This window comes from Papaver somniferum, unplaced genomic scaffold, assembly GCF_003573695.1.
Source record: "Papaver somniferum cultivar HN1 unplaced genomic scaffold, ASM357369v1 unplaced-scaffold_79, whole genome shotgun sequence".
Taxonomy (NCBI): domain Eukaryota; kingdom Viridiplantae; phylum Streptophyta; class Magnoliopsida; order Ranunculales; family Papaveraceae; genus Papaver; species Papaver somniferum.
In genome coordinates, this window is record NW_020650859.1 from 1,663,764 (window position 1) to 1,734,347 (window position 70,584).

The window sequence follows — 70,584 nt, forward strand, 5'->3', positions numbered from 1 at the left end:
AGTTGCAGTGGAGATCAGGAACAAATAAAACTCGGAATAATTTCACTTTGTTTCCAAACATCACAGTGCCTCGCATGGAACATGAGAATATGTGTCATTCGGAAGCTTTACGGAAGAAAACCCAATTTCATGAGTTTTAAATAAAAAATTTTAGTTCCCGTCATGCGTTGTGAAGCCCCTGTATCAAGTATCCATTTACGAGAAAACTTCGAATCATTATTTGAATTTTTAAGCATTTGCACAATGGTTTCCCATTGGGTATCAGTAAGAATATTATCAAGACCTAGTCGATCTTGAGACAACGAATAACCTCCACCAGAGTTAATGGTTGTGATCGCTACATTAGCTACACAAGTGATGGTGCTAATCTTAAGCACAATTTTCTGACTTGGTTTTAATTAGATTAAGTCTTTTCTAGCTCAAATGCCATAAAACGACAAGGTAGGAAGATGAAGGTTTTGTATATTCCAAAAGCTTGATTTAGCAAAACCGATTACAATCTATCTAAATAGGCAAACAAACACAAAACAAATTTACAAAATAATATCTTTCCTAACTAACATATTTCCTACCATATGTACAAAGATATACGTATCTCCTAATACAATGTCATCGGATCCTGCCCACAACATATATATAGGTAAAAGATAGAGCCACCCAATGGTTCCACATATGATCGATAAATGTTCAAATTCATGTACAGTAGAAATTCTTTAAATTAATAGCCATGGGACCAGAAAAATCTATTAATTTAGAGAGATTATTAATTTAGCGAGTTAAATTTTATCTTGTGCAAGGCTAGTTGGGATCATCAAATGTTATTATTTTAAAGAGATAATTAATTTAACGAATATTAATTTAAAGAGTTTCTACTGTATCTTATCGAGTGTTATGACACCGTCACCCAATATATTTTATATTGCATCATAAGCTTGTACGCATCCCTGGCCTGGGCAAAAATTCTAAAGCAAAAGTATTATTCCTTCTATAGAAAGGGAATTTAAATTTATAATCGTTTCACTCCATTAAATTATTAAATTTTGCTTAACTATCAAGAGTGTTTTGGCTAATATTATTCCTTTCCTTTCCCCAAGGGTTTATTTTTCACTTCATTGTTTCAGACTTGAAGTCATCTAGATTCCAGACTCTAATATTTAAACTGCTCTAAAAGTTTCATGATTTATCATTCATCACCGCCTCATTGATCTTTCTTTATAATTTTCACCAAAAACTTCGAAAAGAGCTTTCATTTTTGTATTATTTAGATCATCAGTTCCGGTCACTCTGCCAACTAATACTTCTACTGTCAGTGATGATCATGGCTTGCAGGAAACAATAATGCTTTCCACACAACATATTGTAGCCAGTATTGAAAGAGTCGAAGCAAGTAGTGCCGGTATACAATCTTTGCTTTGTAAAGTTGTTGAAACTCAAGCCCAGAATCAACAACAAATGATGGAGATGTTGAAGATATTAGCAAATAATAATAATAATAATAATAATATTAATGATAGTACTTCTAATGAAGCTGCAGGGAATAATCCAATCGTCAATGAACCAAATCGGCCTAGTGTTCCTACTACCGGTGATGAAATAGAAGAGGTTGTCGAAAATGAATCATCACAAATGAATGTGCAACATGCCCAGAATCAACAACTTCCAACGATGGAAATGTTGAAGACATTTTTAGCAAATGATGCTAGTGTTGTTAATGAAGCTGTAGGAAACCGTCCAATCATCATCCCTAATTATGAAAAAAAAAACGTCCTCCTAGTGTTCCTATTGTCGGTATTGAAGTTTTCCAAATTGGATCATCAAAAATCAATGAGCAAAAAAAAGTACTTCCTCCGTTTCATTTTAGACGATGTTTTAGGGTTATTTTTTGTTTCTTAATACTTGAAAGTTTTTATATTTTTTCATAAAATTACCAATAATATCCTTACATTTTGTCTTGGAATTATAAGTTTATTTTAAAATGCACTAACATCAATTAATGTTTGAAGACTTTTCTCAAAGGTACAGATGGAAAATCTTCATATAATCTGCATGAAAACTCTAAAAACATCATCTAAAGTGAAACAGAGGAAGTACATAATTGTTATTCGGCTTAAATATTATTGTATTTCTCATGCTAATCAATTTGCTCCTATTAAGCAGAGGATAAACAGGTGAACCAAGAGAACGATCCATATCATCCCTTAATAGAAGCACTAAATTCACAAGACTGGAAAAAGACTATGGAATATCTACATGATTATCAAACATTCATTAAAGAAACCATTGGAACATATTCGAGAACAAGAATTTATAATATTCTCACCACAGTTGCATATTTCCACCAATATACGTTTGTGGAGGAGTTTTTGAAATTGGTACCGCCACAAACACTTGAATCTCTGACCCCAGACGGGAATACGACATTGCACGCAGCTGCGTTCCTTGGAGACATTAAATTTGTCAAGGCACTGGTGGAGAAGAACTCCAGATTGACGCAAATACGGTCCACCGATGCAATGAAATGTGTGCCCCTCACCCTCGCCGCAATAAATGCTACAGATGGACAAAAGGAGGTGGTGGACTATCTTTGCTCTGTAACTAGAGACGACGACCCAAGTCCATTCTCTGGTGAAGATGGTTTTAAGCTACTGCTCTGTTTAATGTTATTCAATATGCATGGTAAGTAATTAAACAGAAATAAGTTAAGGTTTTTAGGTCTTATGAAGTTAGATATCCGACATTAATCTTCATTTGCCTATCTGGATTGCAGGTGTGGCACTATCTGTATGCCAACGATTTCCAGGATTGGTTGTAGAACTAATGGATAGATATGAAAAAGATTATATACCGCGCCTAATGCAATTCATTGTTGATAGGCCGTTCGCATTTTTGAGCGGATCAAAAATGAAGTGGTGGGAACGCTACATCTATTCTTGTTAGTACTCCCACCCCATATGAATCTTTACTTCAACCTTTAATTTACTTTCTCGCTCTCAGCTAAATGTAGTTATTTAAATTCATCAAATGTCCATGCCCTGCAGTAATCGAAGTGGATACTGCTGGAGAAAAACATGAGGTCGAAGGCATCAGATTAGGTGACGAAGAAAATCATCTGGAAACCTCAATAAGGGAAAACTGTTGGACTAGTAACAAAAGAATCATAACTAAGTGCATCTCAAGCTACTGCATGCGATATATAAGTCAAGGTTTTTTTCTTGCAAACTTTCACTTGTTTTTATGAGATAGCATTAACCAACAACTTGGATTCCATGTTATTTCAGTACCTCTTATCAGGAGATTATACGATCAAAAGTTGATGGACAAAAACATCGTTGCACTGACAAAGTATTTTTTCACGCAACTCAAAGGAATGGACAAAAATAGAGTTAAAACCATTTTTCTAGATTATAAATTGTTGCCGAATGCTATAAAGTTTGGAACCACGGAGTTCGTCCTGGAGTGCCTAGGGACATTTCCTTTCCTATGTTTGGAATTGGATGATAAGGGCACAATGATGAAGTTGGTTGTCAGCGAACGCAATGAAGTTATATATCATTTCATGCGTATACTGAAAAACAAAAGTTTTACCGGTAGAACTTATAGCCTCTATGAGGATAACAACAGTATCCTACATTTCAGTGCCGAGTTACCTCATAGCCGCCGACTCAATGTTGTATCTGGAGCAGGGTTTCAGATGCAACGAGAATTGCAATGGTTTAAGGTGCACCCATTACACCCATAATATCGAGATGCCAATTCCATAATTAATCGTTACTTAGTGATTGTACCTTTTTATTTACTGTATTAATGCATGCAACCTTAATTTATTTTGTCCAGATGGTGGAAAATACAATGCTACAGAATGATAGATTTGTAAGAAATAAAGATGGTGATACAGCTCAATTTCTGTTTACAGAGAAACACAAAGAATTGATGAAGGGAGGAGAGGACTGGATGAGAGATTTATCAACATCGTGCATGGTAGTAGCTGCTCTAATAGCTACAATAGCATTTGCCGCTGCTATCACTGTACCCGGAGGAAACCTTCAGGACAATGATAGTAGTTATAATGGTCTTCCAGTCTTGTGGTTATAAACCTGCTATCATTTGCCGACTTTTTTATTCCCATCCCATAGATGTGGTTATGGGATGTCCTAGTGTTTAGAAAAATACCTAAATGTCCTTTTACAATCGGTAGTTTAATATTGTTTTTAGCAACCGATTATGACTATGTTTTTCTATTATCTTTGCTTTCTTTTGAAAAAATTAAATTTGGGGCTACTATCACAATCGGAAGATAATCAACATCACAAAACTACCAATTGTTTAAGTAGAGAAATTCGAAGTTTCAGTTGTTTTGGAAAAATTGAATTGGAGGCTACTATCCTAATCGGTAAATAATGAATATAACTTATCTAGAACATCACTTATCTACCGATTATGAAAATACAGAAATTCAAAATTCCATTACTTTTGAGAAAACTAGATTTGGGGGGACTATCACAATCAGTAGATAATGAACATAACTTATCTACCGATTGCAGAATCGATAGATAATAAATATCACTTATCCACCGATTATAAAAATAGAAAAATTCAAAATTCTATTAGTTTTGAGAAAACTAGAATTCGGGCGACTATCACAATCGGTTGATAATGAACATAACTTATCTTCCAATTGTACAGTCAGTAGATAATAAACATCACCTATCTACCTATTATGAAAATAAAGAAATTCAAATTCCAATATTTTTGAGAACACTATATTTGGGGCGACAATCACAACCGGTTAATAATGAACAAAATTTATCTACCGATTATGAAAATAGAGAAATTTAAAATTCCATTAGTTTTGAGAAAGCTAAATTTGGGATAATTATCACAATTGGTAGATAACGAACATAACTTATCTACCGATTCTACAATCGATAGATAATAAACATCACTTATCTACCGTGTGTGCTTCTCTATTAGAATAGAAGAGTATAATCGGTAGATAAAGTATTATATTATCTACTGATTCTGGGACGTTAATGGCGTTGAATTCATTCAATCGTCTCTCTAATCGTTATTGAACCTTTAACATAATATTCTTCATAATGTTTCTCACCTTATTCTTCATAGTAATCCATGATATTCTTATCTACCAAAAAATATGTTCAATAACGAAGGTTCAGCAACTTAAGAGAAATCTATTATATGTTTCTCACCTTATTTTTTGGTTAGCTTGCCTACCATCTACTTAAGTTGCTGCTTTCAAAAAAATAAATATCAAAGAAGCTTAATTATGTTATTGTCAAAATGCGTGAAATCACTGAAATTGTTTAATTATGTAAATAATAGATTGATTCCTCAATTTCCCATTATTGAGTTTCTAATATTTATTCGCTTACTCCATCCAATATATTATACCAACGATATTTTGAACATTTTCAATAAAATCAAATGTATCCTTTAGATTTTAAATGGTACTATTCCTTTTAAACTTGTACGTGCTAAAGATGTTATTGTCAAAATGCCGGATGGTTATCGTTTTTGATGCATATTCTATTTGATTAGACAGACCTCCATTCGTCTCCATCAAATTCAACCCAAAACCATCATTCTCCATCGCATTCGATCTGAAGCCTAGATAAGAATGGAAAGTATATTTAGGTTCAGCGGTGTATGATTCCTTATTACTTATTTGAGCACGAAAATACAGTTAACGGAGACAAATACAATTAACGGTGACAAGCACATGTACAATAAATTTGGAACATCCAATATGATCCTGGGGCGAGACCCTAGTTCAACATAATTAGAGCAAATTGAAGAGCATGACAAACAGAAAACATATATCCTAATTATTAGAGTATGGACATCCAACTCAAAATTAATTGGGAATGAATGAAGAGGCCCTAAAAAGATTATAAACTGCAGGATCTTAGGTTGCCCAAACGATAGGAGACTAATAATCTCAACACTAATCAATAGCTTCATGAAATAAAATATTGAAGAATTCATTTATGGATATTTTTTTTATCGGTAAATTAAAATTTAAAAGAAAAGGAAAAAAAGGAGGTTCATGAAACATGAACATCCAACACAAACAGACCGACCAAAAAACCCAAAGAAAACAACAATAACAATAAAGTTAATTTCTCAGACAAACCTAAAAAGAGACTCAAACACCACGAACAAGAAGGAACAAAAAAAAACATCGATAGATCAAGGAGGTTCAAAAACCGTCAAATTCCACTTGGTCATGAAGTCTTTCAACTGAACATTATGAAATTCAGATTGCCGATAAAGCCAATACGCGACCCTGTTCCTAATTTTCTCTTTCGAGGCAGACCAGAGAAAGAAACTGACTTTAGGAGGCCAACATTTGGACCACAGTCTTTTGGAGTGCACATGAGATTGTGCTTCAGCTGAAGTATTGATCTGTACTAACCAATAATAACACTTTTTAACCGAAAATTCACCTTCCTGATGCGAGTCTTTCCAAACTCGATTGTCGCAGGTGTTGTTTGGCCTCAAATTGCTAGTTTCGAGAAGATGTAGGATGGTTGCTAAATCAGAAATGACGTTGTCATGCACTCTGCGAGTAATGCCAAATTCCAATGCTGAGAAGAACTATCAAATGCTTGAGCCACTGTTAATGATTTGGTTTCAGATGCATTAAAAGCCGCCGGAAAAATCTGAGCTAAAGGAGCTTGACCGACCCAATTATCCTTCCAGAAACTAATTATATCCCCGTTCCCGAGCTGAAATTTGCAATTTGAGTAAAACAGATTTGAGAAACTGTGAATACCTCTCCAAATACTGCATCCATAAACTTTCTTCGGAGGGTTAGAATTCCAACCAAGAGGAGCTAGACCATACTTCTCTTCAATCAACTGCTTCCAGAGAGAAATGTTTCCATCACTGAACTTCCACAGCCATTTCATGATCAAGGCCACATTCATTAAATGTAAATTCTTAATACCAAGCCCACCTAACTTCTTAGGTGTCTCTACCTGGTCCCAAGCAACTAAGTGATACTTTTTATCATCCCCATCATCCCATAGAAAGTTACGCATAATTTGTTCCATCTTTTTAATGGCATACATGGGAGCCACAAAATTGGAAAAGAAATAAATGGGAAGGGCGGATAGAACAGAAATTAGCAAAGTTAGTTTACATCCTCTCGAAAGAGATTTGGAGATCCACGCCGGCAACCAAGCTTCAAATCTTTCAATGAGTTTGTTCCATTTGATGTTGGACCTATATGGCTCCCCTAGAGGCAGACCCAAGTAAGTGGTAGGCAAATTATGAGTGTTGCATCCCGTAGAACCAGCAAGAGAAACCAAATTCGGGACCTCACCAACAGGCATTAAAGACGTTTTATGAAAATTAACTTTGAGCCCAGATATAATTTCAAACCATATTAGAATGTTGCGCAGGTGATCGATGCTTTCGTGTTTAGGAAACACAAGAGTGTCGTCCGCGAACTGTAGATGAGTGATTTTGGAGCCACCGGGAATAATCTCAAAGCCATTCAACCAACCAACCTGCTCGGCTTTGACAAGGATAAGGTTGAGAGACTCAGCTATCAAAAGAAAGAGAAAGGGAGATAGAGGATCCCCTGTCTCAGGCCTTTCGAACTTTTGAAGCGTCCATTTGAAGAACCATTTATAAGCACTGAAAAATTCACATGAGAAATAGCAGCTTCGATCCATCTCCTTCAAACCATTCCAAAACCCATTCTTTGAAGCACATAATCCAGAAACGACCAAGCGACATTATCATAGGCATTTTGGAAATCAATTTTGCATAGAATTCCAGCTTGATGTGAGTTGTGAGCTGAGTTTATACATTCATTTGCAATAATGCTGCTTTCCATAATTTGTCTTCCTTCGACGTACGCTGATTGCTGATGACTGATGAGTTTGGGAAGCACTCTTTTAAATCTAGTAGAAATAACTTCAAATATAATCTTGTTGATGCTACTCATAAGACTTATAGGTCTAAAGTCTGTAACGTTCTCCAAATCTTGAACCTTGGGAATCAATATAAGAAAGGTAGACTTAAGCCGCCAATCAATGGATTTTCGATAGAACAACTGGTCCATAACCTTTAAGATATCAGATTTCATAAAATCCCAACACTTGGATATGAAAAAGATGGGCATACCGTCGGGACCTGGAGCTTTCTCCTGACCACGATTTGAAATTGCCTGATGCACTTCGTCCTCAAAAAAAATGTGTTTCAAGAGAATGAGCTTCTTGAATAGTTATAGAAGGAAAATTGAGTCCGTCGAGCTGCGGTCTGGAGTCAAACTTTTCTTGGAATAAACCTTGATAGTAAGAAACAATTTCCTTTTTGTTGATGTTTTTGTCGCTAGTTAGAACACCACTAATCTTTAATTGCGAAAAACTCTTACATCTTTGTTTGGAGGAAGCATACTTGTGGAAAAAATGAGTGTTGTTCTCGAACTCTTCAACCCAATTTATATTAGCACGTTGTTTCCAGAACTCACTGTGCATTTATGGATTTATTTAACTATATACAAACCTTGTTGTTCATTAATTTCTGGTGATGATTCATTTTCGGTTTCTTCTTCTTTTGTGTCACACCTACAACTGGAATACCAGGAAGATTTTGTTGATTAGGGGTAGAGTTGTCAATTAGTAACCCGGCCCGCGGGTTGACCCTAGCCCGACTTGTTTCAATCCGGATTGGCTGGGCTTGTTTCCTAAACGGGCCGGGCTAGGTCTGTTATATCTGACCCTAATAGAAAACAAGCCGGGCTAGGTCTAACCCGCGGGTTACCATCCAACCCGTTAAATTATGATAATAACCTGTTATCGGAGGTATCGGTAGTATTTCACCTGCTACCCAGGTAACCGGGTACTTCTTCTTATTCTTATCTAAGTTTTCTAAAGAAAGAGAAATCAGAAAACTTCTCTTCAAGTTTTAGATATGGAATCTGGACTGGAGGTATTCGTCTCTTTTTCTCTCCCTGCATGTATTTAGCTGGAATCTGGACTGGACTCTGGAGGTATTCGTAATCAGGTAAAGTGTCTAACTTAAAACTAAATAGGGTTGTTTTTTCTATTCTAAGTTCTAGATTAGATTTTGATCTTTAAGTTTAACTATAATGATCTTTTTTTTTAATTTTCTAACTATCTGTTTGATTTTCAGGGGTTATGGCTTTACACGTAATCAACTAACCAAGTTTTATCCTTTAGGTTGTTTTTTCACTTCTAAGTTATAGATTAGATTTTGATATTTAAGTTTAACTTTAATGATCTTTTTTTTAAAAATTTTCTAACTATTTGTTTGATTTTCAGGGGTTAGGGCTTTACCTTTAGACTACCGTTGAAGAAGAATAGGAAAAATTGGTCGATGATTTTACTTCTACTTTCCTAATCTAGGTGAGTAGTTCTAAGTTTTTAATGCATAACTTGTCTTTAAGTACTGTTAGGTGTTTGTGGAAATGATTCTTAGAACCCCAATCCCCTTTTCACGAATTTGTGTCATTTATTGTTAACTCATGTCTCTTAATGTCAATCTATAATAAATTAATAATGCATAGCTTGCTTACGTTATGCTTGTGAATATTTATTTGAATTACAAAGGTTTACTGATTCTGAAAATTGGAAATGAACTCCATATGCAGCATGTCAGAATCAGAAAGCACATGTTTTATTTTGGCTTACATGAAAGTGTAAAAAAGCATACTTTTGTTGGATTTGCCTTTGCCAGTTTGGGATGTGTACTTGTTGGGATTTTAATTATTGACAGCTCTAGTCCCCTGTGATGTAGCTCAAGGCTTACTAATTTTGATTTTTGAATTCTTTATGTAGCTTCCTAAAATTTCAGTTGAAGAAGACCATGACGATGTCATGAGTGAAGAGGATATCACAGTAGTAGAGTCGATGACAATTCAAGAGCATGCTTCAAAGAAAAGGAAATTTACATCAAAAGTATGGAATGATTTTGATTGGTCACGAGACAAAGATGGTAAAGAAAAGGCTACGTGCAAGCATTGTGGGCAGGAATATGCTTATGACAGTCAGAAAGGAGGAACATCAACTATGTCAAGGCATTTAAAGAAGTGCCCTAGACTGAAGATGCAAGATGTGGGGCAACTTTTGTTATGTACAAATAATGGAGAACTGGATACTGGTGCACGCAAAAATAGATCAATCAAAGTTTCGGGATTTAGTTGCAAGTCTAATTATTGGTAAAAATCTCCCCTTTAATTGTGTAGAATGGACTGAATTTACGGAGTTATGTAGTTATCTGAATGTCGATGTTGAAACCATATCAAGGAATACTACAAGGTCTGATATTCTTAAAATGCATAAGTTCCAAAAAGAAATTATTCGCAAGAAATTACAATGTGCTCCAGGTAAAATATGTTTAACATTAGACATGTGGACCTCCGTCAACACCACTGGATACATAAGTTTAACAGTACACTTTGTTGATCAAGATTGGGTATTGCAGAAGTTTCTTTTAAATTTTTCTCCACTGCCACCACCCCATACTGGTCAAGCACTTTCATATAAGTTATTTCTGATGTTAAATGATTGGGTAATTGAAGGAAAAGTAACCAGCATCACTTTGGATAACGCTGCATCAAATACTTCATGTGTTAAGATAATGAAGAGTCGATTCATTGCAAGGAATGTTATGTCGGATACTGGGAAAAGAAACTTTCATATAAGGTGTTGTGCTCACATAATAAATCTTATTGTAAGAGATGGACTGACAGAGATTGATCCAGCAGTAATCAAGATAAGGTTAGCAGTGAAGTACCTTAAAGGTTCACAAAGAAGAAAACAAAATTTCTTGGATACTGTCAGCGATTTAGGAATGTCAGTAAAGATGGGTGTTCGACAAGATGTTAAGACAAGATGGAATTCTACTTATCTTATGTTGCAAAGTTGTATTTCGTATGAAAAAGTCTTCACTCATTTGAGGTTGGTGGACCCTGACTATGCAAAGTCTCCTAATGGGGAAGAATGGGAGCAAATCAAAGTGGTCACGAAGTTTCTCAAGGTTTTTTATGACCTCACGACTCTATTCTCTGGAAACAAGTATCCTACTTCTAATTTTTATTTTGATGGGGTTTGTCAGATTAAAGTATTATTAGATCAAGAGATAACTAATGACATTGAGTTCATCAGAAACATGGCGAAGAAAATGCAAGAAAAATGTTCCAAGTATTGGAAAAAAATGAGTCCAATATTGGCAATGGCAGTCGTTTTAGACCCTCTATTGAAGTTTGAATTTGTAGAGTTTACTTTAGAAAAGGTGTATCCTGTTGAGCGTGAAATGAAGAAGGAAGTTGATATTATTAGAAAAAGGATGGCTTCACTCTATAAAGAGTATCATACGGCGTCAACTTAAAGAGGTTCGACAACCAATGAAACTCAGAATTCGGGTACTGTAAATGGTGGGAATTCTGGACGCAATGGAAGTGCTTTTATGCAGGTGATATTTCTTTAAGTTTTAACTGCTTGAACATTTCTATAACTGTCCATATAGAACTGGTAGTTAATTGTTGAAGTTTTTTGATGCAAGAATTTGTCGCGGAAAAAAAAATGGTGGTCAACAATCTGACAAGTCAGAACTAGAACAATATATAAGTGAGTCATCAGGATCAATGTCAACTGATTTTGACATCTTGAAGTATTGGAGAAGCCAAGAACTACGATACCCTAATCTTACAAGAATGGCAACCGATATTTTATCAATTCCTATTTCAACTATTGCTTCGGAATCTGCATTTAGCCTTGGGGGAAGGGTACTTGAAAGATGTCGCAGCTCCTTATCACCTGAAAGTGCCGAGGCATTGATAACAACTCGTGATTGGATATATGGAATCGGTAAGAGGCTAAGTGTCTTGAGTAATATTTAAAATTAGTTGTAAGTCTATTTAACAATATATATGAGATTGATAATTACTTATTTTCAATTATATGTAGGAGCTGCATCAACTGATGTTGAGGAAGTGAAAGATAATGATATTAGTGAGGATGTATTGGCATTTGAGCCAGCAAACAACAATGAGGCAGTAAGTTCTTTTGCGTCTAATTAGTATCCGTACTTCAGCGATATAAAGCGGGTAATTATGAAAATTCTATTTATTTACATTAACACATCCTTTTGTTTGATATACTTTTTGCTGGAAATTACAGATTCATACTGGAGCATCTTGAAGTGCTACACTTCTAGACACACAATTACAAAGATACATGGAAAAAGAACATTTTTTGGGCACTGATTTACGAAATATTTTGGACTTCCATATGATATAACTGTTTCCTATTTTTTGTATAAATATGAAGGGAGACACTAACGATATATTTGTATATGTGACTACATATGAGGGTTTAGGTTGTGATTCAAGATTTCAAAGTCAGTTCAGTAGACGGTAGCTTCAGTTCAGTACTTCAGTTTGTCCACTTTTGTATATAAAAGGACAAACATAGATAATAGTTACTGTCACTTTGAGGATTCTTATATGAATCACAATCCTGGACCTATATCCTTAATTCCTTATTAATGAATATGATACTTTTTGTGCAGGAATTGGTTGTTATTATGGTCTCCTCTTCACTAGTGATGAAGTGTTTTAGACTTTTAGTAGGTGATACTGTGGTAAACTGGTAGGCAGTAAAAGTGGAAGTTTGTATTTTTTTTTTTTGGTTTTATATATGTATGTAACTATGTCTATGTATTCCACTCCACAACTTTGGTTTGGTTCATTTCAATCATGTTTTAGTTGTATTGTGGAATCTGTAATCTGTTTTCAGTATGCATTTTTTAGTATTTAGACTTGTGGTTGTTTACCATATTCATATTTTTAGCACAAAAATAATAAAGCCAAATTTACCAGCCAACCCGCAACCCGTCAGAGCCAACCCGTCTAGGGATAGGGTTGTGGTTTTGGGCTTGTACATGAACAGAACTAGGGCTGACCCTAACCCGTCCATGGCTTGTCAAGCTAGGGCCGGGTTGACCCTAGCTTGCCCGGTTGACAGCTCTAATTAGGGGTGACACTATTTCCTGCAGCTTCACAATTGGACGTTCCAGCATTAACGTTATCATTATTTGCTAGTATCTTCAACATCTCCATCAAATCTCCATCAATTGCAGTTGATTCTAGGCTTGAGATTCAACGACCTTAGCAAGCAACGCTTCTACACTTGCAATACTATCAACTATACGTTTTGTAGAAAGCATTATTGTTTCATGGAACCGATGATCGTCGACTACAGTAGAAGTAGTAGTATTGGTTGACATGGTAACCAGAACAGACCGAAATAATAAAAAATAATTTTTTTTATATTAAACTCTTTTTGAACCTTTTGAGTGAAATCAAATATAAATAAAAGATGGTATGCAATGGAGAGTGGGGTGGCGACGAATGATATTAGGGTCAGTAAACATTAAGACGCTATAAATTCTAGGGTCTGGAATCTTGATGACTTCAAGTCTTCACTAGCGTACATAATATAAGCATAAACCCTCGAGAGAAAAGGAAGGAATATTAGACAACTCTTGATAGTTAAGTAAGAATAGAATCTGTAAATTAATGGAGTGAAACAATTATAAAATGAATCCTTTATGTATGCATTTGTTTGTGTGTACGTTTATAAGAGAATTATTGATAGAGGTGGTATCTACCCCGTCAAAGTGGGGTACGTACATACCGCACAAACTATCTGATGCCTGGAAAATTCGGTTATGGTAGAAACTCGTCAGTTTATTGTGGAAACCCCTATAACTTATTATATTATTATAGAAGTCCAGTTCGATTTATTATAGAAACCAGCCCGGTCTATCTTATTATAGAAGCCAAAAGACTTTCGGAAGTCACTTAGAGATAGACACAAATCTTGGAAGATAAATATGGATCTTCCAAAATAGATATAGACAAATATGGATCTTTCAAGATAAATACAAATGTTGTGGGGATAGACATAAATCTTGTGAAGATAGACAATGATCTTCCAAGATAGTCTCAAATCTTGTGAAGAAGACAAAGATATTCCAAGATAAACATAAATCTACGGAAGATAGACATGAATCTTCAAGGATATATACAAATATTAAAGGACGGGTACAAATCTATGTGGTTATTTTAGATAACTACAAATTTAGGGTTAACTACCATTAGATTTGGTTTTTGCTTATAAATAAAGGTCAAAATCCAATTCTAAAGGTATACAATTTCTATTCATTTTCTCCACAATTCACCTGCTAAGGTCTTTTTTCTGCCTTTATCTTTATTCTGGTCTTTCTTCCGCCTTATCTTTATTCTTAACACGAGAGCTTTTAAGTTGTCTGTTGAATTCATCAAAGCACAACTAAACAATTTGATAAATAGAAAAATTAAGATTTCTTATGAGGAACTAAGATATCAAAATGGGTGAAGTAGTCTCCTGCAAGCAATTTATCTTCATGATGCATCACAAGCATACTTCCGTTTCTAAGAAATCAGTTTAAGCACTTTAACTTCTAGTTGCATGAATCAGACATTTTTCACCTTTACTGGCATTAGAGGCAGAAGAATCACTAATTAACATGGACGGGTCTTAGGGTACATGTCACGCCTAAAGTTACTGGCCTTGAACTTGCACTCAACTGAAAACTCCATATATTGTTCAATTCGAGCTAGAAGAGAAATAAAAGAGGAGATATAAAAGCTCTTAAGGATAAGATATCCCCATTGTTTTTGAGGACAGCCATCCAACATACCTCCCGATGTACAAAAAGCTGATCCGTCTGCTTTAATATATGCTGTTTTTCCCCTTTTGCTAGGGGTGGGGTGAATAATGAAAGATAAAGATAAGCAATGCCCTCACTATACTAACTGAAGTTGACAGCCACTGTCGCTCCTGGCCCAAGTTAATATTCTCCAAAAATGCTAAAGAGACCCCAAAAATTTGACACCAAAATTTTACACCCCTATGTGTCAAGTTTATATTGGCTAACTCTTAAAGCGGACCCCTATTTTCTCCTGGTGGGGTAGGGTGAAGAAGAAATCTATGGTGGATATTAATAACACATAGTGGTGTAAAATGGTGGTGTATAAAACCGAGGTCCCCTAACAACGTCGAATATTCTCTGTCTGGTTAAGAATTTGTCAGTCCCGTCGTATTGACAAGTTAAAGAAGGCTGTGATCTATCCAAAATATATTTTTAATTCAAGTAAAATATTATGTTGAAGTTCTACTGGGATCTAGAGGTGTAAAACCTGTTGTGCGGCAAGAACCGTGCTTAGCATGGTTTGTGTCGTGTTGTGCCAGGTGTTATGTGGTGTTGTGCTTTGCTTTATAATATAAAGCAAAGCATGGAACATGGACGCATTTACGAATAACCAAGACGTAACGTGTTGTGCCGTGCCATCACATTTATTTTATGTTTTTCTCAAATGATATAATTTTCTTCTCCTCTTTGAAGATGAAGACGTAAGCTATTTACAGGTACGAATTATGCACTCAACGACATATTGGCCAAGGTATTGTTAGCCAACTGTAATAACACTTATTGCTGGTATCGGCATCAGTACTGTGAGCCCATCCAAGTACGCAACAACATAACACGTTTACTCCTGCTTTACAAAAAGTTGATTGGTCAGTTCAAGGATAAGGATACTGTGGCTTTAATTTGCTAGCTGTTTTTCTGCTTTTGCTAAGGGGGTCATAATGCATGGTGAAAAACAAAGATACAAAATACCCTAGTTGACGCAGATCCACGGTTGGAGGTATCGGGTATTGACGTCGTATTGGCCCTAACTATACTAACTCAAGTTGACAGCCACTGGCCTAAAGGCCCTAAACCAATGTTTTCTGGTCTGCTTAAGAAATTGTTTGCCTTCCATTATATTAGGTGCTTAGGTATAAATAGTCATTTCGAGGTGGGCGTAATTTCATTTGGTACCCGCACCCTCCATGGCCTATGTTCCCACCGGTTAGTTTTCAGGCTGAACAAGAGTAGGGTTTTTTATTTTATTTTATTTTGAACTGGGAATTATATTAAAAAGAAAGAAACCTTACAAAAGAAAAAAAAAAGCTGTCATGGAAGTATTACTTAACAATCAAGAGTGTTCTAACTAATGTTCCTTACTTTACCTTGAGGGTTTACGTTTTTATTCTGTTCACAGTTTCAGTCCTGAAGTCCTCTATATTCTAGACCCTATATAATATTTATATCTCTTATCATCACCACCTCACTCCCCATTGCACCTTTCTTTTAATTTGATCTATTTTAAAAAGATTTGCTTAAAATATCGAGTTGATCAATAATACCATTACCAATCACTATGCCTACCAGTACTGCTTCTGTTGTAGGTGATGATCGTGATCATCTGTTGCACGAAACAATACTGCTTTCTACCAAACAAATTGTAGCGAGTATTGAAGCAAGTAATGCGAGAGTTGAAGCAAGTAGTGCTGGAATACAAGCTTTGCTTTGTCAAATCGTGGAATCTCAAGCCCAGAATCAACTGCAAATGATGGAGATGTTGAAGGTACTAGCAAATAGTGATAATAAAAGGAATATTAATACTAGTATCTCTAATGAAGAAGCTGCAGGGAATCATCAAATCGACATCCCAAATGAACAAATTCGGCCTACTGTTCCTAGTGTCGGTAATGATACAGAAGAAGTTGCTGAAAATGAATCATCAGAAATTAATGAGCAACAAGGTACGTGTATATAGTTATTTACTCTAGATTTTTTTTTCTCTTTTCTACGAACTTTAATTTTCTGTTTCTCATCCTCTTTGCTTTTGGACCTTGAAGAGGTTAATCAGGTGAACCCAGAGACTAATGAATTTAACTATGATGGATATCTGCCCATGATGGAAGCAATATTTGCATCAGACTGGAAAAAGGCAAAGGAATATCTACATGATCATCAAACAATCATTAAAGATATTTTCCTGACAAGGGATTCGAGGAAGGAAATTAATCTTATTCTCCTTAGTGCCCATTATGACCACCAGTATACGTTTCTGGACAAGTTTTTGGAATTGGTGCCGCCAGAAACACTTGAATATATGAACTCAAATGGAGATACGATATTGCATTTTGCTGCGATCTCTGGAGGAATAAAAATAGTTAAGTCACTGGTGGAGAAGCATCCCAACTTGACACAAATACGGTCCAACAATGAACTGTCAGTTGTGCCACTCGTCATGGCAGTTACAAGTGATAGAGATGGACAAAAGGAGGTGATTGAGTATCTTTACAATGTAACTAGAGATGAAGATCCAAGTCCATTCTCTGGTCAACATGGTATTCTTTTGCTAGACAGTTTAATATCGGCTGATATGTACGGTAAGTAAACTGAAAAATCCCCAAGATAGAATTGGCGTTGAATACTAGCTCTTTTATTAACAAAGTCTGAACTGTAGGTATCGCATTATTCATATGCCAACGGTTTCCAGGATTGGCTAAAGATTTAATGGATGCAGATGGTGAAAATGGTTTGCCGGGGATTTTAAAATCTATTGTGGGGAGGCCGTTTGCATTTTTAAGCGGATCAAAAATGAAGGGCTGGGAACGCTGCATCTATAAAAGTTAGTCGTCTCATATCAACCTTTCCTTTTCTGGTTCTCAGCTGAATGTGATAGTTATGTAAATTAATCAAATGTTGATTGGTGCAGTAATTGAAGTGGACATGAGTAGTCCATTTGACGGTGAAAAACAAAAGGTTAGTTTGGAGAGCACCACCAAAGAAGACGAAGAGAATCCATATGATGCCTCAAAAATCTCCTCATTAGGTGAACAGTGCTCCATAACCAAGTGCATCTCATACCACTTCAGGCTCTACATTAGACGAGGTGTTTTTCTTGAAAGCTTAAACTTAGTCACGGTCTGCGACATATTTGGACTTGTTTTTCATTGTTACCTTGGACTTGTTTTTCATTGTTATTTCAGTGCCTATTATCAAGAAATTATACGAACAAAAGTTGATGCACCAACAAGTCGTTGCCCTGACAAGGTATTTCTTAGCACTACTTGGTGCAAAGGCAACGGATGTAAAAAGCGCCACAGACATATTTCTTGAATCTAAGCTGTTGGAGATGGCTATGAAGCTGGGTACCACAGAATTCGTAATGGAATGTTTACTGATATTTCCTTTTCTATGTGTGAAAATAGATGATGGAGAATTGGGACACATATTGATTAAGTTGGTTGTCCACGAGCGGAATGAAATAATATATAGATTCATCCATATTCTAAAACACAGACGCTCGTTAGATATATTTTCAGCTCTCGATGATAATGATAACAGTATCCTTCATTACAGTGCCGAGTTACCTCATAACAGAGGACTCAGTGATATATCTGGTGCAGCGTTTCAAATGCAACGAGAAATACAATGGTTCAAGGTAAATATATTTTATAAACAACGTTTAAGCAAACTTCCTAATTTTTTGTACTTACGCAATCTTAATTTTTTTTCTCCAGATGGTGGAAAATACAATGATGCAGAGAGATAGGTTTGTAAGAAACCAAGATGGTAATACTGCTCACTTTCTATTCACGGAAAATCACAAAGACTTGATGGAAAACGGAGAGAAATGGATGAAAGACATGTCGACATCGTGCATGGTAGTAGCGGCTCTAATATCTACTGTTGCATTTGCTGCTGCTATCACTGTGCCAGGGGGTAATATTAGCGATGACAGTAGCAAAAAGAATGGTCTCCCCATTTTCTTGAACAAGGATTTATTCATGGTTTTTGCGATAGCAGATGCCTCGGCACTTGTCTCCTCGATCACGTCAGTGTTAATGTTCTTGGCTGTATTCACATCACGGTATTCCGAGGAAGATTTTCTAAAATCCTTACCACAAAAACTAATAATAGGTCTTGCAACACTATTCGTATCGATGGCCAGCATATTAGTTTCATTTGGAGCAGCTTTTATAATTATTCTTGGACAACAGTTTCATTGGACGTCGATAGCTATATCGCTCTTCAGTTGTGTTCCAGTTCTTTTGTTTGGTTTTTTGCAATTCCCATTGTTCGTCGAAATGGTAAGTTCTACCTATTGGCCTCCAATCTTAAGGAAACAAGACCATCGTATGTTTGAGACATATTTTCCGAATGAAGATTGGAAGGTGCTTTTAGAAAGAAGTGATTGGCGCTACTAGAGAAAGGTGAACGATGAATTAAAGAATGCAAAGCATTAACAGTTTTGTTAGCTTGTGTATGGATGGACGAGATAAGAGACAGAACTACTAGATATTATGATAAAAGAGAATTGTATTATTGAATGAGATGATTTACATTGAGAACCCATAAGGTATATATAGCGACACCATAACTTGGTATGCAAGACTAATACTTGTAAATCAATTCATAATAAATATATCAAACGCTAAATATAACTCTAAATACTAAAACTTTCCATATAATATTTGTATACTCTAACACCCTCCCTCAATCTCATGGAGATTGGAAAAACCGCATGAGATTGGCCATGAAAGTTGTTGATAGGGTGCGGTGCCAATAAATGCCTGAGAAGTATAAGAAGAAGTGCGTCACCATTAAAAAGAATACCGATTCGGAGAACCGCCAAGTGAAAATAACATAACCGTTGATGGAGCATATAAGAACCATCGATAAGAGAATCTAGAAGAAAAGTTGACAAAGAATGGATATGATGGGTGTTGGTTAGGCCTAAGTGGGTGTCGGGCTCGGGGGCTTGGAAAGTGGGGTTTTGACGTTTAAGATGGGATGGACAGTATAATGTGGTGGTCGGAAAGATTAGATGAAGAAAGAAAAGATGTGCTTTTAACGACTGTGTTTAATAGAGGATTACGAGGGAGAAGATGTTGCAAACTATACCAGCGAGAATGATGGAGGAGGCTATGGTGAAGATTCTGGGTGATTGCCATTGATAGAAGTTGAGATGGTTACTTCTTGTGGAGCAAACGGAGATATGTTAACTATAAAACATGGAACTGCGGAAGATGAACAGTCGCTGTTTGAGCTGGTGGTGATGCTGATTATTCAGAACACAGAATGTAGGAGTGCAGTGAGATATGGAGAACTAGAAATCGACAGGAAATAATGGGTGTTGTTGGTAGTCGATGGACAGAAAGGAGGAGTGGTTTTTGACGGTGATTAGAAGATCAGTGGAGATGAAAGTTGGCTGTGGAGTGGGTAAGATGCTTAAGACCCGATAATGGTTAGCTGTTGTTGGCTGGCGATGGAAGATGGCAATGATGCTCGGTGATGAGATAGTGATGGTTTGTTTCCATTGACTGACGAGCTCGAGAATGGAGAGAACAGGTTGCTGCATACGGAGTCGAGGTTAGCTGTAGTTATAGAGAAGATAGATGATGCCACTTCAAGAAGGGAGGAACTATAGAGAACTGAGCTAGATGATCAACTGAGAACGAGGAATAACAGGATATGAGATGGACAGTTCGAGCTTGGTTGTTGAGATTGAGCTCGAGTCTGTAATGGTTGGTGAACTGATGATGCCTATGCTCATCAGTAATGAAGAATGATGGAGTTGAACTCGGTCTTTGTTGTGGCTTGTGATGGCAGTAATGGAGTTTTAGGAAAGGAGAAAAAGAAGAAAGTAATTCTCACGGAGGGCCTGGTATACGTGAGATGATGAAGAGAAAAGTGAAAGTTCAGGGAGTTTGAAAACTCACGGAGGGAGAAGTGTCCGTGGAAGGTTTTGCTCGGTCATTGGCAATAAAGATGAATTATGGAGATTGGCGAAGGCAGAATATGGCTGTTGCGATCTGACCTAGTTGGCTGAGAAGCTAGAGAAGACATGGAAGGCGATGGAGTAAGACAAGAAGATGGTGCAAATATATTAGTGAAACAAGAAGAAGTTAAGACGGCGGTAATGATGGTCAACGAGAATGGAGCTGCAGTCATGGAATTCGAGTTTATAGGGAATTATCGTGATCAGATAGAGATAGACAGCTCAAGAGAATAGGGAGAATGGATGGAGATGGTGTCGGTGAGGAGAACTTCGAGAGAACACAGGAAAGAAAGGTTTTGTAGATGATAAACCTAATAATTAAAAACCTAATAAGAAAAACTAATCATATTGCAGCGGAGGAAAGATCCAGCGGACGATAGTATTGAAGGCTACCGCCGCCGGTTAGAAAAGAAAACGAGGTGGGCAACAGGTCCGGATCGAACCTTCTGACACCAAGACAGAACTACTAGATATTATGATAAAAGAGAATTGTATTATTGAATGAGATTATTTACATTGAGAACCCATAAGGTATATATAGTGACACCATAACTTTGTATGCAAGACTAATACTTGTAAATCAATTCATACTAAATATATCAAACGCCAAATATAACTCTAAATACTAAAACTTTCCATATAATATTTGTATACTCTAACAATAAGAGTTAATCACTGATATGGAAAATTATAAACAAAAATAAGAAACTACGAAAGATGTTATAGAATAAGTAAGTATCTGTGGATTTACACCACACTTTCGAACACCTTCTGATCTCCCTCTTCTAGAGTCTTCTTCTACCGCTTTGTAACCACCACTACTAGTAGTAATAGGAAGTAATGGGTGCATGCCCTTAATTTCATAGTAATTACTTATGTAAATGCTCACCCTATAAATAGTGAGCTTTTCATTGTAATCTCACACCAAGAAATAAGAATCTCTTCTTTCTTTCCACTCTTAGATCTCTTCTTTATCATTCATAACACGTTATTAATCACGTGCTCTACTATAGGAAAAAAGCATTACAAAAAAAAATACAACTAATTTCCGTAACTAAAATAAATGGTTACCCATATGGAGTTATATAATGTGTGAAAATTTGGCTAACTCTTTTAATCCATTAGCGAAATTAAATATGCTAACACTTTGATTTCATTACAATATTTATCCTAACTATTAACATTTTACACATCATATTTACTTTGTAATGTAAATATTATGTTATAAACATTGCTAACTCTTTCTATTACTATTAAAATGACCACTAAACAAATGACATGTGTCGGTCTGATATGTAACAACTTTCTGGTCATCGGATCTGCTTTTCTAGTCGACATACTTGACGGTTTCTGGTCGCCGTAACAGAAGGTGTCCGGTAACCGGAATTAGGAGTTTCCGGTCGCCGTGCCTGACAGTTACCGGCACCCATAAAATTACTCTTTAATCTACAATTCATCCATTGATATCATAGAAGTAAAAGGATTGAACAAGAAAATATATAATAGATATTATGAAATCATAATCATTATATATACAAGGAGCACAATCTTTACATAAAAATAGTTCTGCAAAATTCCACAAATTACAGATTTCATATGAGAAATTAGCAACTCAAGAAGTTTTCGCAGCATAAAAGTGTCTGATCCTCAAATTAAAAGCAGTATATGTTTCCACTGCACAGAGTATGAGGAAAAGGACTTTTCATTCCTGCTCAAACTCCATAAACTCCATTTGAGTCACAGGCCAAATTACCCATTCATTTGCAATATAGTCTCTCAAACACCAACAAGACCTGGGTTTTTGCTGCAATTAGGACTTTCAATATCCGTGACTAAATTGATGTTGGCAGGTTGTTTGTATTGCTGCTTTTATCCAAATCGTGCAAGGAATTAACCCCTTCAAAAATTATCTGCACACAGACAAAAGAAAAGCAACAATAAGAATACTACTGGAAATAAGTTGAACTCAGCAAATTTTGGTGTAGGAGATAAGGCAAACAGATAAAGCAATTAAGCAGCTATAGATGCATTACTAATGCACATGAGGTACAAATGTCTTAGATTAAATTCGAAACAGAAAGTATAATATGAACGGTCTTTCATATGGAGGAAAATGACAGAAAGCAAAGAGAGTCTGCAGGGGCAACTTCACTACCAACAGAAGCATCATGGCACCACAACTACAAAAGATTAAGATAATAAGCTAAAACTTGCAGACAAAGAGTGCTGAACAATTACAAACATCCTTACAAAGAGTGAATATATCATGAATCTTTTGGTCAGAGCTAGCACTCTTCTTTAATAACTGCTCAATGCTTCATCAAATGGACATTGTAAGCTACCCACAAAAGCCCGTCAAATAACTTATATCAAACAGTTAAACTATAGAATCCACTGCATCTGTAACGGTTATGAAAGGATGACTTTTGTAGTGCTCGTACAAGACAGTGAATCCCCTAGATAAGAAATTAAAGCACTCCTTTTTGATAATAACTAGAGTCTATTATAAGCTTTCATGTCGAAAATAATGTTTATAATAACTCCCTTACATCTTGCATTTATGTCCAAAAGAATGCCCCAAGGGGAAAAACAAGTACAGTACTATATGTATCCCTAAAGGATGTTCCAAACATCATCATGTGTCTATCATTTGAAATATAATCGCAGCTAACTGAGAACTATCGTAGTTGGTTAAGATATTATGTGCATTAATATACCAATGAAAACTGAGCTTGTAATTGAAAGCTCACATTGGTAATTAGTTCAGTAAGCTTTTGCAGGAGAGTCTCGTGCATATTGCCATTCCTTGGTGACTATTCGTTGAGTTCAGGCTTGTTGCCATGACCAGGGTTGCAACACTTGCATATAAGGCTTGGTTTTTCGATATGAGTGGGGAATAACCCAATAAACTAGTTCTGCATTTGTCAGGGCCAAAGACTTCAGCAATTTCATCATTCTCAAAATTTAAAGCGGATAGTGGCCAAGCATACTCACATATTTCTCAACTCTGAAGGGTTTATTTTTCCATCTTTTTGTACATGTTCATCCATACAAGCAATCCCTCGAGCAGCCTCGGCTACCAAACCTTCCTTTTTAGCCTGTACATACATTATGCATGAGTATAAACAATCGATAATTAATCCAGCGAGTCACGGCATTTTTGAATGGCAAGGTATTTACCTCTTTAAGTTCTAAAACTGCTAAAGCAACTCCATATTTTCCTGCAAAAATCAAACAAATACTTTGTTAGTAACAAAATTTCAAATGAACTTTAAAACAGGCAATAGAGCATTATATGCAGACCTGCAACCATATGCTTCACAGGAATACACTTGAATAGAGTTCCATAGGCAGATGCAGTTACAACATCCAGGAAGATGAACAAAAGTAATGTCCTGCACATGATAGTAGTCGCATGACTTATTATCATTTATCATGATGTATATAGGTGATGCAGAGAATTTTGACGACAATAGAAATACAAGGAATCACCAGTCAGCATTGGTTAGGTCTTCGGTCTTCCATCTGTATGTGTTTCATCAATCATCTGAAAAATAAACAAGAAACAACATCAAATCCATGTGACATTGGTTACTAAAACACAAACAAAGCTCCACAATCATAAATTTTATGAGTTTAAATAGATTTCACATACCTATATTTGACAAATTTTAGGAGTCCAACAACAATTAATGAATTTATGTACAGAAATTGATTCATTGAAAGCTTACCATGCTCATCACCTTCTATACAGGGAGTGAGAGAGGTTAAGTAGCAGAAAAACTCCTTAATCCTATAAGCAACATCTTCCTTAGCCACGAGCCATTTCCCCCAAATGGTTCATCAAGAGACTCGTACAACATCTGCATTATTCAACAAACTAAATCACCACCAGAAACCCTAATATAATTAACCATGAGAACAATCGAGACCATTGATGCTAATGGCAAAAAAGTTACCAGAAAATCCCAATTCCTTAATGTCGACAAAGCCTGATATGAAACCCATCTTTAGAACTATGAAATTATATGTTGAAATCTGCATAAAACACACTCCAATCGTTCAAAACTATGAAATAATCGTTATCAACCAGTGTGAAAACCAAGTAAACAATGAAAAAAAGGTTAAACTGTACAGATTTAGTTTAAGAGAAGATTATACAAACCCTAGATCCGGATTAATCTTTGTGCTATAATTCGTAACAACGCCCAAATCATGCCAAAGCGAGGTTATAAAGAATATTCTTCGAGTATATGCTTCCTTCCACATTCATTAAAGGTTATAAAAGATGCAATCAATTACATCATCATCACTGTGAGGTTCCACATGAAATCCATTTATATGGGTTTCTTTGGAATTTAACAAGATGGGATTATCTCTCGGTACATGTACAGATTTTGTGACATCTTTGTTCTATCTTGAAAACAAATTTTGAGCAATGTTGCGCTCGATGATCCAACCCTCATAGTCACATTATAAGGAAATAGTTCAACAACTAGTTTAAATTCCTTAAGCTGGTGGAAGGGAAACCACTATCTGTTAGACATTGAGTCTTGAGATATTAAATAAGTGGTGTGGCCTTATTAGTAACAAAAGTGAGATTCAACTCAAGTACTTTAGAGTGAGTATATGTTATGTTTCAGGGGGGATAATATATTTTTCATCCGAATATATCTCAAGTGCTATAGAGAATTTATGTCTCGTGGGAATAATGTACTTTTCATTCCATAATTGCAGACATTTGATCTAGTTCAATTAAATAGTCGTTCCGCATATTACTTCCTTCAGTCACATAGTGTGTCGGTCCGCATATTGCTTGGTTATCTTTTCTATAATTGTGCCATGGTTAAACTGAAGAATTTTTTAAGCGCATTAAATTTTTAGAATCCAATTCAAAAGTAATTTTGCCCATTGTTATCATGTCACTGTTCAGGACGCCAATAACGTGGTCCAAGTTTTGGCCACTAATGCTGTAGTTATTCCCATTAATCTCTGCAAATCAAACCTCCGCCTGCAATTTCGGAATGTTCCATGGCCACAAATTTTTATCCATTCTGGACCAACTAGATTTTCTAATTTAGTCCTCGACCAACCTACCAACGCGTCCCCGATTCGGAGTCATGAAAAACTCAATGGCATGAGAAAAATCGTAAAAATGACTGGAATCTGGCTCAAGTTGAGTCAGACACAGAATTAGATTCGGATACCGAGTTAGATCCCTGTTTTACAGCAACTCAAAATTTAGAAATCTGGGCCCACTAAATAGGATCTAATGGCTTGTAGCTCACTTGCTAAAACATTAACTAATCTTCATCGTCCATCCAAATGTTTCCAAGTCAAAAGTTCAGGACTATTCGGGAACCTTCTAGAGTTGGGAGTATTTTAATGTTGGGAGTAAAAAGAGTATTTTAATGTTGGGAGTATTTTAATGTTAGAACTCAAAAGAGTTTTTCTAAGAACAGAGCAAAGGGAAAAAAAAGGAGGGATTTTTCTTCAAAAATTAGGGTTTAAAGATTTGATTGTTGATTCGATGGCAAACGAAGGAGGATCAAAGAATTTGGAAGGGATTTTGAAATGGAGTTTAGCTCATAGTGACGGGACTCATCCTTCTCGTGAAATAAGGTCTGTTTTTTTACTCCAATTTTGATTTCAATTTTGTAGTTTCAGTGAAAAAATTGGGGATTTTTTGTGATTTTGTTTCATGGTATGAGTCGATGAGAATAAATTGTGTTCATAGATGCAATTTTTTTTTTCTGTATAAAGTTACAAATTTTGTAGTGGTGGTGGTGGTGAGCAGTGGTGGGTGGGGTGTTTGATGGTGGTGGTGGCTGGACACAAATTCAAGCTTTCTGTAACTCCCACCTCACACCACCGCCACCGGAAAAAGATCCAATTTTTCTGTTGTTCAATGGTGCTACTCTTAGAGTGGTGGGTGGTGGTTAAATACAAATTTAAGCTTCCTGTAATCAACCGCCGCCACCATACACAACCACCACTGTATGAAAATTCTGTATTGTTCTCATGGCATGAATTGAAATTATACTCAAATCCAAAGACAGATTTGTTTTTTCTGTAGGCGAGTTTTATTGTTATTTCTTAGAAATCGCTGTATAGAAATTTGAGATTCTACCTTATTAGGAAATTGTGAAATCCGAATAATTGATTGCCTAATTCTTGTAGAAAAGAGCTTTTTTATTACTCAGAATTTGGGGTTTAGCTGTTATGCTGTTATATGCATCATCGCTAAGGAAAAATGTACATGTGAGACCCCACTCGTGAAGCGATTGAGTTAGAGTCTGCCACATATAGACTACTAGTTTTGGTATGATATCCTTAACGATAGGTGTTTTGTTAAGCCTCCCCATGTTCCCTTTTAACTCAGAATTTTATAGGATTAGCTATTTAGAGTGAGTTTTATTATAAGAAAAGCATCTTCATTGCCTTTATAGTTATCAAGGCATTTTCTTATTCTTGGAACCTAGTTGGAAGAATCGATGTTGTGTGGCCTAGCTGCTTAATAAAGGAATTCCAAATTGAGAGGGATGCAGCCAAAGAATTGGTAAAAAGGTATCTTTGGGAGCAGACTTGAACAGTTGGCATCCAGGCTCAACAACCGCCATTGGCAAAAAGCCTTATAAGTGTCTTTCAAAGTATTACTGCCAGTTATGCTTAGGCTCCAAACAGGCAACAGCACTGTCCTCATTCTGTGAAATTGATTGATATGTGGCGTTTTTTGGCTAATAGAAACTTGTCAGTGAGTAGGGACTTGCCATAGTAGCTTCTTGGTGAAGAACAGAGTCATCACCTAATGGTTGTCATTGATCTTTCTGAAATCTCGTGTTCTGTACCTTAGCTATATTTATAATTTTGTGTTCTGTACCTTAGTTATGTTGATAAACTGGAGTGTGGCTTCATGCTGAAATTTGCGTTGACTGAATTCTTTTGCTGTTGAATCTGCAGTGAGGAGGATAAGAGATGGTTCATGGAAGCTATGCAGGCTCAGACGGTTGATGTGGTCAAAAGAATGAAAGAGATTACTCTTGTTATGAAGACTCCTGAGTATGTATTGGAAGAACAAGGTGTTACTTCTGCAGAGATCGAAGGTATACTAGTTTAACCTTGAAATGTGTACTTTGGGTTTCGTTCTTTTATCATTGTGTCAGTTTAAGCAACTTGCTTGTGGTTTGTTGATTTGGCAGATCTGTTGGATGAATTGCAAGAGCATGTTGAGTCCATTGACATGGCGAACGGTAAGTTGGTGCCTTTGTATGACTTAGTGATATGTGATTTTGTGTTGTTATGTAAATTAATATCGTTGGTATGTGTCTGACAGATTTGCATACAATTGGTGGTTTATCCCCCCTTCTTGAGTACCTGAAGAACTCAAGTGCAGGCATCCGAGCAAAGGCTGCCGAGGTTATAACTACCATAGTTCAGAACAATCCTAAGAGTCAGCAACTTGTAATGGAAGCCAATGGTCTAGAACCTCTGCTTGCTAATCTCACCTCAGATCCAGATGTTACCACTCGAACTAAAGCTCTTGGTGCAATATCATGTAAGTAATATATACTGTCTATTCTGTTTTCATCTTATCGGGTTTCGATAGCTTTGTTATCTACACTGAAGCTGGTTGATGTTAACTGGCATCACTTGAGAGACTTCTGACCTCTTAGTGTTTTGCTATGGATATCTTTCAGCCTTGATTCGGCACAACAAGCCTGGAGTTGCTGCATTTAGGCTGGCAAATGGTTATGGAGCATTGAGGGATGCATTGAGTTCAGGCAATGTTAGGTTTCAAAGGTATTGATTAATTTCATTTCTTTTTGTTGCTTGCACATTGGAAAATCCTGTTCTAATATTTAGATGATAATTAAGACTAAACTGTCATTTAACCATTTATCCATGTCTTCCTATAAACTGTAAATTGACCCTTTATCCAAATGTTGTATTTAAAACTAACCTAAGTTAATCTCACAAAAAACCAGGAAAGCTCTCAGCTTGGTTGAATACCTGCTACAAGAGAGCAGTTCAGATTGCAGTGTGATAATGGAACTCGGATTTCCTCGTACTATGATGCACCTTGTCTCCAGTGAAGATATAGATGTACGAGAAGCGGCACTCAGAGGTCTTCTTGAGCTTGCTAGAGATGAGCAATCTAGGACCAGCAGCAGCAGTGTGGCCAGTACAGACGACGAGAAGTTGAAGCAAATACTGGAAGAAAGAGTTAAGGCCATCAGTGCAATGACGAAGGAAGAGCTCGGTGCAGTCATGGACGAAAGACACCTGATAGACTCACTCTGGAGTGTTTGTTATAACGAGCCATCCTCTCTCAGAAAGAACGGATTACTCGATCTTCCAGGTGATGATGCACCACCACCTGATGTGGCCAGCAGCTTCTTCCAACCTGCTTTACGAGCCTTGGCTGCAGATAATAAGAGCACAGGTGAGAAGAAGAAAGATAAGAAAGAAGAACCACCACTGCTACTTGGTCTTGGGCCTCCTTCAAGCCAGTAGAACAGCTATAGTTTTGTTTCCCAGATAGATGTTTGGGCTCTCTGTGTTTCTGTATTCCAGAGTACAGTAACAGTATCTTGTAACATTTTCCTTCTACTGAAAAAGAATTCATTCTACCATATTTCTGCTCGAGTTATTGCATACTTCATATTTTTTCAAGCTAGTCATGGAATAACCCAATACGTTTTGCACTAATGAAGTTTACTCCAACCAGCAGGGTGAGATGGTTTACATCCTAGGTCATACAAAAGAAATGAGCCCCTCTACAAGTTCTGTGCAACATCTCTGGAAGTTTTTTTTTTTTTTTTCTTTTTTTTTGAGAAGCATCTCTGGAAGTTGGTAGAGAACAGAATGAAACTGTGCACATTTATCTCCTTCGGTAATCGGTGGGGATATATATACAAAATTTAGCATATACTTGTAAAATTCATATCCAGAGAACAGGAAACATTGATGTTACGAATATAATACCAGTATAATGTTGCCTTTTGCTTTAGTTAGAAAGGAATTCATTCGGCTGATCCTGCTCATAAGTTATTGCATACTTATCATGGTCACATTGGGACCTAAACACAGAACAACCCAACATATTTTTGCATATTATGTTGATTATCTATGTAAAAGAATTTAACAGCCGATAACCTATCAAATCGCAAAACGTTCATACCAAACTAATGAGCCCCTCTGGCCTCTACCAACAACTTTGGCAAGAAGCAGAGCTGCACAAATATATGGGTCATGAGAAGTTCATGGACATGTACCAGTAAACAGTCACAAATTTATTGATATGTTGTGTGTTCACAATAGGTGGATATTTATACACAATGGGATCCTACTTGTAAAAGTAAAACCACAGGAAAAGTAATATCCGGTAATAACTACCATTGATCACACACAACTGATAGTTTGTATGTTTCTTCGGTTTAAAAGAAAATATTAAAGATGTCCGAGGGAACTAAGCAAATATATGAGCAGTGGCATTCTTGTTCATGGCGCCGGGGATTGTGGTATAAATGTTGATACAAGCAATTGTTGTGTGGCATCATCATATCTTGAGATTAAGCCTTTAAAGGACCAATACGGGCAAAACTTCTAAAGTTCTTGTATTTAGTGCCATTTTGACCCGCAACTCAAGTACCATCAACAATTAAAGTATCGTTTCATATAATGAGAATTTTGTTTAATTAGTGCAGGAGAAGAAGTCTAAGAAGCATGCCAGAAGGGAAAGAGATCTTACTAAGTATTACAACTTCATTTAGACTACAACTGTGACTTAAGGAAGTTTAGTCACGTCTCTGTAGGAAGAACCCAATATAGCATTGTCTTTTTTTTTGTTTAACTTGAATTTAACTTTCAACCATCATTCATCAACTACTTGCCATCTCAGAGGATTTCAATTTAACTTGTACCGAATTCCAGATGAATGACTTGCATGGGTTTTATGGCTCTTCCCAATTGCCTTTCCACATCAGCTTGGGAAGAGCCTTGTCCCTGTGGTTTTTCCTGGTTTTGAAAGAAAAACGGACAATGATAATTTGTTGGGTTCACCTTATATAATATTTAACTAAAACCCCATTTATTACTCTGTTAATCGACTAAAGTGTTAAAATTAAAAACGGATAGTAATTTTATCGGTTTTATGTATTAATCTACTTTTATCTAAAATCTCTCAAGACCTCACTAAGTAACAAAGGTTTTAGGGATAGAACGGACAATCATTTTCCGTTTTTGACCTTCTCAAAACGGATAACCATTGTCAGTTAGCCAATTCATCCCGCTGCGATCCACACCGAGTAGAGAACGTGAACGGGAAGGAGGGGACTTTTAGATCTGGGAAGAGGCTGGGTTCCACTGAGCGGAAATTAAAACTGGGAAGAGGTCCGGAACCAATCTTATAGTAGTTGTTCTAAATTCTTGTGTAGACTTTGCAATTTCGGGAGTTAGTATATAGACATTCCAAGGACATGAAATAACAACAACGAATTTCAGTTAAAGCCAACAAAACTAGGAAAAAGAGCCAGAAATGGATGAGAGGGATAATGGGTTCCTCATCTATATCTCTACTGCTACTACCGCCTCCAACCTCCAAATTCAATCTCCGGAAAACATCATTCTCCATTAAATCTTCCAACCCGTCACTCAATTCAAGCTCACTCAAAACAAGAACTTTTAGTCCATACCCATCACATAAAAATACTCAAATTTGGAGAATTTCAGCTGCAAATGAAGGAGTAGCAGTAAGTAAACAAGTAGAGACAGTTCAGAAGATAATCACATCCAATGAAGATACTGGTGTTTCTACAACTATATCAGTTCTCCTCTTCATTGCTTTCGTTGGTCTCACCATTCTCACTATTGGGGTAAGCAAATAACAACCACACAAAACTAATCTTCTTCTTTTTTTATTTATTTTCCATTTTTTTGTGACTTTTAATTTTAATTGTTGCCGGTTTTGTGTGGAAATTTTATGCGAGATCAGGTTATATACATTGCTGTGACGGATTTTTTGACAAAGAGAGAAAGAGAAAAGTATGAGAAAGCAGAGAGCGAGAAGAAGAAGAAGAAAGTTGTGAGATCAAGAGTTGGGCCTAAAGGATTCGGACAGAAACCCGATGATTTTGATGATTTCTAGAGTTCAATACGATTTGCATTCTGCAATTCCAAACTTTTTTTTTTTATATTGCAAACGCAGATGAATACGTTTTTCTTGTGAGTTTCTTTGTGTTTAAGAATTGCTTATACTTCCAGCATTTCTAGAATTATCCGCTTACAGATTGTGGTACTTTAAGTGTGCTAATGTGCTGGTGTGAACTACTCATGAATCATGTAACTTCACTGAGCATGTGTATGGAATGATGAATTCATCACAAGCTCATTTTGTATCATTCACAATTTACAGGTAAACTCGTATAAATGAGCACCACTCCCATCAATGCATTGTTACCAAACCTTCCGAGTGAAAAGAAAAAGATGCACAAAAGGAATTTATGGGAGTTGGGATGAAAGTAGAAGTACATGTCGAAAGTGATATTAACCGTGATGTTGGAGTAAACTAAAATCTGTTAGGTATACAAGCCCTCCATGAGGAATATAATGAGGACATGTTATGGAAGGATTCAATTTTATTGATTTTAAATCCTAATAGTTATGTGGTGAAAAATGGTTAAAAGTAGAGTACTTCGCTTGTTCTTCGATTCTAAATCCAAACTTTGGTGTTGATGAATCATCCAAACCAAATATTGAATTTAATGAGTGTAAGATTTGTAAAACTCAAGGTCACACAACCAATAAACGCAAGAATTAGCAGATTTTTCTTTTGTTTCAAAATTGATGTTTAAATTCTTGTCTAAAACATGCAATAAAAAAAATGTTCGGGTTACAAATTAGAATGCACATGGTTGGCCATTTCTATTTTTAAAATATTTTATTGTGTAAGACTATTAAAAGGGAACGAGTATGAGAAAAATGTTCGCAAGGACAAGAACCGGACCTAACGGATTCCATCAAAATTTCAACCTCATACATGGGCGGAAGCAAAGGGGGGCTAACCCTGGCTGTATGAAGACAAGTATGAAGGATCATTAGCCATTAAGTAAAGATTTCCCTTCTCTACTTCATTATAATCAACAATTAAGAGAAGTATATATAATTGCAGCATTTGTTAACCAAAGTAAGTATTTTATATCATTGATTGTCTATTTGGTGCTTACAAGTTAAAATGTTAGTCATCAAAGACCAAAAAGAGGAAAGATACTATTGCCTAGGTGTTAAATCGGCTAAAAAAAAATTACCGCCTGCGGCCGCAACAAACTCATTGTTCAGCAAAATAAAATAACCCCTTTTTAATTTCCTGGCTCCGCCACTGACCTCATATAAGATAATTGATCATATATATAATTTCAATTCCATTTTGCAAGAATTATCCACTTATAGATTACCATAACACATAACCAATTATCTCATATTAGTGATAGTTTGATCTTCTAACCAATAGAGAATATGCTTGAAACAATTGTTCTCATAGGTGAAATTTTATTAAATTTATTAGGTTCAAATGTGGAGAGGATGTCATATCACTGTTTGTGCTTAATATTGAGATTTTGATCTCTAAATACTGCTTTGGTGACCACTACAGGAACATTATGTTGCTTTTGTGTTCAGAAATGTGTGCTTTTCTGCGGAAGTGCGCACTCTGACGTACTGTTGTTTTGCGAGAAAGCCCTGTATGTTGACGTAAATCTTTGGAGGTACGTATCATTGGCCCAAAACAAGTATTTTGTGTTACATATGAACGGGATTTGAATGACGGACCTACGGGCATATATTAAATGATGAATTCATCACCAACCCGTTCGGTATCCAATATCCTTTTATTTTTTCCATTAGAAAACTATAATCACTACCAGACCTTAATTAAAATTGGAAGAAAAGCAAAATGGAAGCATCAAACGTATGTATACCGCAATTGTTTGATAATCACATATTGAAATAGGCTTTGTTTTCAGAAAGTTAAGTCCCGAGTTGTTATTTTGTTTATTTATTCTCAAATCTACTAATTTTATTGTTTGAATCTTTAGATAAATATATGTCACCGAAATATATTTATTTTGTTTAGATAAATTTTGTTTATTTATTCTATCTTGGAATGTCAGAGGGTTGTGTTCAAGAGAGAGACGAGCTATTGTGAAGAAAGTTATTAATCTTTATAAGGCTTCTGTCATCATTCTTCAAGAGACTAAGATGATGTATTGCACAAATTTTGATATTCAACAAATATGTGGAAATAATAACTTTGGATGGACTTTTCAACAGTCTGCTGGCAATTCAGGAGGAATGATTATTTTATGGAATAAGGATATTCTGGATGTTCATGACTCCTTGGTTGGTGAATTTACTCTCTCTATTTCTTGTTCAAACAAAGATGATGGTTTTCAATGGATCCTAACCAATGTGTATGGTCCTAATAAACCTCATGAAAGATATAGTTTTTGGGAGGAACTGGATAATGTCTACAGTTATTGGGATCTTCCCTGGTGTATTGGAGGGGATTTTAACATTGTTCTCAGTTGTGATGAGAAAAAAAACAGTTCCAAAGTTACAAAGAGCATGAAGAGTTTTTCTAGTTTCATTGCTCAACATGATCTCATTAATCTTCCACTTAAAGGTGACAGATACACTTGGTCCAACAACCAATCTAACCCTGTCATGTGTAGATTGGACAGATTCTTGCTTTCTCCTTCTTTCGAACTCAAATTTTCTTTAGCTTCTCAACTTGCTAAACCTAGACCAACTTCAGATCATATTCCTCTTATTCTTGACCTCTCGTATCCTTCTTGGGGTCCAAGTCCTTTTAGGTTTGAGACTCTTTGGTTTTTGGAAAATGGTTTTGTTGAAATGCTGGAAAATTGGTGGAACTCTTTTTGTTTTGCAGGTACACCAAGTGAGATTTTTTGGTTAAAGCTAAAAGAACTGAAAGGATTACTTAAAGTGTGGAATAAAGACACATTTGGGCATACAACAGCGCAACTCCAAAATATTTTGTCTGACATTGAGGTAATTGATAGTATTTCCCAAAATAAAAGTTTGTCTGAAGATCAAGTCAGAGCTAAGATTCGTCTTCAAGCTGATTTTGAAAAAATCACCCTTATGGAGGAGACTGCTTGGAGAATTAAATCAAAATCTAAATGGATAAAGGAGGGAGATAGAAATACTGCTCATTTTATGAGGATTGCTGCTGCAAGAAGGAGGTATAATAGAATTAGTCAATTATACATTGACGGAGTTTTGGTTTCTGACAAATCAGTTTTGCAGGATCACATTGTTTCCTTTTACAAATCTTTATTTACTGAGGAGATGTTAATTAGACCTGAACTTGAGGATGTTCATTTTGATCAAATTAATGCTGCAGAAGCTGCTATTCTAGAAGCCACTTTTACAGAAGATGAAGTTTATTCATCTATAAAGGATTTGGGTAATGACAAAGCACCTGGTCCAGATGGGTACCCAATTTTATTCTTCTTTAATTGTTGGAAGTTCTTGAAACAAGATTTAATGGCAGTGGTACATGAGTTTTGTACAAGTGGTAGCATAGATACAAGACATAATTCTACTTTTATTTCCTTGATTCCTAAAAGAGACTGCATTGAAACTGTTAAAGATTGTAGGCCTATTTGTTTGCTCACTAGTGTTTACAAAATTATATCCAAGGTTCTTTCTAATAGATTATGTTTGGTTATGGAAAAACTTATATCACCAGTTCAATGTGCATACATTCAGGGGAGACAAATCATCGATGGAACACTTATAGCTAATGAGATGGTGGATTCAAGACTTAGCTCAGGTGTACCTGGTTTAATCTGCAAAATTGACTTAGAGAAGGCTTTTGACAGAGTTAGTTGGGTTTTTCTGGAAAATATGTTGCATAGGATGGGTTTTGGTAATCTATGGTGCAAATGGTTGAGGTTTTGTTACTCAACAGCCTCTTTCTCTGTTATCATTAATGGATCTTCTTTTGGCAACTTCAGTAGTTCAAGGGGGGTTAGACAGGGAGATCCGCTATCTCCATTGCTTTTCAACATTGCGATGGAAGGTTTCTCAAGATATTTAGATAGAGTTGCAGCAATGGGTCAGTTCAGTGGTTTTTCAAATGTTCATAATGGAATTGTGATTAATCATCTACATTATGCAGATGACACAATCTTTTTTCTAAATAACTCAAGAGATGAACTCCATAATTTGTTCTCTTCCTTGAAGTGTTTCGAATTGATCGCAGGTTTGAAGATTAATACAGCAAAAACTAGACTTATTTCTATTGGTGATTGTCAAGATTTACCTTCTTGGGCTTTGGAGCTTGGATGCATTACTGATAAGCTTCCTTTTATTTATTTGGGTTTGCCTTTAGGTGCGAAGGCTAATTCAAAAGCTATTTGGGATCCAGTTCTCACAAAATTTGATGTCAGACTTTCTCATTTGAGTAAAATTTCGTTGTCTAAAGGAGGTAAGCTTACAATCTTAAAATCTATCCTCTCTTCTCTTCCTCTTTACTATTTCTCTCTTTTCAAAGCTCCGGTTTCTATTATCAACCAACTGGAAAAGAAAATGAGGAATTTTTTATGGGGTAATTCAAAAACATCTCATTTGGTACACTGGAATTTGGTGATGGCTGAAAAAAGTAGAGGAGGTCTGGGGGTTTTAAACCTAAGACAAATGAATCTTGCTTTACTAGCTAAATGGGTTTGGAGATTTGGGGTGGAAAAGGAGCAACTCTGGTGTAAGATTATTACTGAGAAACATGGTGCCGTGTCTTCTCATTGGTTACCTGGTGGAGTTGCGTATTCTGGCGGGATTTCATGTTGGAAAGTTATCGTGGAAACAAGTCACTTGGTAAATTCTTTCGCTTCAATTACAATTCATTCAGGAGGTAGAGCTTACTTCTGGTATGATAAATGGAATGGAGATGACCCATTAAATATTGCTTTCCCTGACTTGTTCAGGATGTCTAAAGATAAATACTCTAATGTGGCTTCTCATATTTCTAATGGGAGTTGGGTGTTTGATTTCAAAAGAAGATTATGGGATAATGAAGTTAATCAGTTTGCTTCTTTTTTGCTCAGAATTGGGTCTTCTCCTCCTATTCTAGATAACCTCACAGACACAAGAAGATGGTCTTTGGGAAACAAAGGAGTCTTTTCTGTTAAGACTCTATATTCTAAGTTAATACAGTCTGACGGTATTGATAATTTTCCTTTTAGGTTTGTCTGGAATAACAAAATTCCACCAAAAGTATGTTTTCTCGTTTGGTGTGCTGTGCATGGGAAGCTCAATACCAAAGATATGTTGTTGCGTAAGGGAATGACTCTGGAAATGGGCTGCATTATGTGTGGAGATGCTGTAGAAACAGCAAGTCATCTTCTTCTTCACTGTAAAGTGGCTTACAAGCTGTGGTTAAACTTAATTCCTTCGGGATGGGGTTGGATTTCTCCACAGTCTTTGTTTCATTTATCTAAGGGTTGGCATCAGATGTTCTTAAATCATAATGTGGAGTGCTGGAATATGATTCCTGCTGCTATAGTTTGGGTGATTTGGGGAGAAAGGAACGCACGTACTTTCGAAAATAAGCACATCTTCAAAACAGATTTTGATTTAATCATCGAAGCTAAATCTCTGATTATTGCTTGGGCTACAGTTTTTGGGCATCATAATTTCTCGACAGAGGACAATTGGGATGCAATTTTTTCCTAATTCCTTTTCTTTTTCTGTTTTATTTTTCTTTCTCTGCTACTTCTTGTAGCTCTGTTGTATTTTCTTCTGTAAATTCTTTCTTTCAATAAAATCTATCTCTTCCAATCAAAAAAAAAAAAAAAATGCACCAGGAATTCATTACTATAGATGGAGGGCATTGTACGGTACCTCTTTTTCCACTGAATCCATCACAATGAAAGTGAAAGCTGAGGTGAATTTAAATTATAAAATGGACCGATTTTGGTACAAGATTACCCTATCTACCTTTGAAACCGATTTGGTAATGCAGGGAAGAGTTCCTTGTAACATGTCATAAACCATAAAACCAAGACCCGTACGTGTTTTATGTGGTATATATCAAACGACTCGAGATATTTTTAGTGTGCTTGATCATGACTTATGGGAGTTTGTGGACGAATGTTTGAGTATGATTAGAGCTGCACATGGGTCGGTACAGTACGGGTTTCTTATGAACCCAGTACCTGTACCTGGTGTTGACTGGTACCTCATTTTGAGGACCTGTACTTGTACATGTACCTGGAGTTGTACCTGTACCGGTAATACAAGTCCGGTCCTAGCCGGTACCGGGTTTTTCCCGGTAATTTTGATGTACAAGAAAATGATGGATGGGGAAAAAATTGCAAGAAAACAAACACCTCTTGAGATCTAATTACTGACATGTTTTCAGATTTCTACAGAATCAAAAGTCCCAAAAAAAATTTATATAAAATCTAGTTACAAAGCAAACTTATTAGTAAAATGGCTTTTTTGATTCTTCAACTCTCTGCTTATTCGACCTGAAAAAAACTCAGTCTTCATTTTTATCACCAGGACCCTGTAAATTTCATCATTCGAATCCTTTGAATCGTTGTCTTCTTCCACACCTGTTGATCTTCAAATCTTCAAACCCTAACTTCAATTATTCCTCACCAATTCTTCCATCTTATTCCTCCAATTGAATCCCGTGAACCCTAATCTCATCGATACTGTGTTTATTAAAAAAACTAACTACAATAGAATAAATTAAGAACATAATCGAACAAAATCATCATCAACAGAACTGATTGAATAATCAACTAATCAATTGAAGAAACTGATTTGAACCAATATGAAATTTCGATCCATAAATCCATCTAAAAAAACCTTTCAATTCTCGTTTAACTGATTCAAACCAAACATGCAATTAAACAAAACCCTAAATCAATTTATAACTAAATTACCCAACATTATATGAATTACCTGTAGAAAAAGAAGAAGTAACAGAAGAAGAACTAAAGAAATAAAAGAAGAAGATGATGATTGAGAACTGAATGGAGATTATTCTGGATTCATGATGGTGGTATCCCTCTCTGTGACGATGAAGAAGGTGGTGGTCTGGCGAGGTATGGCGAAGAAGAAGAGAAGATGGGCTTCCGTCTCTGTAAGGAAGGAGAAGAGATAATGAAGGATAAGAGATAAGAAAACTATAAGAGGTGGTGATAGAGATTTATCCTTAACCTAAAATCAATGGCCCCAGATTTATTTCTAAATATTTATCAATGGTTCACATTCATCGGTTCTTTGGGTACCGGTTTGGTCGGGAATCTTAGCAGAACCAGTACCTGTACTCCCTATACATCGGTTCTGAAAATGAGAACCAGTACATGTACTTCCTTAGCCGGTTCTGGTCCGGTACCGATTATTTTTTATCGGTTCTAGTCTGGTTCTCCGGTTCTGGTTCGGTTCTTGTGCAGCCTTAAGTATGATGGGGTTCGCAGAACTAGTATTCCCATTTATACGTTGTCTCTCTTTATTGCTCCTCCAAAAGTCATCAAAGCTATAGGGAAGGTTATTTGTGATTTGAGACTTCTTATGGGACTCATCTGAATCTAAAAAGGGACATCATTATGTGGATTGGAAAATTTGTTGTACTTCGAGCGAATTATGACAAAGCAACGGAGAAACCGAAGTCACCAACCAAATGTGGAGTCTGGAAAGGTATAGATTCTTTTTTGTATCCAGAAATATTTCCAGGCACTAAACATGATGATTTTGGTGATGATGAGGAAAACGGGGTTAAAAACATGAAACAAGCATAAAGGTGAGAGACACGAATTTTACGTGGTTCGGCACGTTTTGCCTACATTCACGGAAGAATCCCCTTGGGGAGTGATGTTTTATTGATATCAAAATTACAATGGATTTTTCTCGTAGGAAATGCCATTAGGTCCTAGAAATAATATATTAGAGATAGTCTAGTCCAGTTGACCCAGTCAAATGTCTGTTTGGTCATATTTGATAATATAAATTATAGTTTGGTCCTAAAAATATATTATTTGGTCCTAGGATGGACAATACCCACACGGAATGATGTCATCAATGATGTCACAGTCCTTTAATAGTGTCAAAAATACCCTTTTTTTTCTTTTTTTTTCTCTCTCTTAATAAAAATAAATAAATAAAAAAGTTAAAATTTAAATATCTTTTGAACCATATGTCCAAAAATGATAAATTTTATATATTCGGAAAGCCCACAACGATAACTTTCCAACGAGTACCATTGTCGCTATGTTTCGGAGCTTTTAATTTTTAACTTATTTTTTAGCTATAAAATGAACTATATACGTGTTCATTCAACAACAAAAAAACATACTTCATTCCAAAAATGAAGTCCATATAAAAACCTAAAAAAACAGACTTAATTTCAGAAATGAAGTCCATATAAAAACCTAAAAAAAAAAACAGACTTCATTGCAGAAATGAAGTCCATATAGAAACAGACTTCATTCCAGAAATGAAGTCTATATAAAAACCTAAAAAACAGACTTCATTCATAAAACAGACATATAAAAACATAAAAAACAGACTTCATTTCTGGAATGAAGTCCATATAAAAACAGACTTCATTTCTTCTTCATTTATAGCTAAAAAATAAGGCAAAAATTAAAAGCTCTGAAACATAGCGACAATGGAAAGCTATCGTCGAGGATTTCCAAATATATAAAATTTATCATTTTTGGACATATGGTTCAAAATATATTTAAGTTTTTATTTATTTATTTTTATTAAGAGAGAGAAAAGATTTAAGAGAGAGAAAGGGTAATTTAAATATTTTAATATTTTTAAATAATTATGGAACAAATGGAAAAGACGTTTGACCAAAGGACTAAACAGACATGGTCCCACCTAAAAAAGGACCAAACGATAATCCTCCCTTTTTTCTCTCTCTTCGCCCTTTTTTCTCTCTCTTCGCCCTCTTTATTTGAGATTGTAATTCCCTCTATTTATATAAATGTTAATTAGGGTCTTCCCCTAATTGCCTCCTGGTCATAAACTGTATTAAGTTTCCCTGCATGCCTCCTGGTCATAAACTGCCCCGTATTAATTCTGCATGAAACTGCCCTCATGTATTAAGTCTGCATGAAACTGCACTGCATGCCTATTGACTTGCCCTGCATGCCTCCTGGCATTAATCTGCCCTGCATGCCTCCTGGCATTGATTTGCCCTGTTGGCAGACTTGTTTGACTGGCATAACAGGATGGCAGTATGGACGGATGTTGTCTGGTGGCACAACTGACAGCATGGATATAGACTGGCTGGCAATGCTGAATTGTCCGCCGGCGTTGGCCGCCGGCATTGGCCTCCTTCCGAATTCCTAGAAGCGCGACTGGCAACTTGACTTCGACAGTTGACCGACGGTTGACTTTGACCATAGACCTGGCGTTGACTTCATGGAGCCCTGGACTTGCTGGTAGCTACTTCAGTGGGAAAGTTTATGGCAGCTGAATAGTGGCCCAAAACAATGTTCTGGCCCAATATGTGGTATTCTTACTCATGGTAAAACATCGCCCCCTCTTAACCTCCAACTTGTTGGGGGTTAAGAACATTTCATTTCCCATGATCAATGACAAAATTCGCCCTTAAGTGTAGATTATTTCTGCTGAAGTGATTGGCATCCTTCCCTTATTGTTTGCGTAAATCATAATCAAGACGCCCCCAAGTGAGGCTATTGTGACTGGAAGATCGGTGGGCAACAATTCACCACCAATTCCAGGATTTTTCATAGGCTATACCTGTTACATATTAAATTTGTAACGGTTATAACCTGTTGTAAATAGGCCGTAATTAATAATTGTGGTGGTGTTTTGTAACAGCTTTATCTGTGACAATAGGCAGATACAGTCACATATAAAAAGTGTTACAATAATTAATAGCCATAGTTGGCCTAATTTTAAGATTGTGACACGTGTCATATTTGTCACGTCTACCTTAACGGTTTTAATTGTTACTCTCTATTTACCACAATTAGGCGTGAGACACGTGTAGCAACATTTATAACAACGGTTATAATTGTAACTGAATCCTTTCAATGATTGTTTCAGCGACACGTGCTTGTTTTTGTTACATTAATGTAACAGATATTTCTGTTGCCACAAGTTTTATAACGATTACTCACTGGACACATGTCGTCCTTTTATCACGGGTTTTATGACGATTAAATTGTTACTCTTATTTGTAACAACAGTAAGATGATGACACGTAAGGGTGCACAGGAACCGAGGCGGACCGACGGACTGAACCGGAACCGGTGGAACCGTACCTGGTTTTGGACCGAAGAAGCAGGTAGCCAATGAAGCTTGAACACATGATAGATAAATTCTCTAGCAAAAGAGGCAGATGTATAAGGATGATGCAATCCAATAAAGTGGTTGTACTTAGTAAGTCTGTCCACCACAACCAGAATGACTGACTTTCTTTTACTCATTTGCAATCCTTCAATAAAGTCCATTGAGATGTGTTGCCATGCATGATCTGGAATGGGCAATGGCTGAAGTAAGCCGGCAGGAAAAGTATGCCCTCCTTTGTGCCTTTGGAAAACATCAAAGTTGAGACAAATAGTAGAATATCCTTCTTCATTGCATGCCATAAGAAGTAAGATTTGGCTCTAATATAAGTGGCTTGCATTCCAGAATGTCCCACTACTACTGAAGAGTGGATGAATTCCAAAATCTTGGTTCTAGTAGTGGCTGAACTGCTAATGTAGAGTCTTCCCTTGTATACTAAAATGCCATTGAAGTAAGTGTATTTAAGATTAGAGCTGGGAGTGATAGTAAGCTAAGCAATTAAACTCTGAACTCTGGAGTCACCAGCATAACTATCAATAATATCTTGAGTCCAAGCTGGACTTGAAAGTGAGGTTGAGTGACAGGAAGCAATTGCATGAGGTCTTCTAGAAAGAGTATTTGCTACTTTATTATCAGATCCCTTCTTGTACAAAATTTCATAGTCATAACCCAAGAGCTTCATAAGCATTTTTGTTGCAAAACAATGGAAATATTTTGTTCCAAAAAATAGTGAATTCTTTGATGATCTGTTTTTATAACGAATTTGGTACCTTGTAAGTAACGCTTCCATCTAGTGACAGCTTGAACAACGGCTAGCAACTCCTTCTCATAAGTAGACATAGCAGCAGATTTTGGTCCTAATGGTTTGGTGTAAAAAAATGGCTATGTTGTCTTGCATGAGGACAGCACCAATCCCCACATCACAAGCATTTTTTTCCAACACAAATTGCTTTATAAAGTCAGGCAATGCAAGCACAGGTGTAGTTGTCATGGAATTATTTAGCTGAATAAAGGCAGCAGTGGCAGCAAGAGACCATTGAAAAGAATCATTTTTAAGTAAATCATTCAATGGTCTACAAAGAAGTCCATAATCCTTAAAAAACTTCCTGTAATAACCAGAAGGACCCAAAAATCCTCTTAAGGCTTTAATAGTTGTAGGTATAGGCCAATCCACCATGGCTGAGATTTTAGCAAGATCAGCTTTAACCCCATTGGTAGTGACAATATGTCCCAAATATTCCAGTTCAGACTGCCCAAAACAACACTTGGAGAAGTTTGCAAATAACTGATTCTCTCTGAAGATTTGTAAGGTAGTTTGCAAATGCAGAACCAGATCTTCCAAGGAAGGACTGTAGATAAGTATGTCATCAAAGAATATCAGAATAAACTTTCTAAGATGAGGTTGAAAAACCTTATTCATGAGTGCTTGAAATGTTGCTGGAGCATTTGTAAGGTCAAATGACATCACCTTGAACTGAAAAATGACCATGATGGGTTCTGAAAGCAGTTTTGTGTATATCAGAAGGGTACACTCTTATGTGGTGATATCCAGACTTCAGATCAATCTTGGTGAAAAATTTGGAGTCATATAATTCATCCAAGAGTTCATCAATCACTGTAGTTGGAAATTTGTCCTTGATACTGTTCAGCTTTCCATAATCAACACAGAACCTCCAAGAGTTATCTTTCTTCTTAACAAATGGAATTGGAGAGGCAAATGGGCTATTACTAGGTTGATTAATACAAGAAAGTAGCATGTTTTGTACCAGTTGCTCCACCACATGTTTTTGAATATAGGGACATTTATAGGGTCTCAAGTTGACAGGCATTGAATTGGGTTGTAAAGGAATTTTATGGTCCAAATCTCTCTGTGGAGGTTGATATGGACCAAAGGTGGTAGAAATAGATAATAGATGACCAATCACTCCAATGAGAGTGTTTTTGAAATAATTTTTCTTACTGAAGAGACACTCATCATGTGTAAGGATGGTCTTGTTGTTGTTCCCTGTAATGTGATCTTTTTACCCTTATGTTTGAAGGTAATGCAACGCTTGAGAAGGTTGAATAAGACATCTCCCAAATTCCTCAGCCAATCAGCACTCAATACAATGTCACAACCCCCTAATGGTAGAAGTCTTAAATCTCCACAAAACTTGTGACCTTGCATGGACCGCTCCAATTTAGAACAAATATCAGAGATTACAGTTTTATCCCCATTGGCCACAGTGACTAGGAGACTAGCAGTTTGTTCAATGGAACATTTTAAGCTTTTGGCTAAGCTATAGTCAATGAAGCTATGTGTCATGCCTGTGTCAATCAAAATAGAAATGATTTTCTTCTTGATAAAACCAGGAATCCTTATAGTATCAGCTGAGGTGGTGCATGTAAGTTCATTTAGTGAGATTTCCATGTTACTCTCCGCTAGGGGCTCCTCATCAATCTCATGTTCAGCATCTAGTCCATAATTAGATAGTTCCTCAGCTTCCTCTCCAACTAACACACAAAACTACTGTTTTTTACACACATGACCCCTTATGTATGTTTCATCACAATTGAAACATAGGCCTTGTGCCTTTCTTGCTTGCACCTTCTCAGGAGTGAGTTTTTTGTAAGGTAATGATGGAGAAGGTTTAGGTATGGATTGTGTAGTAGAAGAAGTAGGAAGTATATAAGTAGGTTTAGGAGGAAAGGTGGGTGGTGGGGAGGGTCTTGAAGTATTGTAAGATGGAGAAAATTTTCTTGTAGTGGGTTTATGAGTTTTATGGTGTAGAAGTAGTGTTTCCTCTTGCATTCTTGCAAGAGAAAAGCATTCATTAGTTTTTTAGGCACAAACATTAAAATAGAATTTCTGAGTTCCTCTTTCAAATCAAAAATAAAACTAGCAATGAAATAAGATTCAGGGAATTCCTTATGAACATTTAGCAACAAAGCCTTGTAATACTCAGATTCTTAAAAATATGCTTCAACAATGGTCAGCTGAGCTAATTTACTAAAAATACCAACTATCTTATCATGAGCAGGGTTTTCAAAACGAGAGCAAATATTCTCAGATAACTCTGGCCAGGAGATGTGATGTTTATTCAATCTGAAATTCTCAAACCATTTACCTGCCTTACCATCAAGGTGTATGGGTGTCATTCCATCCTTGTGGAATTCTGGTACCTCTTGCGTCTGGAAATAATATAAACATTTGTGAATCCACCTCTTGGGGTTGTCACCATCAAAACGTGCAAAATCCATTCTCGGTGGACGTTGGTGAAAATCACGGCCAGCAGAGTAAGATTGCACACGATGTCCACCTCCAGGATTAATAAAACCAGTTTGATTACCCAGAGATCCACTAATTTCACCTTGTTCAAAAGTTTTGTTTGAATGAAGATTTTCCATCTCATATTGAATTGTTTTTGTCAAAATTGACATATGAGTTTCAAAATTAGCTTGTATCCTTTTTTTGAAATCATCTTTGGTCAGTATCGAATCGAGTTAAAGTTGAATTTTGTCGATCTGAGCTTGTTGTTTATTAGATGCATCAGTAAGTTCTTTACAAGTCTGAACAACCATGGTGAGAAAAAAAATTTGGTGATAGGAAGAACGGCTCTGAATACCAATTGTATTGTTCTTAGTACGAATTGAATTAAATGTTATTGAAATTTAAACGTAAATGGGATCCGAATAAGGTAACTCTGCCGTGGCAGCCAAGAACACACTAATTATTCATTATCTACCTGAAAATAGGTTTCTCTTACAGCTTTAAAGCAACAAATCGAGAAAGAGAAAACCCTAAACTAGCACCTAATCGGAACAGGACAGATGTCACACTAATACAGGCTCTCAACTAGCCAATAACTTTCAGCCGACAAATCGATTGATGCACACACAGTATGGATAAGGGCACCCTTCAGAGTTAACACATATAGCCTTTGGGAATGCACATGACATCAAACAAGTTAAAATCCAAGATTATTTTTTGGTGCATAAACTCTGAGCCTATGAAGAAAATCTCCCTTAAAAATATTTTAACAAATTGGGGTCAATTTTTCATTAATTAGTGGGGTTTCTTTGGTTCTAAGGGAGTGGGATGTTGTGATTGTTTTGTAACATAACCCCATGGTCTTGGATGGTTGTATTGTGTTTGATTCCTGTATGAGTTTTTAAATATATTAGTTTCGTTTTCCGTGTAAAAAAGAGATATTTTTAGTGTGTTAACGTTGTCATGAACCATGCAACCTCACCGAGCATTGTGCCGAATGAATAATAAAGCAACAACTCATTTTGTATCAATATCTTATTGCCGTTGAAATTCACTTATATTAGTTGTTACAAGACAATTATAAATTAAAAATAAATTAAAATGGATGTAGAAATGAGATTAACTGTGAAGTCTGTGATGTTGGAGTAAACTGATATCAATGAGGTGCACTCGTGAAGATGTATCGTCGAGTTAATTTATTGATATATTGTAGGAAATATGAGTTTTGGATAGGCACCCGAACCCATATAGAAGTGGTGAACAGAGATGTGTTTGTTCCCAGTAGATACATCCGAGCCGTTACATTCTACTAATTGAAAAGAAATTATTTCTCTTAATTAAAACCCCTTCTTTCAGAGAAGGAGAATCACAGAAAATTTTACTTTGCAATTTGATTGAAAATCCTTTTGAGAGGTTGTAAGGGAGTTTGTGTTACAATATTCACGTCCTCTGTTTGGTGCATTCGAGTTTCTGCGAAGAACATCAAAGTATTGTTTATCGATGGAGACGTATATTATTTACCTGTAACAACATTCTATACAAAGCATTAAATGTCTTGAATAAAAATTTCACTCGCCACAATAAACATTTGTTTTTTTGTTTGTTTTCGTTGCATCTTTAGAGTCTAGATATCTATTTGTTTGATATATATGATCTATGTAGACTTGTGTATATCAGTGTATGTATCAAGTTTGTATTAATTCGAGGAATTTGACTTTGTATTAATTTTTTATAGAATAATTTTTGTAAATAATTTTTTTTGATAAATCTAAATCAAGAATTCCGGTGTTGATAAAATGGATTTCCAGTAATAGTATTTATCAAATTGATATTCCATTTGTTGCCACCATAGGATTTGGAGAGTTTTCCTTTGGGAGGTTAATCAAGACCACGATTGATATTCCATTTGTCGACCAAAGCTATCAATATAACCTATTGGAGAAAAAAAATGCTCCGGATACAAACATATTTTCCTAAATAAATAAGGTGAGAGCCTAGTTACTAATTCGTCAAACGCCAAAAATGTGGATCGGAAAAAATGCATGCACAAATCGGCTATGTAAAATGCTTCTAGAATATTATTCTGTCTAAACTCTACGTGCTATTATTAGTCTAGCTAAATTGGGGCCTATGTACATTAACTTGGGCCTATGACTACAGGACAAAAAAGGTCATTAAAAAATAAAAGGGTAACTTCTTATCCAACTATTTTACATAATGACTAATTTATCCCTAATTAATTAGTGTTAATTGGATGATTAATTGATGTTTAGTGAATTAAATTAGAAATCAACTAATCTTGAAAACATGATTTTTGTATTTTTTTTTTCTTTTGAAAAAAATCAAACCAGAATCGGTATATGTTCATGCTATCATAAACCGAAATTGGGTTGATTTTTTCAATTCACAAAAAAAAAAAAAAATCGGTTTTTATACACATGTACACAAAAACTTATTATTGAAAAAAAAATCAAAAATAATTTAAATCATGCTCGATCCGAAAATGAGTATGATTTCATAATCGATTTGTATAAATTTAATACTCATTTTGAGATCGAGTTTGAAATCATCCTCGTTTTAAAATTGTGTAAAATCATACTAATACTCATTTTTAATTCTGGTACAACCAGAATCGGTTTACACGATGCACACATAAAAATCGATTATTGACATTGCATAACATGAATCGGTTTATAAAAGTGCTCATGTAATCCGATTCCAACAAACAAAAATATAGAAAATTGAGATTTTTTTCTTACAACAATCAGTTTACTCGACACACATATAAATCCTATTCTAGCATTATACATCAACAATCGGTTTATATAAGTGCTAAAATGTGATCTGATTCTGGTTCAAATTTCTCGAAACAGAAAACATATCAAGGACAATCGGTTTTTGTGGGCATGAATATAAACCATTTTTATTTGCAATCGGATCACATATACATTAACGTCAACCGATTCTGATAAACCAGGAAAATTTTGATCAAAATTTTCAATTTTGGAGCGATTTTATGTTACTAAAACCTAGTTTAGAGGATTGGGTTGAGAAGAAAAGAAGAAGAATCAGTTGAAGTGGAGATGGAAATGAATCTGATTTTGATTTTAGTTTTTAATTTTATGATTTTGATTTTAGTTTTTAATTTTATGATTAGGATTTGATGGGGACAAATAAGTAGTATTAATATTTGCTAGAGGGTAAATTCGTAGTTGCATATCTTAATGACCTGTTTTGTCCTGGTTCCTAATTTGAACATATGGGCTCACAAGCTAGGCTATAAGACAGATGAATTACCAATCACTTATTTGGGCCTGCCATTAGGAGTAAAGTTAAAATCGAAAGCAAGGGCATGTCTGGAATTGGCCAATTGTCTCTTGTCAAGCGCCTAAGAGCGTAATTCAAGAGCTCTGAATGGAAATGGTGAAAGAAAGCTGATGGGTCTAATGGAATGAATGCATTCGGCTACTTGGTCTCAACTTATAAAACCTTTCGATCACGGTGGACTGGGCATTAAGAATTTAGAGTTGTTTTTTTTTTGAAGCAAGAGAATGTAGAGAAGATGATCATTGCTCTTTTGCCGAAATGGTTATGGCGTTTGGCCAAGGAAAAGGAGAGTTTATGGGTCAGACTTGTGTTGTGGCTAAACTAAACCTATAGCACAACCTCTGAATATGCCATAAGGCTCAAGTTGCTTGTATGTGCAATAAAAATCTTGGTAATGCTGCATCCTTTTCTTTCTGGTATGTGGCTTGTCGCCGGGGTATTTACTCGGCTTTTCCATTTGCAAGTAAAGCTGGCAGCTAACATAGTAGGCTCAATCCACGACCATATTGTTTTTGAATGTTGATGTTCACTTGAACTAGAATCTCAATTTTAGTTTTTAGAAGACCTCTGCTCCCAGCTGAAGCCTGCTTCTGGGCTCAGTTCATATTCTTACACAGTTCATATTCTTCTTCGCTTCACCGCCCCTCTTCAGTTCATATTCTTCTTCTCCATTCCCATCTACCAACCGTACAAATACCCTAAAAACTCCACAAAAACCCTAAAAACTCCATTATAAGGTATGTATTTTCTACTTTCTTTATTCAATTTGTGTAATAATAATATCATGTATTGTATTTTTTGTTCGAATTTATTTCAATTTGTGTAATAATAATATCATGTATTGTATTTTTTGTTCCCAAATTAGGAAAGTCTGCTAGGAAGTTTATGGATTTAATTTAATTTATTTTTTTGTTCGAATTTATTTAGGGTTTTTACGTTGAAAATTGAATCAGACTTTATTACTAATTGGATATTCATATTGGGTTAATCAAATCTTATTAAAATTGGGTTAATCACATCTTAATCCAATAGTATGTTAATGTTAATGTTATTACTTTTGTTACTGTTTCGTAATTTAATTTAATTTTTTGTTTTATTTAATAGTTATAAATATTAATAATTGGATAATTATTTTTTGTTAATTTAGTTACGTGATTTAATTTAATATATTTTTTTTTAATTTAATTTCGTAATTTAATTTATTTATTTGTTAATTATAAATAGTTATAAATATAGTTAATTGGATAATTATTTTTTGTTAATTTAGTTACGTGATTTAATTTAATTTATCTTTTTGTTAATTTAGTTTCGTATTTTAATTGAATTTTTTGTTAATTATAAATAGTTATAAATATAGTTAATTGGATAATTATTTTTTTGGTTAAATTTATGTTTATGGAATTTTATGATGTTGAAATTTTGTTCGGTTAAATTTATGTCTATTATGGTTCGTGGATTGGTCTTTTAATTATGAAATTGTATTTAACATGTTTGTGCGTAGAATGAACAAGTTTATATCGAGGTTTAGTGGTCGCCAAAAGACCAACAAGAGACAAAAATCTACCGAAGCTGATTACAACTTAATCTCTACCGGTCAAATTGAGGAGGTCGACGTCCCCGGGTTAGGGAGGTTTCCTATAGTGGAAGATGATAAGCCGCACGCTACTGAAGACATTACATTTTCAGACGCACCAACATTAAGTTTAAACATCGTGGATGTCTGGCATCGGTAATTCATTATTATAAATTTATTTCAATACATTGTCCTAGAGTTAAATATTTGATTGAAAAAGCGGGGTGGGAAAAATTGTTGAACATAGAGTGTAACGTTACCCAACATGCCGTTGTTGATTATATTGTTGAGAGGTTTTGGGATACAACCAACACGTTCCATTTTCCATTTGGTGAGATGGGGTTCACGCCATTAGATTGGGTCATGTTAACTGGACTGAGTATCGGTGATGGTTATGTAGTTCCGTATGATTCGAGCCTATACCAATTTGACTATGTCCGTGAGAAGATTTTTCCGGATATCACACAGGGAACAAGAGGCGCGTCGTGGATATCAAACTCAATTACAATTACATATTTAAGCTCATACTTCAAAGAAGATAAGTTGGTGGCGGCTAATGAAGATTCTCTCCTCGCCCATCGAATAGCAATTGCCTTTTTTATGTATGTTTTGGGTCAATTTTTCTTTCCTAATGCAAAGAACTATATTGATGCTGGATGGTTAGCTGCTTTCGAAGAAATTGATAAAATACAAGACCTTGACTGGGGCGGTAGTGCCTTTTCGAGATTGTATGCAGGTCTCCGACAAGCTTGTAGGAAACAACAGAAGGCACTAAGCGGGCCCTTCCAAATATTAGAGGTATTTTGGTAATCGATTTTATTTTAATTTTCAACGTAAAGTATATTTTCATTTAAGTTTATTTCCTTGGATATATTAATTTGATTCATTAATTTTATGGACTAGTTTTGGGGGTATGAATACCTAGGCATATGTCGACCAGACATCTCAATGACCGGTAATGAACAGAAATGGCCTGTAATTTCCAGATGGAATGGAAGGAGGTGTCAGAATGATATTATTCGTTGTAGGATTTTACTGAATCAACTGACGATTGACCAAGTGACATGGCACCCATGGGAATCATACACCGACGTCCTCAGTTCTGAGATGGGAAAGTCTGCTAGGAAGCTGTCGGACTCGAGATGGATATTTTCTTGGAATGGCGTTGCGAGTTAGACATGATTTTTTATATTATATCATTAATATTAATCGTCAATAACATAGTTTTTTATTTTTCGTTATTTATCTAATTAATAACGTACTCACTACAATTATATTCCCTTTTTGGTTATACAGCATAATGTTTATTTAGGAGAAAGATGTTGGAGGCAAAACCATCCCTCGTTTGCTGTTCCCATGAAACTACATGTAATTATTGGGCATTTGGGTGATGACCAAGCAAAACTCCTGCTAGCGGACGGTTTTGTTGATGCAACCGAGGTGGTGCAAGTTGTGCAGTATGAAGTATATTTAGAGTATTGGAAAAAGGTTACTAATTTCAGAAAATATGTGACACATCCTGATTGGGAGGTCCAAACATTTGGGTACAGCGGTGACTTCTATTCTACCGAACTTGGAAAACCAGATGAACATGTTCTTATTCCACCGCAACAACAATTATCGCCCGTAAGTGTTCGTTCAACTTTACATTGCTAATTCCAAAAAAAAAAAAAAAATCTCATCTATCTCATTTTTTCATGACAGGGCGATAGTTATGCATTATTCCAAGAATATGCTGATTTTACTAAACAATTTCGAGATTTTACATTACGAGAAACGAAAGATAGGATGGAGTGTCTATTAGCGAAAGATGAACTTATAGGAAACCAGAATAATAAGATCACGGAATTGGAGTATCAACTGTCTCTTTTCCGAACGCCACACACCATCCAACCTTCCATTGGATTCGGCGCCTTTTCCCCCACATTGCCACCACAAGTGTGGAGTTCTATGAGTCAAGGATCATCTTCAACGTCCTGGGTCAGGCCCATTCCGAGAACGGCTTTTATCCCACCGCGATCGGCGCCTCCGGATACGGGAAATGTTTAGCCTGTGATGACTATTTATATGGTTTAGCTTTGAATTTATTATGTTATTTATCTTTGTTATGTGTAGTCATACTAGACATTTATTATGTTATTTAGCTTTGTTATGTGTAGTCAGCGAGTAGTCATTTCAATACTCAATCAAATTTCTATCAAATTTCAGCGAGTGGTTATTTGAATCCTTTATCAAATTTCAGCGAGTAGTCATTTCAATAGGCAATCAAATTTCAGCGAGTAGTCATTTCAATAGGCAATCAAATTTCAGCGAGTAGTCAGTTCAATACTTTATCAAATTTCAGCGAGTAGTTATTTGAATACTTTATCAAATTTCACCGACTAGTCATTTCAATACGACAAACACCTCACTGACAAACAGTTTACAAAATTTGTCAAATACTTTATGTTATTTTATTTATTAATCCTGATGGAAAATGGAAGCATGTGATCTCCGTCACTCACTCTATAAATACCAACACACCTCTTTTTACAATCACACACTTATTCTGATTCGGATAGAATATGGAAGCATATGAGAATACCGCTCACTATTGTTCTTCTGTTTCATCTTCTTCTTCTTCTTCTAATAGTAGTTTTTATTCCTCGGATGATGATTCAATAGAAATTATGCAAAATAACATGGCCGTTAGTATGGGAGTCCTTGTTACCAATTCTAAATGGCCTCAAACTCGTATCAAAATACCAAGAGATCGTGAGACTGGTGCTGAACTTCTGTGGAACGACTATTTTTCTCCGTATCCAAACCAACCACCTAATGTTTTTCGCAGAAGATTCAGGATGCGTCGACAATTGTTTAACAGAATAGTGGAAGGTGTTACAGCCGAAGACAGATATTTTGTGCAAAGGCCCGATGCGTGTGGAGTTTTAGGATTAAACCCTCATCAAAAAGTAACTGCAGCGGTGCGAATGTTAGCTTATGGATGTGCGGCAGATGCAATAGACGAGTACTTACGCATAGGCGAAACCACGGTGTTGGAAGCAACTCGGAGGTTCTGCAAGTCGATTGTCAATGTGTATGGGAAAGAATATTTGCGTGAACCTACGGCTGGTGATGTTGAGTTGTTGCTCAACCAAAACAAAGATAGAGGATTTCCAGGGATGATAGGTAGCCTAGATTGCATGCATTGGAAATGGGATAAATGTCCATCTGCCGAATCAGGGGCTTACACCGCGTATAAAGGGAGCGAAAGTATCGTGTTGGAGGCGGTGGTGTCGTATGATCTATGGTTTTGGCATGCATTTTTTGGTATGCCAGGCTCTAACAACGATATTAATGTGATGAACCGTTCATATGTTTTTCGAAGTCTGGTCACGGGAAAAGCACCACCGGTGAACTATGTGGTAAACGGTCATTCTTATGACATGTCGTATTATCTAGGTGATGGAATATATCCAGAAATTGCTACTATTATTATGGCGTTTAAACATCCGCTTGGTAGGAAAAAAGAGATATTTTCAGCGATGCAAGAGGGTGCAAGAAAAGACGTAGAGCGGGGATTTGGTGTACTTCAACAACAGTTTGGAATCATCAAACAACCTGCTAGAATGTGGAATCCAGATGTGCTTGCCTATATCATGAAAACGTGTATTATCTTACATAATATGATAGTCGAGGATGAGCGTCTACCCGGTGAATGGCCACATGTTTATAATCATCGTAGCAACCCGACACCGGTTAATATATTAAGAGGCAACAGTGAGGAGTTTTCCCAAATTAGAGCTGAGCAACGCCGACGTCATATGCGCAGCAAAGATAGGCATATTCGCTTGCGCGATGACTTAATCGAACATATATGGGCAGAATATGGGAATTAAAAGGTTGGAGACGAGGACAAAATATTGGAATTAAATGTTGTTTCCCATATGAAAAAATTATGTGATTTTATTTTAACGAATAATTTTATTGAAATGTATTAACTCTATTTCATATACTCATCACTTGGTAAATTAAAGTAAGATGTTACAAAATAAGTTAAAGTTGATTAAATTAAATGAAGATAAAATTAAATCCCAAATATTACATAATAATACGACTAATGACAAAATTAATACATATTAAAACGTAAATAAACTACTAAAACTATTATCACTTATTATTAGACTTAATACTTAAGGTTCGAACTATCCCGTTTTGACGATTATAATTGGCTCCTTTTGTCCCGTACTATTAAAGCCTTTCGAAGTTCGAAGTACTCCTTTTGTACATGATCCAATTTGGAAAGATCCATCATCATGATGCGAAATTCATCGTTTGCGACCTCCTTGGCTATTTTAGCCGCATGCTCAGCTTGTTTTTGTGCAAACTCGAACTTTTTTTGTTCCATCTTGAATCTTGATTGTTCCCGGTAATGAGAATTGAAATTTTCTTGCTGTGTAATAATTATTCCCATCAATTCCTCTTGTCTGTTGGATTTCTCTCGCCCGGTTTTCTTCAGTCGTTTAGCTGCTTTTTTTCCCATCTGACGAAGGTATGTATTCTCTATGTCTCCTTTATCTGTGTCGTTACCGGACTCGACTTGAGTGCCATCTTCCTCGGTATTCACGCTACTATCCAAATCGTGCGTCGTATCAAAAACAAAAGTCGATCGACGATTATATTTTATATTTTCTATGACAATTGGGTAGCACTCTTCGTGCCTAAATTTTCTTCCATGATTGCATTCCTTAAACCGTTTGTTTACTTCTTCGAGCTGTTAATGTTTTTAAAAACAATTAGGTTCATGGGCATCTCAATATTAGAAAATAATTGTTTCAAAACAGAGAGAATACTCACGGTCATTTCCGGACCCCATCCCGTATGATATTCACCTTCCACTTCCGCCTGTTTTGCCGAAAACAACGCCACTTCTTTACTTATTCCCTGAAATCGTTTTTGCCAGGAACTCCAAGACCGCTCTGGTTTATCCGGTAAATGAGCTTCAATATCATCCTTGATACGAGTCCACAACGCAATCTCTGATTGATCGGCTCCAACGCCGGGATCTTGAGATATTGATAAATGAATTTTTACACATCGTGACATCTTCAATTGTCGTAAAATTTGGACCTCTTGCTATTCGTGGTGTTGACATTAAAAACGATTGGATGAAAATTTTCAAAATGATTTGAAATATGGAAAACTATTTTTTCTTCCTGATACTATTTTTTTGTTGCCGAATACAAACGAATGATATGAAAATGTGAAAGGAATTCATCTGGTATATATAGGTATAAAATAAACCCGTTATTAACATTCAATTTCAAACGTTCAAAAGATATAAATATCTTACCAACGGTCAAAAATCTGCTACGCAATCTCCAACGCCAACGTTCGAAAAATTTATCATTCTAACGTTCGAAAATTTTCATTTCATGTTTCATAATTTTGGTGAGGCGTAAAAAAAAAGTCCGTTTGAGAGGGGCGGAATTTTGGTGTCCGCCCCAGAGAGGCCGAATTTTGGTGTCCGCCTGGCAACGCGCGGAATTCTTCTGTCCGTCTCATCAGGCATAAATTTATGTTACGCCCGCAACAAACATAAATTTAAATTCCGCCCCACCAACATACGTAAATTTGGTTTACGCCCGTTAACAAGCGTACTCTAAATTTACGCCCAGCATCAAGCGTACTTTAAATTTATTCCCGACTATATTAGAATTTGGGATTTGGTCGCGACCATATTTGGTCTGGAATTTGATCTTTGGTACAAATTTGATCTTTACTCCGTCCCACTGTGTTAGGATCTCATCCCATAAATTTGGTTATACTCGCCCACTGTGGATGCTCTAAAAGGGTTTAAAGAATTTCAGTTGCATGCTTGCATTAACCTATAAGATACTACAATGCATATGCAGAAAATCAGAGATCACATAAACCATATAAATAAAACCAAGACATCCCATGAAAAATATTAAAAGCTGTACTTTTTATAATTACCGAAGAAAGTAAGAAAAATAACCAAATCCTCTTGAGGTTAATAACTTAAAAACGGAGAAAACCGAAAATTCTGGCCTCACACCTGAACATCTAAAGGCTCTCAACATGGCGACATTTTTGTACATTTCCTTTTTTTTTCTCACAGCTAAATATTTACTACCTTCCTTTTCATCATTTTTTATCTTTTCCTCTTTACACCCTTAAAAACTTGTACAATCATTAATGATCTTTTTATCCACTCCTCCGCAGGGGCATCAAGGTGCAATATTCACCATCTGAGCCTCACTCACCTTTTTGCCTGATTCTAGCTAGCTATATTTCCTCAAACTAAAAATGTACAGTTTCTTTGCAAAGTACAAGCAACAACTTTATTTTCAATCAGCTCGTACCTGATTTAATAGATAGATAAGAAAAGAGAGAGACAGTGCTCATACTAGCATCAGTTAGCTGTACATCTGGCTTTCTGTTACTGCGCCAGCTGAGCCGCCGCCGCAGCATTATACGAAGATGAGAGAGCAATTCTCCTTTCTGAAATCAGCAAGTAGGATTCTGGTTAGACAAACCAGATTTCAGGATTTTGTTTATAGAACTGGGGTGATTTGTTGGATACGAGAACAGAAGTTTGGAAACGTAAGAAACTGTACCTCCAGCTGCAACAAGCTTTTCAACACGAGCAACTATATGCTTCCCATAAGTGTACTTCTTCAGCGCGTTCAAGTGGACCTTTATACGTGACAGAATCAGTTCACGTTGTTGATCATCACAAGTCTCCAGTACTTTTTGTACAACGTAGTTAGCAAATTGATCCTTCATCATAGCCTGCAATTCACGACAGAATGTGCGAAACCACAATATAAGAAACACACGATCCCTATGTCCTGTTTTCATTTTAAGATTAACTTCTTGAGAACAGCATACTTGTAGATAAAAAGCTACAAGAGGAGAAACAAACCTGTAGAGGCTCATTTTCATCAGTCGTACCAAGCATCTCACTGACCAAAAACTGGCGTTCAACGGGACCACCAAAAGTTAAGCATTTCTCAACAACGTTGGAAGCAAATTTCTGCTGGCTCATTTGAACAATTTGACCAGCTAATTTCTTGATAATGGCAGTGCGTTCATGTGGCTTTCCATGCTCCAGAACATGCTGTTACGAAAATAATATGAAAATGGAACCACATTAATATCAGGAAGGGGGATGTTCAGTGACATATTGAGGCATGACTAATAAAGACATCCAGGATTCTCTACAAGAGCCAAGGCATTTTATGCAAATACCCTCCTTGTGAGGTATAAGGAGGCTGGAATGTTAAAGGACATATTGAGGCATGACGAGTAAGGACATTCAGGGTTCTCTAAAAGAGCCAAAACAATTCTTGCGAGGAATAAGGAGAGTATCATATAAAGAGACAGGGAAACAGAACAATCCTTTTCTCCAAGATAACTACAATTCTTCTATTGGAATACGAATAAAACTACATATAAACAGGAATGCTTCAAAAAAAAAACCATATAAACAGGAGACAAACGCGTTCTTCGGAGAGTAGTAATGTAAAGAGTATAGCCAAACATATATAGAATTGCGGGATACAAGCTTGGGAAGATAGACAATACAAACCTGAACAACATAATTTCCATATTGGTCTTGTGCTAGCATGCAAACAGATTGAAAGATTTCATCCATCATAATTTGCTGGGTTTTAGGGTCGCTGCAGTGCTCCAACACGCGCTGAATAAATATCACCAGCAGGTTTTGTTAACATGAAGTCTTTGCATGATAAACCCAGGTGATACTAAAAATACTAAACCAAAAATAAGAAAAGAAATTATTCTTAACCTGTATCACACGACAGCCATAGGGATGAGTAGATAAAGTCACAACTTGATCGTAGAAGGATGAGATGATAAACTGAATAGCATCTTGCGGAATGCATTCGATACACTTCTGAATGACATGGTTTCCGTTTTGATCACGTACACAACGCATGATATGACCATCAAGCTCAGCAACCATTTTAGTCTGCTGGTCCAGATCAACAACTTCTATCGCCTGTGTCATTTAACACCTAAGACTTAGACCGTATGCACAAGAGCAGACCATAGATATATATCACCAGTGCAGGTATGACTAGTAATATGAACAAGAGCAAACATAGATAAAATCAAACTTAAAGACCATGATACTTGGGCAGACAATATTACCTTTTGGATCACACGACAACCATACATTTGAAGGCTAAGTGTCAACACATGCCCGTTGAGCTGGTTTGCCAATTCTCTTCTCTGAGGTGCAGTACCGTGCTCAAAGAACTGAAGGGCAATACAAGTTGTAAGTCACATACTCGCATGAAACGGGTATTATATCCTCAGTGTTTTAGAGTGTAACAGCATACCTTCTGAATAACATAATTGCCGAAAACGTCCGTCATCAAAGCAAGACCTTGTGGAATAATTTCCTGGAAAACCATATTCTTCTCCTCTTCTGAGGCTGTCTCAAGCTTCTGCTGAATGAATCGACTACCATACTGATCCGCACTGCTCAAAATATATAATGAATGATCAGACTGGAACTCAAATTAGATTTAAGAAACAAGCACCAATAACGTAGTATTTATGTACCTGAACTCAACAACATGACCTGCAATTTCAGATAGTTCAAAACTTTTGGTCTTGTTATTTTTGAACTCTTCAAGAAGTGATGATGAAAAGCTATCATCCATGTTGCCACCAACTTCCGAGTGCCAGGATCCCATAACATTACCACCTAAATTTCTCATTCCAGAAGCAAAGCGCATGTTTCGCTCACTGTGCCTCATAGGACTACCAGGTCCAACAGGAGAGTTGGGTAGTATAGGATTAATCAAGGAGTTCGGATACGACATGCCTCCAAGACCGTATGAGGCGTTACCATAATAACCTTGATTCATACCACCAGATTTGCCTGCATATGGGAGGCCATACTGTGATTTAGGTGAAATCAATGCCCCAAGGTAAGCTTTTTGGAGGCCAAGTATATCAGCATATGAACTACCCATGTAGTTCCTGTCTAGAGATGGATCGTTAAGAGCTGCAGCATATTCAGCCGTCCTCAAGTACTGAAGGAACAAAGGATCCATTGGATGCACTCCGTTACTGCCCATTCTGTGGAGGTTCTGCAAATCTGCTGCCCCAGCAAAGTTCGGTGAACCCAGACCACCTCCCATTCCCCTAGAGTCCATCCCAGGGGCGCCCATTGCAGATGCTGCAGCAAAATTTTCAAACAAATGAGGCAAATTAACACTGCCCAATTGACTAGCCATCATGGGTGATAAAGGTAAATTACCTGAGTACCCACTTAATCCATAGTTTGCAAATGCCGGGTTTACATTATCTACATTCTGGTATGGAGAAAAACCTCCTGAGCCTGTATTGATCGGAGGAGGAGGCACTTTCATCGAATGGGTGTTACCAAGACCATTGCTCTTTCCATAATCAGGGTATGAATCTTTCGCTTGACCATGAAAATTTCCAGAACCAGACCTTTTTAAATATGACTGTTGCTTGGCCTGGCTTTGACCATTTTGCAGATTGAAAAGGAAATGTTGGTGATCTTCAATTTCTTGTTGAATCTGAGACCGCATATGGTTTTCGTCATTTACTGCACCATTGTTTGAAAGACTCATTCCCGACAAGGCAGCAGCTAGATCAGCGGAGTTGTTCATACCAGATGAGACACCAGTAAATGAGTTTGAACTATTGAGACTCCTATTATCTTTAGCACTATGTTTCCCTGCTCCGACAGGAGGCAGGCCAGGACTGGGAGCTCTAGCAATATGTTGAGGGTCAGGAGTAGGAGTGGTGCTTCTTGATAACGAGGCACCTAAAGCAGATGCATACGAATGGGAAGCTGCAGAAGAACCATTGTTTTGAACACCAGAAATGCCCTGAACATTTGATCCAGATCTCAGAGCATCAGATGATAACAGTTCATGATGCAACTGAGCAAGCTGGGCTTCAGCAGAACCTAATGTGTCAACACCATCATCGAAAGCTGTACGGCTAGCTGGTCTGGAAGGGTGTGCTGACACAGGGGACGCACGCCCAACATCATCCTGCAACAAAACCATTCTTCAGTTAATAAAAGCACCAAACAAAAATAACTCAAAGTAGAGCGAAACACAAGAAAAAGAAGTTGTAACACATAAGACTAGATTCAAAATATGGAGATACGAAATTACAATCAATTGTAGAATCTAAATTGGCTGAAAGCATGAAGATAACAACCAAGCAGGGAAACATCAAGAAACACCGACAGAGAGGAAGACCATTTCACACCCTTCAAACACACACAAACACACAACGCCCCGCACAAAAAACAAACTACTTGTGGCATTGCACCACTAATCTAATATGCTGATCAAAGAAACTTCCAAGTAACTAGTGATTTGCCCAACGAAACCAAAACAAATTCATCATACAAAAGTTATACCGATTAACATGAACACTAATGTCTGTGTTCATCACAGGTGTCCATGAGTCCTTCTCGAAACATTTGTATATCATTTACAACATTAAAAACTGAATCAAATTAAAATCTTAAGTCGAAATAGCAAGGTACAATCAGAATGTTGAGGTTAGTAATGTGATGAATTAATCTTAGACTATTGAGGACATTAAAAGCTGAAAAAGCAATCCACTTCTATCCTAATATTCTGATTAAGGATACATTCAATTTACTTGGGTATTCCACTCAATCCCACGCAACAAGCAAATCAGTCAATAGTACAAAAATCAAATTTTGAACCTAGTGATGTGAACTGATCCAATGTAAAACATACACAGACATAAGAAATCAAATCAATTGAAGAAGTAAAAGCTCACCTGAAAGATATCAGCAAAACTCTTTTGCTTGCCGCCAAGTCCTAATCCAGAGAATCCAATTAGTCCATCAGCACCACTCCATTCAGTCTGACCTTTCCTAGACTCCACAACATCATTTTCGTCTATTGTATACCCGAGTTGTGAAGAGAACAAAGACCTACTACCTCCATCATCAACAGCCCTGTGCTGCTGTTGCTGCTGCTGAACCTTCCTTCTATCACCAATACCACCTAATCCAGAGCCACCACCAGCACCACCGCCACCACTTTGATACCTTTGTTGAAACCTCCAATCCTCTTTAGACAACATTGGAGGCGGCAGTCTAGGGTTTAGATTAACATTACTATAATAATAAGATAAATATTCTGGATCAGACCTAAGTTCTTCTTCTGACCTAAACCCATTACCACCGCCACCATTTCTAATGACAGCATTAAAATCATTCATTGAACCACCACCACCGCCATTAAACAGACCACCAACGGCGGCTAATGAACCTTCAACAGTAGGAGGCGCAGAACCACTTCTAAACATACTCAACTCTCTTTCTCGATCATTCATAATCATCGCTTGATTGTCTTTCCTCCTCTGTTCTCTCAATAAAATCTCTAACTCTTTACCTAATTCTTCATTATATGATCCATCTGATAACATATTCCTCATACCCATCTCCGATAACATATTCAGTGGATTCTCAGTAACCATTACCAACCAAAAACCTCGAATTCAAACAACTCTAATCACCTCAACCAGTTGGTGTTACGCAAGTGTAATAAAAATGCTTTCTTGTTCTATCAACTGAAAACCTAGAAAAAAACCTAAAAAATCAAACCAAAATCTGATCTTTTTTCATCAGATTGGTAAATCAGATCAATAGGGATAAAGGGTTTGAATCAAAAACTTGAAAATCAGATCATATTGAATGGATTCATAGCGGCAACCAGAAGAGGTATGAAGAAGAATGGGGGAAATCTTTTTTAGAGAGAGAGAAGTAAAAAAGGTTTGTGTTTCAGTTAAGGAGAGAAAGGGGGATGATAAGCACAAAGGGTGTGAAGATCAAAACCGTTGGATTAAATAATGGACGGTTTAGAATGGTTTGTTATTGCAAGAACCCCCTAGGGTTTTAATTTAGTTTCTCATTTGGGGGGTGGAATCATAAATATTTTCTTCCATTTTGAGAATATTTTCTTTTCTTTTCTTTTCGTTTATTAACTGTATAAATGAAGAAAATTTTAAATGGAAATAAATTTTGTGAGATTTATTTAGCTGAAAATTAGGGAGGGTAGTTAGACTTGTAGACTAGGTAAAAAAAAAGAATATTGTGTAATTATTACGTTTGTGTTTGGTTATATGACTTGTTTGGTATAATCAAAGATTAATGACGTGGATCTGCGTCTTGAAAAATATAGTGTAGAAGTTTATGATAATCGATAAAGAGAATTGTGAAGGAGCCGAGAAAAATATGATAACGAATATGTAGAGAATTTAGTTCGATGAGCAAGAATTGTGCGATAGGAATAAGATTGTATCTTGCTTTCGGTTTTTTATTTTTCGATTTCATGCAATTGTTGTTGCTCGGTGGTAAAACAATAATGAATGATAGAGCATATTTTTGACGAGTAGATGGAAGGCTTAAGGATTGCGAACAAAAATAAACAAAAATTGTTTAGTAGAAGAGAAAAATATAAAATGTATTGTTATGTTTGTATAATCAGAGATTAAGTTATCCCATTTCTTTTGAATTGTACAATTTTCTAGTAAACTGCATAAAGTTATAAAAGAGAAAAAAAATAACGAATTACAAAGAAGCTTGGTTCAACAAGCAAGAATCATGCAATGGGAATAACATTATATCTTACTTTTTAGTCCTTATTTTTCGGTTTCATGCTATAATCGTTGCTTCAGTGGTAAGGCAGTAACAGCACATAGTAAATATATTCTAACGAGCAGATGAAACACTTAATGATTGTGAACGAAAATTAATAAAATTCTGAGAAAAAATTTAAACAGTCTTACTATGTTCCGAAAAATAAAGATTAAAAATGACATGTCGTATCTTAAAGATGACAAAAATTTCTAATAAACTCTACAAAATTGTAAATAAACAGGAAAAAAAAACATTTTGCTTTATCTTTACTCAATGGTAACGCGATAACGACTGGTCGCATATAAATTTTTAACGAGCATGTGCAATAATTAGCGGTTGTGAAATGAATGTAAAGAAAAATGGTGTAGTAGAAATAAGAAAAGCAAAAACACAAACCATGGTTGTTGTTTTTTTGAAGCAACAAACCATGGTACTAAGCAGGTTTAAGCAAAAATAACCATTTTAATTATTATTGAAATATAATACTATAAAAAAAATCGTGAATACTATTAGTACTTGGAGCAATTTGTTAATGAAAATATCTACGTCAATTCATCAGATATGCTCGTGCAAAGCACATCTTTGTTTCTTAATTACTCACCTAATAATCCTCCCTAATCTCTTAATCCGATCCACATTGTTGTTATTAGGGTTTTAAGATCCGCCCATCAGCAAACAAACCCCACTAGACTGACCAAAATTTACTAAATTAACCTGTGAAAAATAGTCAACAGTCAAATACGTTTTCTTGTGCCCATAAAGTACAACAAGACTAAGTAAAAGTCAAATCAAATGTACTATCCCATATATTACCTTTGGCAAACAATGAGGTGGTTTTGGTATTGATTCTTGCAAAAAGACACTAGTTGTAGTACACGAGAATGTGGAGGTGTTTCATGGGATTTTATCGATCCAATGAGTAAATTTTTTCTCATTTTGTTTTTTACGAATTTCGAATTTAGATAACCAGTGTTAACCACCTATAAATTTTTACCATTGTATGTTCTATGTTAGCGTATGCATTATGCATCCATGATTCAATCTGTAGTTTTCAAAAGACAGTCCGCTTCGCGTTTGTCTAAATATTAAGGAGATCGTAGTAGTTTACATGCATACCCTTGGTTACTTGCCTAATTTATTTGGATAAAAATGTTAGTAATAAAAACTAACAAAAATTGTTATGGGATTGCAAATAGAAAATAAAAAAAACTAAAAGGAATGAAGGATATATATTTGTTTTTTAATTATACAAATCTCATTAATATTTTAGATTGGGACCATTAAAAAAGAATTTATGAATATAAAACTTTAAGGGTATATTAGAGAGTTAATTAGAAAAATATAACTATAAACAAAATCTGGACATAATTTTAAAACATACCAAAATGAAATAGAGGACGGTCTTTTAGAAACATAGGGAATAAAAAATAAAGGCACTATGAGCTTTAATGGGAAATATTGTCAGACCCGAAAGAGATTTCTATTGTGATGGAAAAATATCAAGCATTCAAAGGATATTATTCAGGGAGATGACGTTCACTATCTAATGTGGGAACTAAGAAGCATATTCCTATCAAAGTTTTTTGGGCTATTTAACTTGGGCCTTCTTTTTTTTCGTTTTAATTTGGGTCTATATTAGGCTTTTTCTTTCGTTTTTGCTTATCGATGGAACTATGATTTTGGGCATACCGAAATCTTTCTAGGCATACTGAATAAAGACAAAAAAAGTTGTGAAATAGCAAATTCAGATAATCCCTTAACCCAAATTTTTTTAATGACAAATCTGCCCTTTACGTATTAGTGTTAGTAATATTGATTAGTGATTAAATATTTTGTTTAGTGATTAAGATAATTTTTAGAATTACAAAGGTTGTTTAGATGAAAAATTTTGGAGAAAAAAAATCAAAGTTTTTATTGAGAAGGAGAGAAAGAAAAGGAGAAAGTGAGAAAATTTTAATTCTTGATTCAATGGAGGATGAGGAGGGTCATAATTCATCTAAAAAACCTAGGAAAATACACATCAACTACACCAATGATTCCCAAATGGCTGATTTCTTAGATTATGAGAATGATTTTACACCCACTCAAACTCAAGCTCAAACTCAAGATGATGATTTTTATGAGCCAAATCCCGATGATGGAGACATTGATGAGGAACCCAATGCTTTTGATACACAGGTACACTCCCATTCTATGCTTAATCTCACTTCTATATCTCTTAATTATCAAAAGTTAGGTTTTTTGGATCATGGTTCGGCGAAACAGGTTAGGGTTCGGCTCACATCTATGAGCCGAATCTACCAATTGATGAACGGTTCGGCTTATATGAAAGTTTCATAATAAGCCGAACAACATCCTGAATAGCCCGGAAAAAAAAATTTACTGGTTCGGCTTATATTTCGCAAATAGTATGAGTCGAACATCAATTTGTTATTTTTTGGGTTAAAATATTGTTATTGGTTCGGCACATATTGAGAATATTTTATAAGCCGAAACCTCTAAATGTTCATAGTTCGGCATATAATATGATTATCGTATGAGCCGAACATAAATTTTTAAATTTTGGGTTGAAATATTTTTATTGGTTCGGCACATATTGAGAACATCGTATAAGCCAAAACCTTTAAATGTTCAGGGTTCGGCACATACTATGATTATCGTATGAGCCGAATATTTCTATTATTTTTCCTTTCAAGTATTTGAACCTTGTGATATTCTTTATAGATCGTACCCATGGAAGATCAACCTGATCCAGTAGACATAATTCACGAGGATACCAAGGATCACTTCCAAAATGATTTGGTATGTAAGAACCTTTTGTTTAACTTAATGTTGTCGGAATGTTGTCGGAATATTCCAAAGTTTTGGAATGAACCTTTCTAATTACTTGTTTTGGAATGAATGCAGAGATGGAAAACTAAACCCGAAGTTCTGGATTGGCTTGAGGAACACGCGATGAAGATAAATTGTGTACTAGTTAAAGGACAACTAAACTCGAACAAATTGTAGAGCTCATCCCAATTCATGTCATAAAAATCAGCATCCACACTTCTACCCCTTGCTTTAAGGCCTATAATCTTTCTAGTCTCATCAGGAGTGATTGCCATCTCTCCAAAAGGTAATTGAAATGTGTAAGTTTCTGGACAAAAGCGCTCGGTAAAGGCAGAGGTCGACACACTATCACCTTATGTCCATAATTGATATCATGCCATAAAGCACTGGCTTGTACGTAAGAAATCACCTCAGAAACCTCTTCAGAAAGTTTCCATTCCGCTGTCCTCTGATGTCTCAATACTCGGACTGCGCGGTTGTGATCAGGAGTCTCATAAATTCTCTTCTCCCAAGATTCGGCATAACCAATCAACACATTTCCTCCATCTTCCGGAAGACCATGAGGCAAACCATCTGATCGAGGTGTAATTACGTCATCTTCATCAAGAATGTGTAAATCAGTGATCCGGTCCTTCTCTTTCTCGGGTTCTGCCACCTTCTTACATCGAATAAGCCGATCCTAAATACAAGGCTCTATGTCACTAGGTTCGGCGCAAAACTGATATGCATTTTAAGCCGAATCGTTCATATGCAGTTTCAGGGTTGAGTTTGAAGAACAGTTCGGCGCAAATCTAAACTTGATTTTACGCCGAACCCAACCCTGTAACCGCTGCACAAACCATGTTTTTGACGAATTAAACCAATCATACCAACCAAAAACATCAAATACGAGATGGGTTTGTAGAACTAATCTTCTTATTCTCATTTCAGGAGTTGGTTCTTCTTCAATCTCTTCCTCCGGTTGGATTTGTGGTTGATTTTCAGTTTCTTCTTCACTCTCTAAAAATTCTTCTTCTTCAACAGGTTGTTCAATTGATCGATTAGAACGAGATACTTGCTTACGACGACCCATTATATAGATGAGTTTAATCATCGATTAACTTTTCACGAATCGACGATCAAATTTCGGCGATGATGCGATGAATTTTTTTTGGAGAAGATGAACGGGTTCGGCTGAAGGTGAATGAAACTGATTTTAGGTTTATTGATTATAGGTTTTTGTATTAGGGTTAGGGATGTATTAGTAATTTAAAATATTTAAGGGCATATAGGTAATTGAACTACCCATAGGATACCCCTTATAAGGTCACCCAAGTTAGGACTATTTCTCTGTATGCCTAGAAAGATTTATGTATGCCCAAAATCAGGGTTCTATCGATGGAACCGTCATAGAGATGTCATTTTTCTCCACGGTAGGGTGAACATTTGGCCCTGCGGATTTTAAATGGACCAACCTTAATTTTATAGGTGGATGCCCGGAACCTTCGCCAATGGTTTGGATGCGAATAAAATCTAACGGATTACGGATTAGCCCGGATGCGACCTTGAAAATCCATTCGACTTCCATAACCATTAGATTAGGAGCATTTACGTAGTTTTTAAAATATATATATATATACATGTATAGATTGTGTAGGTTTTACATATATGGAATGTGCAGGTTTTATATATAAGAAGTCATTTATGTTGGCTTCATTTATTTATTATAAATTTTAATTAAAACAAATCCATGGGATTATCAATATCCAATCGTCCATCTGTAGATATATTGGATGTTGTTCTGGATGCGGATGCCAAATTTGAAATCGGTAATGAATTTGATTGGGTACGGGTTTGGATGCGGATGCCAAATTTGAAGTCGGTAATGAATTTGATTTGATGCTGATGAGGTGAAAACATTCCCATGCTCACTCCAACTACATAGAGCTAAAATAAAATTTGTTTTGGTCTTTACACTAATAAATTTTTGTAGCTTTTCCCTCGCAACAAAAGAAAACGAAAAAGATTAACTCCAATCTATTATGACATAGGAAAAAGAGAAAGTAAGAAATATCTTCGCCTCAATAGTAATATCTCATATTCCTTCTCTCTCCAAAGAAAACAAAAAAATTCTTCATCATCATTTTGCTCAGATTTGGTCCAGATCTGAGCAAGGATTATTGTCTTTCTTTAGTTTTAATATATTTTCTAATATAATAAGATGTTGTTTTTTAATTTATGGCGTATTTTGACACATTTCTTCACCATTTTGGTGATTTTATCTTCGCTTTTTGGGCGATTTTTTCTTCGCTTTGTGAGCGATTATTTCTTCATTTTGATGGTGATTTGTTCAATCTTTATTGGTTGTTTCATGGCTTGTTATTCTAGATTCGAGAACATCGGCGATTCAACACGGCATAGCTTTGAGCTCATCTTCAACAAAAGGGATTTAAGGCATCCGGGTTTTTCGTTCATATATACAAGATTATGGGCTAATCACTCCTTTGTTTTTGGAGCATCTCTTGTTATAGAAGACAAACATTCAAAATGGTCGGAATTGATTCCGGATGATACCATCTTTTCTCTATACTTTTCATACAAAAATTGGGTACCTTTGCGGTATTTCGCTCTTTCTCTTCGCGAATTACATGTAATTGGTATCTTTATTTGTATATGGGTTTTAAGTTTCTTGTATTTTGACGTTCTTTTTCTTGTAAACAATCATGTAATCACCTTTTTGGATTGAATGAAATGTTTTCTGATTGTTCAAAAAAAAAAAAAAAAAATCTTCGCCTACATTAGTATCCTTCAAGATGTAAAATTCGATGTGGTAGATACATATTGTTGGAAGTTATATCGGGCTCGGCACAAGTTTTTTGGGCATTGGAATGAGATTTACCCGTTATACATGTTGGCGCAATGCGGAAGTGTGATGGGTTTATGGAAATGAAATTAGGGAAAGAGAGGTTGGTTGCCATGGGTAGAGTTTTAGGATTACTGGGTTAGGTTTGCTCTGATACCAAATTTCATTTCCATAAACCCATCACACTTCCACATTGCGCCAACAAATTTGGTATCAGAGCATTGCACCACTATGCTCGTATATTTCCGAAAATATAGTTCAATGTCAAAATTATAAGAATTTCTAACAATACACATATATAATGAGCTTGTACTATGGAAAATGGAGAACACCCAATAAGGGCCTAAACATCGCCCTCTCGAGCGGTTGAACATCACTCACCCCAACCCTTTTTTCCTATATTTTTAACGGAAAATAGATCATTTGCCCAAATATTTTAAAACATGGTTCTAATGGACGAGTAAAAATTAGTATATATGAAATGGACAGTAAAAAAATATTAAGAATGAAATTGGATTCATCCTGGCTTTAACTTAAAAAAAAAACGAGGAAGAAACTGGATACATCCTGATGTAAATTAAAAATAAAAAAAATATTTGAAAATGAGTAGGATGAAACTGTTTACATCCTGGATATTTTTACACTCTCATCCATTTAAACAATATCAAATTTTATATGTCTTTTTCGTCCAAGAATTATCATTATTGAATTAATTGACCAATTTTATGTATTTTTAATTAGCATATTATTGTTTTGGTTTTTTAGCCAATTGTTCGGTGGAGTGCTTGACTTCCAGCCATTTCTGCTTGAGCGAGAAATGTTCACCCGCTTAGACTCTTCTATCACACATTCAATGTTCGATAGAGAAAATATTTTTTCCTTCCCCATAGTGACACCAAATTTGATATCTGATTCTCAACTTTTTCATTGAGTTTCTTCGTACCATATCCTTTGCTCACCACATTTTTGGGGTCACCTTAGATAAATTTTGAGCTATTAGTTAACACAATGGTGCATGATGATATATGATAACATGATGGTTGAGCAAGGACTAAGTTACCCTTATATTCAAAATTATGATGTTACAAAATTTGCCCTCGTTGATAGAAAACCTAACATTTTATTTCAATCTCACAATGGCTTTAACAACCGATCGAATAAATATCATGAATCACCCAATTTCACAGATCATCTCTTTCTTGCTTACTGTTGTTAATTGGAGATTCGAAGTTCGTTAAAATTTTAATGAAACCTTCATTTTCGTTAACCTCATACTCCTACATAAAAAGCCCATTTTTGGGTGATGTTGTTGTTATTACCTTGCATTAAGAAATATAAATATATACGGAAGTAGGTCTGTTTTGGTAAATCGTTTTCAAATCTAAGTCTTTTGTTTTTATTTCTTACAAATCTAAACCAATCGAACGGATTCCATCCAAATCCGTTATCTCAGTCAATATCTCGTGCTGACTAGTCAATATCTCCCCAAAATCTCGTACAGGGAGATCTCGTAAACATATGAAGATTACTAAAATGTCTTTTATGTACGTGTGTGAGCACCATAGTTATTATCTCCTCACGCGTGTCTATCATAAAACCAACAATCTCGAAGTCGATTAATCGATGGTTTAAACTTGATGAAGTAGAGAGTCCCTACGTGTCGCAAAGAAAATCAATCTATCTTCTTTCAATGTTAATCTCAAAAATAATCTACGGCATTCCATAAATACCACCCTTACAAACCCTAAAAATCTCTAGCAAACTAACAGTCGTTCTTCGCAAGGCCTGTCTCTGTAGATAGGAAAAAAAAATCTTCCGTATTTTTTCTCTCTGGTTCTTCCTCCTGTTAGTTGCATTAAGGGTTAAAGATTAAAATTAAAATTATAACAGTCATTATTTAAACATTACAGTGAAGATGGTGAAGAAAAAAGGGGCACGAGAAAGGTTAGTAAGAATAAATTGATCTAATTCGATA

General features: G+C 36.0%; 7 protein-coding genes and 1 long non-coding RNA gene across 13 annotated transcripts; 5 read left to right on the top strand and 3 right to left on the bottom strand.

Moving 5' to 3' along the window:
• Window positions 1-2,224: 2,224 nt before the first annotated feature.
• LOC113344737 lies at window positions 2,225-4,165 on the top strand. 2 transcript variants are annotated; one of them, XM_026588671.1, is made up of 5 exons: window positions 2,225-2,676; window positions 2,768-2,932; window positions 3,039-3,203; window positions 3,279-3,718; window positions 3,835-4,165. In XM_026588671.1, the coding sequence occupies exons 1-5, from the start codon at window positions 2,238-2,240 to the stop codon at window positions 4,090-4,092; spliced, it is 1,467 nt and encodes a 488-aa protein (XP_026444456.1). In that variant the 5' UTR covers window positions 2,225-2,237; the 3' UTR covers window positions 4,093-4,165. The 2 variants fall into 2 exon arrangements, with proteins under 2 accessions (XP_026444456.1, XP_026444457.1); XM_026588672.1 differs by having other exon boundaries at window positions 3,914-3,965.
• A 2,386-nt stretch (window positions 4,166-6,551) lies between these two features.
• LOC113344625 lies at window positions 6,552-7,700 on the bottom strand. The gene has a single exon (XM_026588559.1). The coding sequence runs from the start codon at window positions 7,698-7,700 to the stop codon at window positions 6,552-6,554; it is 1,149 nt and encodes a 382-aa protein (XP_026444344.1).
• Window positions 7,701-8,943: 1,243 nt separating this feature from the next.
• Window positions 8,944-11,382, top strand: LOC113344626 (zinc finger BED domain-containing protein RICESLEEPER 2-like). Its single transcript, XM_026588560.1, has 3 exons — window positions 8,944-8,961; window positions 9,831-10,152; window positions 10,238-11,382. The coding sequence occupies exons 1-3, from the start codon at window positions 8,944-8,946 to the stop codon at window positions 11,380-11,382; spliced, it is 1,485 nt and encodes a 494-aa protein (XP_026444345.1).
• Window positions 11,383-15,963: 4,581 nt separating this feature from the next.
• On the top strand, window positions 15,964-19,392 carry LOC113344702. 2 transcript variants are annotated; one of them, XM_026588632.1, is made up of 6 exons: window positions 15,964-16,691; window positions 16,788-17,324; window positions 17,462-17,566; window positions 17,654-17,830; window positions 17,928-18,382; window positions 18,462-19,392. In XM_026588632.1, the coding sequence occupies exons 1-6, from the start codon at window positions 16,307-16,309 to the stop codon at window positions 19,146-19,148; spliced, it is 2,346 nt and encodes a 781-aa protein (XP_026444417.1). In that variant the 5' UTR covers window positions 15,964-16,306; the 3' UTR covers window positions 19,149-19,392. The 2 variants fall into 2 exon arrangements, with proteins under 2 accessions (XP_026444417.1, XP_026444416.1); XM_026588631.1 differs by having other exon boundaries at window positions 15,965-16,691; window positions 17,402-17,566.
• Window positions 19,393-22,268: 2,876 nt separating this feature from the next.
• On the bottom strand, window positions 22,269-24,999 carry LOC113344560. 2 transcript variants are annotated; one of them, XR_003357864.1, is made up of 9 exons: window positions 24,888-24,999; window positions 24,682-24,760; window positions 24,454-24,585; window positions 24,215-24,269; window positions 24,026-24,117; window positions 23,903-23,943; window positions 23,717-23,820; window positions 23,473-23,637; window positions 22,269-22,632 (listed from the first exon to the last, which is right to left on the bottom strand). It is a non-coding gene; the product is annotated as an uncharacterized LOC113344560 (long non-coding RNA). The 2 variants fall into 2 exon arrangements; XR_003357865.1 differs by lacking the exon at window positions 23,473-23,637.
• A 1,142-nt stretch (window positions 25,000-26,141) lies between these two features.
• LOC113344736 (hsp70 nucleotide exchange factor fes1-like) lies at window positions 26,142-29,377 on the top strand. The gene is made up of 6 exons (XM_026588670.1): window positions 26,142-26,344; window positions 27,683-27,825; window positions 27,922-27,972; window positions 28,056-28,277; window positions 28,420-28,522; window positions 28,708-29,377. The coding sequence occupies exons 1-6, from the start codon at window positions 26,151-26,153 to the stop codon at window positions 29,234-29,236; spliced, it is 1,242 nt and encodes a 413-aa protein (XP_026444455.1). The 5' UTR covers window positions 26,142-26,150; the 3' UTR covers window positions 29,237-29,377.
• A 1,864-nt stretch (window positions 29,378-31,241) lies between these two features.
• Window positions 31,242-32,169, top strand: LOC113344731. The gene is made up of 2 exons (XM_026588666.1): window positions 31,242-31,596; window positions 31,716-32,169. Exons 1-2 carry the CDS (start codon window positions 31,264-31,266, stop codon window positions 31,866-31,868), a joined length of 486 nt encoding a protein of 161 aa, XP_026444451.1. The 5' UTR covers window positions 31,242-31,263; the 3' UTR covers window positions 31,869-32,169.
• Window positions 32,170-56,168: 23,999 nt separating this feature from the next.
• On the bottom strand, window positions 56,169-62,067 carry LOC113344743 (pumilio homolog 2-like). Of its 3 annotated transcripts, XM_026588680.1 has the most exons (10): window positions 61,069-62,066; window positions 59,531-60,299; window positions 58,828-59,449; window positions 58,602-58,743; window positions 58,411-58,518; window positions 58,046-58,258; window positions 57,827-57,937; window positions 57,161-57,355; window positions 56,853-57,027; window positions 56,169-56,757 (listed from the first exon to the last, which is right to left on the bottom strand). In XM_026588680.1, the coding sequence occupies exons 1-10, from the start codon at window positions 61,771-61,773 to the stop codon at window positions 56,675-56,677; spliced, it is 3,123 nt and encodes a 1,040-aa protein (XP_026444465.1). In that variant the 5' UTR covers window positions 61,774-62,066; the 3' UTR covers window positions 56,169-56,674. The 3 variants fall into 3 exon arrangements, with proteins under 3 accessions (XP_026444465.1, XP_026444464.1, XP_026444463.1); XM_026588679.1 differs by having other exon boundaries at window positions 56,169-56,736; window positions 58,828-60,299; window positions 61,069-62,067; XM_026588678.1 differs by having other exon boundaries at window positions 58,828-60,299; window positions 61,069-62,067.
• Between the last annotated feature and the right edge of the window lie 8,517 nt (window positions 62,068-70,584).

What these genes read in the sequence shown, in the direction of transcription:
- LOC113344737 (XM_026588671.1), top strand. Translation starts at nt 2,238, where the DNA reads ATGGAATATCTACATGATTATCAAACATTCATTAAAGAAACCATTGGA. An exon ending in AATGTTATTCAATATGCATG is followed by an intron (nt 2,677 to 2,767) that starts GTAAGTAATTAA and finishes TCTGGATTGCAG; the next exon opens with GTGTGGCACTATCTGTATGC. An exon ending in CATGCGATATATAAGTCAAG is followed by an intron (nt 3,204 to 3,278) that starts GTTTTTTTCTTG and finishes ATGTTATTTCAG; the next exon opens with TACCTCTTATCAGGAGATTA.
- LOC113344625 (XM_026588559.1), bottom strand. Translation starts at nt 7,700, where the DNA reads ATGGATCGAAGCTGCTATTTCTCATGTGAATTTTTCAGTGCTTATAAA.
- LOC113344626 (XM_026588560.1), top strand. An exon ending in TAATGGAGAACTGGATACTG is followed by an intron (nt 10,153 to 10,237) that starts GTGCACGCAAAA and finishes TTAATTGTGTAG; the next exon opens with AATGGACTGAATTTACGGAG.
- LOC113344702 (XM_026588631.1), top strand. Translation starts at nt 16,307, where the DNA reads ATGCCTACCAGTACTGCTTCTGTTGTAGGTGATGATCGTGATCATCTG. An exon ending in AATATCGGCTGATATGTACG is followed by an intron (nt 17,325 to 17,401) that starts GTAAGTAAACTG and finishes TCTGAACTGTAG; the next exon opens with GTATCGCATTATTCATATGC. An exon ending in CAGGCTCTACATTAGACGAG is followed by an intron (nt 17,831 to 17,927) that starts GTGTTTTTCTTG and finishes TTGTTATTTCAG; the next exon opens with TGCCTATTATCAAGAAATTA.
- LOC113344736 (XM_026588670.1), top strand. Translation starts at nt 26,151, where the DNA reads ATGTTAGAACTCAAAAGAGTTTTTCTAAGAACAGAGCAAAGGGAAAAA. An exon ending in CATCCTTCTCGTGAAATAAG is followed by an intron (nt 26,345 to 27,682) that starts GTCTGTTTTTTT and finishes TTGAATCTGCAG; the next exon opens with TGAGGAGGATAAGAGATGGT. An exon ending in GTCCATTGACATGGCGAACG is followed by an intron (nt 27,973 to 28,055) that starts GTAAGTTGGTGC and finishes TGTGTCTGACAG; the next exon opens with ATTTGCATACAATTGGTGGT.
- LOC113344731 (XM_026588666.1), top strand. Translation starts at nt 31,264, where the DNA reads ATGAGAGGGATAATGGGTTCCTCATCTATATCTCTACTGCTACTACCG. An exon ending in TCACCATTCTCACTATTGGG is followed by an intron (nt 31,597 to 31,715) that starts GTAAGCAAATAA and finishes ATGCGAGATCAG; the next exon opens with GTTATATACATTGCTGTGAC.
- LOC113344743 (XM_026588678.1), bottom strand. Translation starts at nt 61,773, where the DNA reads ATGGTTACTGAGAATCCACTGAATATGTTATCGGAGATGGGTATGAGG. An exon ending in GCAATTATGTTATTCAGAAG is followed by an intron (nt 58,519 to 58,601) that starts GTATGCTGTTAC and finishes ATTGCCCTTCAG; the next exon opens with TTCTTTGAGCACGGTACTGC. An exon ending in GTTGTCGTGTGATCCAAAAG is followed by an intron (nt 58,259 to 58,410) that starts GTAATATTGTCT and finishes TAAATGACACAG; the next exon opens with GCGATAGAAGTTGTTGATCT.